Source organism: Sitophilus oryzae, unplaced genomic scaffold (assembly GCF_002938485.1).
Source record: "Sitophilus oryzae breed Bouriz unplaced genomic scaffold, Soryzae_2.0 scaffold_1449_pilon_pilon, whole genome shotgun sequence".
Lineage (NCBI taxonomy): Eukaryota > Metazoa > Arthropoda > Insecta > Coleoptera > Curculionidae > Sitophilus > Sitophilus oryzae.
In genome coordinates, this window is record NW_022146114.1 from 589,076 (window position 1) to 661,164 (window position 72,089).

Below are 72,089 nucleotides of genomic sequence, written 5' to 3' on the forward strand. Positions count from 1 at the left end.
TCCAGCCGACCTAGTAGATAAAGATAATCCAGATTGGGTTCCTAGCCAAAATATGGGATATGATTCTATTAAAACTAAAAATGAAAAAGCCATTCAAAGGCACGATAGATCAATAAATAGTGCGAAACGCATGAAATTAGTGGTAAGTTTAAAAAAATAGTTTTAATAGCTTATTCTTATTTTAAGGAGGAAGAAGAATATGACCACGTGGTTGCAATGGATACCAATACTGCTAGTTCGAGTACCATTACTGAAAATGTGTTTCATGAAATTGCGGCTACTATAACTAGCGAAACATCTACTAGTACTGTAGTGCAAACAGATCTAACCATCGAATATTTGTGCAGTATTTTTGCAGACTTGACATTTTGTAATAGTCAAATAACCAAGTTAAAACAAAGACTTGAAAGTTGTGATATAACAGAAGACTCATTTAAAAACAATGACTCAAAATCTCTTTACTTTACAGGTCTTATATGTAATACGTTTTTCACATTGTATGAAGATGTTGCCCCATTCTTGTCATCAAAAAAAGCTCTGTCCCCTTTCCAACAGTTATTGCTTACTTTAATGAAATTGCGATTGAATTTACCGTTTAAGTATATGTCATACAAGTTTTGTTTAAGTCCCACAACTGCCTCGGATACATTTTCAAGTACCCTAATTATTTTATATACAAGACTTAAACATTTTGTTTTATGGCCATCGAGAGAGCAGTTACGGAGAAACGTTCCTGCTTGTTTTAAAGAGGCATTTAACAAAAAAGTGGTAGTGATAATTGATTGTTTTGAAGTTTTTACAGAAACCCCATCTAATGTTATTAGTGCCTCCCAGTGCTGGTCAAATTACAAGCATCACGAAACAATAAAATTTTTAATTGGTATTACTCCATAAGGCACAATATCATATATATCAAAAGCTTGGGGAGGGAGAACAAGTGATAAATATTTAACAGAAAAATCAGGACTTCTTAATTTACTTTTACCTGGCGATATTGTTTTGGCAGATAGGGTTTTTTTAATAGAAGACACTGTTAAAATGGTAGGTGCAAAGTTACTAATACCAGCTTTTACTAAGGGCAAAAGTCAGTCCAGCAAGTCCCAAATACCTGGTAAGTACTCGAAATATTGCTACGGTAAGAATTTATGTGGAGAGAATAATAGGGTTACTAAAAAAAAAAATTAAAATTTTTCACCAAACTGTTCCAATGAGCATGCTATCAAAAAAATCGACTTTAGATGAAATGGTAGTTGTATGCAGTGCTCTACTTAATTTGTGCGATTTTCAAATACCTATTCATTAACAGCTCTTTCATTAACAGCCTATTATTAGTCTGCTCTCACAGTTATGTTTCTGTTGTATTAAAAATCTAAATCTGTGCCTAATAAATAAATTTAAATTACCAATTATTGTTTTTTTTAAATTGTTATCTTTATTTGTGACACTACATAAAAAATACAATGCACTTTATAATAGTTTTATTAAGTATTATTTTACACTTCGCCACAAAAATTAATCAATATGTGGAAATATTTTACCCTTAACGATAAAATATTACACATCATCATCAGGCCTTACCATCATCAGGCCTTTTACAAATGCACCAAAGTACTACTTTAGCAGACCCACCATGCTCAGTAAAATACCTTGAAAGCAATTCGGGTTTAATTACTAAATTATGGAACGTTAGTGCATTTGTGATATTTTGTAAGCAAAATATATTATCATATGAAATTCTTTCAATAAATATACTGTTTTTTGACCACACTATAAAATCGCAATATTTACTTTCTGTAACAAACATTTGTAATTGGCACTGATAAAAAATAGGCATGATTTTTATCTAAAACAATTTTTTGTCCAACCAAAACAAGACATGTATTTTTTTTGAGCAAATTGTTCAAATGAATTACTTTTTAATAAATATGGACATTTTATTTCCACACATCCTTGTCCACAACAGTTACACGACACTAATGCATCTGGGGATGCACCTAACTCAAAATGTTTTTTTGAAATAACAAATCCAGTTGACTTGATCACTAAGTTTTCATGCTGTTGTTTGACGGTGCTTTCGTAACTTTTGAGGGCTGTCTTTTCATGGTTCATTCCATATGCCGTTTGTTTTGAATAAAATATTACTTCTTGTGGGTAACATACCCCTTTTATAACAGTAAGAGAAGGTTTTTCGACTGATGTTTTGCAGACAGACTTAAATTTGGAAGCAGTAATTCGTCCAGCTCTATATCTAAACCATACGTTGTTTTGGGATTCCTCTTTTGTATAAGCTTCAACATTCTCAATCTGTTTTTCTACCAGAATCATACCCATATGCTTAGAAGTATTTAAAAGCTCCTCATATGTTTTTTCTTTTAAATCTGCATTATACCAAGATTCATATGTGTCAGGCAAATTATCAGGTTCTTTCTCATGTTCCTTTCTCTCCATTTCGGACGCAAAAGATGCTCCACCTTTCATCAGCTTCCTTAAAAAAGTTTCTGTCTCAGCATTCATAGAAATATTTTTCTTTTTCGAGGAGTCTGCTACAGAACCTACATTTTGTTTTTGAGACCAATTCATTTCACTAATAGTTACCATATTAACACTTTTTACTGCTGGAACAGGCCACACAGCCAGACGCTCTGTACAGGAGAGGGCTGATTCATCTTCAGTGTTTGGTCGAAAATGCAGGAAGAACAAAACTGTTGCAATATGACTGCAAACTTCACCCAAGTCAGCCATACACGTACAATGGGCACTTGAAATACTTCCATTTTTCAGCAAAATGATCCATGTATCAAGAGGCTTTTCCTTGAAGCGTTGTGAATGTCTAACCTAAAACAATGAAAGCAATATGTAAGAATTCATAAAAGTGACAAAAAACTGTATAAAAATCAAAATTTCCGTAAATCCTTACCTTGCAAACAATAACAAGCCTCCTCATTTACTTTTTTTGCTAAAATACTAAGCACAGCATCTGTTTCATCAAATTTATAGGCTTGCAAACTCTTGATTAGCCTTCATCTGATCTCCAGTGTAAAAGCTATGCGTGAATGATAAATAATATACCAAATCTATGATTGTAACGTTTGGCAAATCCCTGATATTAAAAGTACAATCACCAGGAGGTAGTTTATAGGGATCAATATTGTTGATAATACGGATTTTCTGATCATACCGGCTCTTAACATCTCCTGTTAGGGTTTGATAATAACCAATATTCGACATTTTGGAATAATTAAAATCACAGATTTCAGTAAAAACGCAAATACAAAAGATAAATACTCAGCGCAAGTAAAGAACAATAGAAATTTTAACGCGTGTGTGCCCCTCAATCAATATGGAATGGTCAATTGACAGATCACGTGACTACGCTCCTCCTGTGATCCTTTGGTACTCTGTTCTTACTCTACGCGCTCCACCGATGGTCTACTCGAACGCACCTTAAACTAAATTACATTTGACAATTTTGATGCTGACATATGCTTGGTTTTGCACTGTTCCTGTTCAGTTTTAAATAGTTGTAAAATAGATAAAGTTTTTCTTAAATTAGTTAAAACCAGCTTGTCCAAAATAGTTCAAAGGTGGCATGTGTCTTCAGCCAATATCTGGACAAGTTCAAAAGATGCATGTGATTTTCTATTTCCAACAACGATGCACCACCCGGTATAATGTATTTCTTAGAATTAAAAGGTCACACATTAACTAAGTTTTATTTGGGCTTCGTCAATTTTACAAGTTACTCCGATCGTAAAATATTCAAACGGTCGTCCATGTGACTCCTGATTAAGTTGGCTCGGCACAATTACAAAGTCAAATGTGAAGTTGAGAAAATGTCGCGTCGGAGTTGGAAAGAATGAAGTTTTAATTTTTAATTGGACTTTGAATACGTTTCCTGTTTGTCCTCGGGGAAAGATAGGGCATAATGGGGACGCTTGGGACGCGAAGAATTTTAAAGTAAGGGGCAAACGAGAATTTAAAAGTTGTCCTGATTATGTGAGGTTTTAAATTAGTTAAGGGTCGCCGAAAAGGGGTTACAGCCTACCGTTGTTGCGAACGATTGAGGAAAGGGACACGTGAAATCTTAACGAGATAATATGACAGAATTATGTAGGTCATATAGGGTTTTTTGACAGAGGAGCGTTTGACAGGGTTTGAAATATCGTTTTTATGTGACAGAGAATTTTTTTTATTAGAATTTTAATAAAACACGCTTTTAGATGTATCAAAATTTAAAGAAAGACATTTTATCTCTACATATGAAGAGCAGATTTTCGAGATGAATTTTGTAAATTTTTTCGGATTTTGACAAACAAAGTAAAATTGCCACGCTTTTTGTAAGAAACTTGCCGAAAAATTAGTATGCTTGGAAAATGGATAAAAAATCATAAAAACAGTACACCTACACTTGAAAAATCTAGTTTTCTTGTGTTACGGGTTCATTTTCTCATTAGATTATTTTCTTCATTTTGACAATAACTTAGTCCTAAAATAAATAGTAATAATATATTTTCTTTCTAGTTACTTATTAACTTACTTAAATATAATTATTTAGTTCTCAATAAAATTGTAACTGCAATTTAACTTGTCATATAGTTTCTTCGAGTTAATATTTTGAATTGTACGAGTAAAATTTCTTCGGTGTAGCCTTACAGTTTTTGGATATATTAAGCTCTTGGATATATCTTTAGATCTTTTTAAATTTACCATTTTCCATTTTCTGATATTTTCACAAGCAGATTGGATTTATTTCTTCTTGTTTATAACTTGTAAATGTTAACAAACCTCTCAACCTGAAATATTTTGATAAAAATCACTCATAAACATTAGTCGTTACGTAATTTTAGCTTTGGTATATATTACTCACCTTTCTAATAGGTCCAATTTTATTGATTTATTGATATAATGGATATTTTAGAAATATATTTTCGGTTTTCCAATGTTTTGTTTATCTGTCAATTTTGATGCACTTGAAGGTCACAGATTGTAGGTTATTTAGAGTTTTTCTTCTTTTAATAATATTGGGATTTTGTAAATTCGGTCGAAATAAGTCGCCTCATTTTAGTGATACGCGAAATTATATATGATTATTTGTTAGATACTTTCAACTTTAGTAACTATATTTGGTAGTACTTTTAAGTTTTCAAATAACTGTTTGAATTTTTGACGGTTGTCAATTTTTCGGTTAGATTTTGTAAAATGGACGCCTAAAAGTTTAATTCGATTAATTATCGTTAATCATCTATCATATAGGATTAAAAATTAGGGTCCATTAGTGGTAAATATTTCGGGTGATTTGTGTGGAACCGAATTTTACCTCCACTTGTTGGGATTAATACCAGATTATAACCGAATAAAAAGAAACCCTTCAGACAGAAGGTAAGTTTCTATTTTACTTTTTTTTTCTAACGAATTTCATACTTTTAGGTGCAAATATTTAATTCATACTTACTAAATATTAAACATTACATTACATATAACTAAATCTATATATAATACAAAAAAAAACTATGGATAAAAAAAATAAAACTTAAATCTAATCCTAAAGTGACCGAAACCAAAATAAAATATTAATTCTAAACATAAAAGAAAAACGAACAAAACCTAAAAAATCTTATTTCTAAAAAAACAATTAAAACTAATAATAAACACTCTTAAAAATAACCTTATAATCTAAAATAAAAAAAACTATTCTATTTAAAAAAAAAACAATTATTTACATATGTACAGTGTCCGCAGATACCTAATTAATTTTAGCTTTTAGTACAGCTTTGAGGGCTGGATATAGATAAATAAATTTCTAGGGTTGGGAATAGTATTCTGTAATAAATTACGTAATATTCTTTTGCTTTTTATTAAGATAAATTGTGCTGATAATTTAACTTAAATGTTTTATTTTTTTTGTTCCTTTTGATTACTGCTATTTATTTTTCTAGAGCAAAGTAGTAAGATATTTCTTTCTTTGTTCTACGGTTTTTTTTGGGGGATTTTTTTTGTCCATTGTATTTTCTCCTTCGTACTTCGAAGTACTACTACTTCGTACTACATTTACGTACGGGCACTTTATGTATGGGTACAGATATCGACTTGCGTAGAAGTGGATGGGTTTTGGTTTCTGATGCTGCATAAGTGACCTATAGGCACAAGAACCTAACTTGACTATTTAGTATTGATTTTTTTTTAAATATTATGATATGTGTAAACCGCATAAGCTATATCTGGTATGGTTTTTCTTTTGTAAATTGATTTAGATTTATTAAGTTTACTACAATTTTTTTTACTATAGTTGGAAAATTTGGAATGATTATTCTGCCGATATTTAGAGAATATTTTTATTATATATTGTGAGTAATTAAATTGATTCTCATTGGTCACAGCCTCTACTCTCGAAAAAAAATAATAACACTTATTTTTTTTTAATTTAAATATATTCTTCTTTTCTTTTGAAGTTGGTAGGTACTTTGATTCATATCTTTAAATTCTTATAGTGTAAATTTCACACTTTAAATTTAATATGGTATTTTTGTTTTCACAATTTTTTTTATTTATTTTAATGGCAATCCATCTATATTTCACATAAAAATATTTCGTAATTTAATCAGAACAACTCTTCTCTGTGGATTAAAAATTACGTGGCAACTGGGAATTTATTTCCCGTAAGATCTGTAACCCACCCCGTCTCCACTATATAAAAGCTAGGGGGTATCTACAGAGGAGAAATTTTATAGTGGATTTAGCCGTCTCTGAAACGTTCTGTTTTTATTAAGATTTTTAATTTTTCTTTTGTTTAAAAAAAATAACGCCACACATGATAGCTGTAAAAAAATTAACAAACTATTGACTGTCCTTTAGACCTGAAATTTATCTTTATTTTTCTGCTACCACGGTCCTCATCCCCAACTATACGGATCCAAGTCGTAGTTCCATTCATTATTTTAAGTAGCATTATTTAAAAAATAGAAACGTTGTTGTGCAATAAAAAACTTTTCATCTGGCAATGAAAAACAAACAGCAGTATGTCCACATCAAAAAAGGACACTTCTGTTTGTCTACCACCAATGGACATACAGCACATAGAAAGTCTCAGATATTTTCGTCATTTAATTCGAATGGGATAAAATGTATTTAACGTGTCGTTTCTGGCATCATATTGTAACTATGTATGTAGTGTGCAATACCACCTTTGCTTGAAAATCTTAAAAATGGACAACATATATTTAGTAAGTCTGCCCCTCATATGTTTCTACTTTTTAGGTCTTTTTCAAAAGTTTACTAACCGTCTGATTATACTGTAACGATATATATTTGCTATAGGGGTAGGTTTAATAAGTTTACAACAAGGGTAGGTTTCAAACCTTCAAAAAAACTTACAGGGTGACGCTCGTTGTGATTCCTGGTAAGCTGGTTTCTTTCTTGTTTTTATCTTTCTATTCTACGGTTTCTTCTTAAATCTACTGTTTCATAACTATGTCTGGGTTGGCGATTTTTGTCCTCACCAGACGTACTGTTGGACGGCGATCTTGTCCTTCCAGACAGTCGGACCGAAGATCCCTAATATACCCTTGAAGACCAATTGTGGTGGAGCCAGCGGAGTTTCTTCGGTGTCTTTTTCTGTTGCCTCTCGTTGACAAGTAACGTTGGAGCCCTGAAGATACCTTAGATCGGTACTATTTTCTTCAGGTCCCGGAAAGAAGGCGTATTCCGGATTAACACTTGAAAGCGAACGCGAATATTCACCTTAAATCAGTACTATTTAACAAACACGTTCCGGAATATCCTATCGACAGCGCCAGTTAAATGAGAAACTCGAGACAAGTTGTTTTTAAAAAATGTTTTATTAAATAAAAACCGAAGTTAACAACTCTAAGATCTACATTAGACTCAAACAAATGTACTGTTTGAGACGTATTTATAAGTTTACAATGATTACAGTACAAGCACATTTTTATTTGTATTGAACCTATTGTACAGGATGTAACTTGTTACACAACCAAGGAATATAATAAAACATAAATAATCATGATCAAAGTATTTTATTCTAATACTGTAACAGTCTTTATTTAATTAGGGAGTTTTGCAAATTTATCAAACCACATAATTACAATAATATCATCAATTACTTTAATAAAATTTGTATTCAGGCATGAATGGGGCTCTAACATGTTGAATTCTCTGAATCTAATAACCCTCTCGATATGAATCCCTAAACTTGCTACCTGCTTTGTTTCTCTTACTTCAGCTTTCGATAACTTGCTTCCAGTGACAACACTTGGAGGTCTTACAAGTTGCACTTTATCCTTATGTAAGTATTGTTGTTCATGTTTAAACACTCTATCCGCCATCACATACATACCAGGCTGTAGATACTTTATAAAATCGCAAGATTCAGCCAAACATGTATCTGTTACCCCCGTAGTCTGGTGATAAATAATTAACCAAACCATTTGGTGTACAAGACACTAGATATTTAATAGTGTTACATTTTTTGTATTCTGGCCATGTTAGAGCCTGGTTAACGCTTTTGTATCTCAATTTCTAAACAGGCTATTATGGAGCTTGTGTGATAAAATTTATGCCTAAAAGCCATGGGCAAGGTACGTTTAATCATTATCTTATCTAATGTTACAATAAACAGAGCCATTACCATTTGAACTTGTGCATAATATTTATGTTTTTTTTCAAATGATATGATTCACCATTCCGTACTATGTAAGTCGCTTTTTCAATGGCTTCAGCAACAGTTTTAGTTTAGCCTAAAAAAGGGGAAAAAATGATTAAAAATTAATTAGCTAAAAAAATCCCTAGTCTAACTTCCTAATCCTAACTAATCTAACTTCCTAAAGTTAGATTAATTTTATTGGTAACAAAAAAAAGTTATTGGAAATAATTTTACCTTCGAATATGCATTTAATCTCCAGAAGGTAGATTGGCTTGCCTTCAAACAACACAATTCCATCAGGTGAATACCCTATCCATTTATTTGCAGCAGAGACAACCATCCCGCAATCGACCACTTCCATTCCAGACATTTTTGTGAAAGCCTCCCTAGCTGCACTTTCCTATTCAATTCCATGTCTAACAAATTTATTATTTATTTTGGCAGGGAAAAAATAATTTAAGGATTTATTTGTCCAATCTTTGGAGTATGTATGTATCTCATAGCAACCACTAGGAATATTAAGACTAATTTTTTTCTTATACTGTGTAGTTGCATCTGTTGCTGGATGCTCTCCTCTACCTTCTGCATCCTTATATCTGCCTTTTTTTTGGGCTGCCCTGAGTGAGGAAATAATATAACAAAACGTATGGAACAGCCTATGGTCATAAATATCTTTTTTAATTGTGTCAAATACTCCCATTTTATTTTTGTCCACAATTTTTAAATAAAGACTCTTCATTCTCCTCATTTTCTTATTTAAAAATTCTATATCATAGAATAATATAATTCTGCCAAATAAAAATTAGTTACGACTACGGAGCGGAGGACTAAGATCTATAATATATTTTGACGATTGATCTTTTGACACAGTATTAAGTACAGTAAAACAATAAAGTAATAGTAATGTATCTACCTAATTACTTACAAAATCATATATTTAAATAGAAAATCTAGGAACTAGTGGGGTTGCAGTCGGAAGGGTTTGGACTAGGTCAAGCTTTCGGAATTTATTTATTCCATCCTCAGGACATCAGCGTGGTAAAAAAAACCTTCATTAAAAACTACATTAAAAAATAGGCTTGAGAGATACATTGAAGACTCCACAGTAAAATCATCACTGACCAGTCAACCACACTAAGGGCTATCTTAGGGCGATTGAGCCGCCGGAGTATTAATTAAATCATTGGAAATAATTGCGAGATCTTCGAGCACATTTCAGTTGCGTCTCAATCTAAGGCGAATATCAATCAAAATCAAAATCATTTATTTAGACTGCACTTATAACAGAAAAATATTCCCATGACAACAGTACAGTAAAAACTCCTAAGCATGGAATCTCTTCATAGAGATTGTGCAACGTGTTGTCCACGTTGGGAGCTGGTAACTGGATGGCACCATAGTAACCTCCTTGGTTAGCTACCAACTGGGTGGGGAGAGTTGGAAACTCTAGGTACAAGTGTTGTTTAGTCATGGTGACAAGATTGCCAACCTGCTTCACTTGTAGGACGAGTGGTTCTGGGACGCAGAAGCTCGTGGATTGGGTGAGGGTGAGAAGGTCCTGCTCTTCGGTGGAAAGTGGCTGAGAGTTTTTCTGCTTCAGGTGAATGAACCTTAGCCATACCATCGCTGTTGCGTAGTAGTCAAGGTATTCGGGCAAGAGGACCTTGGAGATCTGGGAGTCGTCTGTGAGCAATTCTGCGTAGGTTTGACGACTGATCTCAATTAGCGCTGGGGTGGATGGGGTGAACGTTTGACGTTGGACTGTCTCTCGAACGCTAATTTGTGATGCGAAAACGGATCCTTCGGCTGGGTTGACTGACGTCGCCTGAGGTTTCGCTGCATCATTCTTGGTTGCCAGTGACGGCTTGTTAAGGCCACCAACTGGTGGGCCGCGGCGTTGGGGGTTGCTGCGCGGGGGTGGTGGTTGGTTGTTGTTGTCCTGGGCCTGGCGTGGGTTGACTCTAACTGCGTTAGGGTCGCGCTGGTTCTCTGGACGGCCGCGATAAACACCGGGGGGGGGGTTGTTATTTTCTTGATTATTCATAATGAAAATAAGGGTGGGGTTTAAAGGTGGTTGCGAACTTCGCTCCTGCACTAAATAAGTGGGAGCAAATAATATAGGGCTTTATCACGTCATTTAAATTGTACAATTCTGTAATTTGCTTCCATGTAGCATTTTTTACTAAATTGTTACCACCATTATTTTAATTTCAATGATATATTTAAATTTTTCTACGAGGTTCTTAAGAATAACTTTTTTCCTCTCGGTCACTGTCACCTAAAAAGAAATAAAAGAGTACTAGATTTTGCAATTGTTCGTATAAACATTGATTTGGTACTTTCTGATGTGTCAATACATTCTTGCAATGGCTGCATGCAGGCTGCATCCTCCTCTATTTTTTTCTCGCAATGGTCTGCCTGCAGGTTCTCCTCCTCTATTTTTTTTCTTATACTATGTAGCTGCATCTGTTGCTGGATGGTCAAGTGATGATAGGGACTGCAAATAGCGCTCTTACATACGAACTTGCATTAAATTATGAAAACCTATGACTTGATCAGAAGCAACGTCATACTCTAAAATTGATTTAATTTTCATTTCGTCAAACGATAATACTACAGTTTTTTATTTTTCTGTCATATTTTCTCCTAAAAAATAAATGTAATAATATATGTAAAATGTAATAATATATGTAACAATTTAAAAAACATTAAAAATACTTTTATTCGTGCAACACCGAAAAGATCATTAAATCATCCACTTGTTCTCCTCTTCTATTTTCTTTTTCTTGCAATGTCTGCCTCGAAAGAGGGAGAGACCTTCTACAATTTTCAACAAATTTCTACTGGGCCTAATTATAAACGATATTAACTCGTAGTTTGATATATTCAATAGTCGGATTACGGACTCTCCGAATCCAAATAAATTAAAAGCACAATCTGGCTTATTTTTAGATATCCAAACTGATTTGGAGAAACAATTAATCTTTTTTTTGTAGGCCATGCAGTGTTTACTCTTTTAGTCTTCAATCTTAATGTAAACTGTAATTGGCTCTAATATTAGTAAATGTTAATTTAATTAGATGTTACTTGTTACCAATAAATTGGGTGTTGTTAACAAAAACTTCTTAAATATAGATTTTTTATTTTCTGCATTTCTTTAAACATTTAAACAATATTTAAACAAATATGTAAACATGTTCCATTTTTAAAGTGATTCATATTTAAAAGAGTACCTGAAGTACCACCACTCGGAAGAAATAAAAATAGTTAGAGTTGTTAACATTCATATATCTCTCTCATTGTAATTACAAATTGTATAACTTTTCAAAAGGGAAACCTTTCGTTGTAATACCAAATAAATGTCTATATCATAATTTTCAGGCAATCTTATTTCAATTTTATATTTTTTTTTTGACGAGAATAATCGTTCGTCGTATAGGAATGTTTCTGTGATAATGTAAATTTAAAATTAAAAAAGCGGTACTCTGCATCCATACTTGACAACTGCTCATCAGTGGTGTTTGGGCGAGCATGAAGTAAAAAAGTGTGACTGCGACATGTGTACACACTTCACCCAATCCAGCCATGCAAGTACAGTGAGCGCTAGATATGCTTCCATCCTCAAAAAGAACTGCCCATATCTCCAAAGGCTAGTCTCTCACTCTCTGAGAATGGAATGAATCCTTTCCCGATCTCCATATTAGAATACCATAACTTATCAGAGACTGTATATTGGAGAAGTACAAACTTCGTTTTAGTTTTATTTTCGGAACACCATTGCTTCATTCGATCAGCTGCCAACGAGCACTGATTACGTTGTTTGCTCAGATGCTGAAGCCGAGCTATCGTCAGCAAATTCACATAAAATGCCAATATTCATAATTTCTTTGTGAGATTGTTCACATACAACAAGAACAAAAGCGACCCTAGGATGGATCCCTGAGGTACCCCCCGCTCAAGGGAGACAGACCCCGAATAGTGTTTAGTACAACTGCCTCTATATTTGTATTGCAACCTGGATAATATCGCAATTCACTAGATTCAGTGGCACAGTCAAAAATCATAACACCTGAAACATAATTCGTAGTTAACATAAAGCTAGTAAGTAAATAATTTCAGTTGCAAAGGGGACAGTTGCATCAGGAAAGTATTTTGAACCGAGTTCAATCATGCATATTTTTTCTTGTTTCTTTTTCTCATCTCATCGTATAATGCATGGAGCTGCTTTGCAGTTCGAGTTCCATTTTGGGAACCAGCGTTAAACTCTCTTGCTATCAATTCATCGTTTTTCATTTTCATATTAGTTTAATCTGTTTTGTTATTTTCAATAATATGTGAGTATCCCTGCATAATTTCGAACAAGAAGTTTTGTCGAAATCAGTTTTCGTGTTAGTTGAATCTGTTTTGTTATTTTCAATAATATATGAGTATCTCTGCGTAATTTCGAACAAGAAGTTTTGTCGAAATCAGTAAAGTTATGTGGACGTTGCACGTTTGTTTTCTTTATTTTCCATATCGAAAATATGACAAATGTTCAAATTCATCGTTTTTCATTTTCATATTAGTTGAATCTGTTTTGTTATTTTCAATAATATGTGAGTATCCCTGCATAATTTAGAACAAGAAGTTGTGTCGAAATCAGTAAAGTTACGTGGACGTTGCCCGTTTGTTTTCTTTATTTTCCATATCGAAAATATGACAAATGTTACAATTAATCGTTTTTCATTTTCATATTAGTTGAATCTGTTTTGTTATTTTCAATAATATGTGAGTATCTCTGCATAATTTCGAACAAGAAGTTTTGTCGAAATCAGTAAAGTTACGTGGACGTTGCACGTTTGTTTTTTTTTATTTTCCATATCGAAAATATGACAAATGTTCAAATTCATAGTTTTTCATTTTCATATTAGTTGAAACTGTTTTGTTATTTTCAATAATATGTGAGTATCCCTGCATAATCTCGAACAAGAAGTTTTGTCGAAATCAGTAAAGTTACGTGGACGTTGCACGTTTCTTTTCTTTATTTTCCATATCGAAAATATGACAAATGTTCAAATTCATCATTTTTCATTTTCATATTAGTTGAATCTGTTTTGTTAATTTCAATAATATGTGAGTAACTCTGCATAATTTCGAACAAGAAGTTTTGTTGAAATCAGTAAAGTTACGTGGACGTTGCACGTTTGATTTCTTTATTTTCCATATTGAAAATATGACAAATATTCAAATTCATCGTTTTTTATTTTCATATTAGTTGAATCTGTTTTGTTATTTTCAATAATATGTGAGTATCCCTGCATAATTTCGAACAAGAAGTTTTGTCGAAATCAGTAAAGTTACGTGGACGTTGCACGTTTGATTTCTTTATTTTCCATACCGAAAATATGACAAATATTCAAATTCATCGTTTTTTATTTTCATATTAGTTGAATCTGTTTTGTTATTTTCAATAATATGTGAGTAACTCTGCATAATTTCGAAGAAGAAGTTTTGTTGAAATCAGTAGTTACGTGGACGTTGCACGTTTGATTTCTTTATTTTCCAAACCGAAAATTTGACAAATATTCAAATTCATCGTTTTTTATTTTCATATTAGTTGAATCTGTTTTGTTATTTTCAATAATATGTGAGTATCCCTGCATAATTTCGAACAAGAAGTTTTGTCGAAATCAGTAAAGTTATGTGGACGTTGCAGGTTTGTTTTCTTGATTTTCCATATCGAAAATATGACAAATGTTCAAATTCATCGTTTTTCATTTTCATATTTGTTGAATCTGTTTTGTTATTTTCAATAATATGTGTGTCTCTCTGCATAATTTCGAAGAAGTTTTGTCGAAATCAGTAAAGTTACGTGGACGTTGCACGTTTGTTTTCTTTATTTTTCATATCGAAAATATGACAAATGTTCAAATTCATCGTTTTCATTTTCATATTAGTTGAATCTGTTTTATTTTCAATAATATGTGAGCATAATTTTGAACAATTTTTCTGCATAATTTCGAACAAGAAGTTTTGTCGAAATCAGTAAAGTTACGTGGACGTTGCACGTTTGTTTTCTTTATTTTCCATATCGAAAGTATGACAAATGTTCAAATTCATCGTTTTCCATTTTCATATTAGTTGAATCTGGTTTGTTATTTTCAATAATATGAGTATCTCTGCATAATTTCGAACAAGAAGTTTTGTCGAAATCAGTAAAGTTACGTGGACGTTGCACGTTTGTAATGGTCAATTGTGCTGGATTTCTTACAAAAGCACCCTACTTTAACAAACGAAATCTGTATATAAACACGCTAGCGCAACCTCCAACTTATACTAGAACTAAAATATTAGATAGTTATTCCTCATTTTCATTTGACATGTTGGAATAGCAGTGTACCCCACGCAATTATTTAGAATTAATATATAAGTGTAACAAAAAAAGGTGAAACCAAGGTCAACCACACTCATAAACAGGACCATAGGCGCAGCGGTTTGAGCGTTTGAGTATCATGTCTTTTAGAATAGAAAAAGAAATCGAACGCAAAACAGAATACTTAAAATTATTGGAGTTTACAGTTTATTTATTTTTAGGTCCTTAAAAAATTTCTGGTGAACGGGTTTAATTAAACTTTTATTACAGCTGCAAAAGGTGTTGTTTAGTTTTGTCAGAAATCGCAGGTGGTTTCGTATAGGCTTTTTTCAAACCAAGGGCCGTTTCTAAAGAAGCTGAGTTCTGTCTTGTGGTTCCTTTAATGCAAACTTCTTCAAACTCACCATTAAAATCACTTTTGTAGAAAAATGAACCAGGGCTATTTTTATCAACTTTAATAACTTGGATGTCATTCCAAATAATTTTTTTATCATTTGTAGTTTTTGTAAAGTTTTTTTCTCATTTTTGAGCTAAGGTCTTTAAAATCATAAAACTCTTTTATAGACATTTCTCTCACATTGTAAGGATTCCCTTCTTTTCTGGTACTTCTTATTATTACTGGCCATTGTGCTGGTACGTAGATAGGGCCCGTTCTAAGAACTTTCTTTTTTTGTCGTTCAATGGTGGAGTGCATCGCATCTCCTTCATTCTGGGTATGTCCCACAGTGAAAAATTGGTGTGTGATGGATTTTATATTCAATTTTGCTATTGCGTAGAGGTACATTGATACGATAAACTTGTTCTTATTCTGACCACCACCGTTGTCACTATAAAATATAACATCTTTATTAACACAAAACGATGAAAGATAATCCAATAAACAAGTAGCTATTTCATTGGCGCCACGGTTTGCGATGGCTTCATGCCAAAAAAAGCAATAGCCATTCTTTGAAACCATTTCAAAAATCGTAAAATTGAAGCAGTTTAGGCAGCATTTGTAATAAAAAGTGGAGATATCTCCACGTGGGGTGGGAGGAACTGCCTTCAAGTCGAAACAAGCTACAGTTACTTGAGGATCATTTTTCGCCCTAGCTATGTCTTGTGATTTTTTTTCTCTACTTCTGATTTTATATAATTATCATTTAGTGCAGCTTGCTCTTCAGGACTAAATTTTTATATGACTCGCAAATGGCGCACTGATCTTTTTTGAGTTGGAAAAAAGTTATATTAAACTTATGATTAAAAATGTGTTCATAGGTGCATTTTTTCGCTACGTGTCTCCCTTCACTTTCTTCCTGTAATTTATAATATCTATACATTTGCGCAAGTGTGAGGGAACCATCTGTGTACTCTTTCGTTGTTTGAGACCTAAGATAGTGTAATTCTATTCTTTGGAAAGAATTTATGTGTTCTCGTATTTAATCTTTTACTACACCAGTAACTATTTCTTGCCTCATGAAATTTCCCCTTCAGTCTCTTTCCGCCGATCCCTTGCCGTCAGATTTTTTCCATGTCGATCTAATAAATTTGTCGCCTATGTCCCAGGTATTCATGAACAACTTTTTTCTACCTTTTAAAATCTTTATTCTATCTAACGTTAGAAAGTATGATAAATTAATACCTCTGCTACTTCCTTCAACGGTTCTTCGAAGTATTTTTTAACAGTTGTGGTCATATAGAACTAATTTGCCATTGACTGTGTTAATGAAATAGCGCCGTAACTGGCAGTTGCCGCTGTATTGCACGGAAAAAATTCATAAATGCAATAGGGATGTATCTCACTTGGAGGTCAAACTAATATATTGTTTAGTTATGGCTATATTGCGTCCCATTCCGTCAGATGTATGCAATTTTATACCGCCATAACCCGAAACTAAAAAAATGCAGTTGTGGCCCTATTGAACTGGATATGGGATATTATTATCATTATGTAATTTTAGTTTGTAAGAATATATTGCACTCAGGTTTTCTATACATCCTGTTCTATACATCCTGTTCATAGTGCGCGGACAATCATTTATAGCCACTATCTCTAAAAACTTTCTTTTCAAGGTATGTTTCTCCACGTACAAGTTGTCACAATCGTCATAGGCTATTCTATGATCCTTATCAAGTACATGTTCAGCTAGAGAGCATGATTTGATGGACCTCCTACAATCACTTTTATGGGAAGTAATTCTGCCCTTAAGGGACCTAGAAGTTTGACCAATGTAAAAAGAATCACAGTCCGAGCATCGGAGTCTGTATACAACATTGATTTTTTGAGTTTTTTCTAATGGTGTTTTTATTCCTGTATACAGGGTCTTCAGCTGGCCAGTGAGGCGTTGTGCAAACTTGATGTTTTCACCTTTGACAATTTGAATTAATTTAGGAGTTAGGTCTTTTATGTAAAGGAGACAACTATAAGGGCCAATTCTACAATTCAAGTATAAACCTAGAATAAGCTATACCTTAGAAAACTGCTCATTATTGCGTTCTACAATACAACCGATAAATTTATCTGAAGTATAAACCTGGTGTACTTGGAGTTATCTCTTCCAGTTTGATGGTATATCCCAGGAATAAGTTTATACTGCCTTCCTATTGGTTGGTGCCATTCCGTTTCCTCACGTCATTTTCCGGAAAAAACTTAACCTAACTTGCTTGTTTTGTTTAAGAGACTGTATTTTTTTGTTAAATTCGGTACGTTCATCAAATATTTAAATGGATCCTTTCAATTTGCCTAATAATTTTGAATCTGATGATGAAATTGAGGAGTTCAGATTATACAGGAATCCTAAAGTGTTCAAAGTCAGGTAATAGTCAGGAATTTACAATTTTATACGTAGAGTTTCTAACTAAAAAATATGTTTTAGGCCCAATTATTTTGAAGAATATGATGAACTAGAATTTTTTAAGCGTTTTCGGTTGCAGAAACAGACCTGTGCTATGCTGTTAGGTTTAATTCGAGATGAAATAACATCAGCAACAGATCGCAATAATGCCATACACCCTGAGACAAAAATTTTTCTAACTTTGCGGTTTTATGCTACAGGTTGTATGCTACTTACCACAGGTGATTTCACAGGGGTAAGCAAAACATCTGCCTGTGTCATTGTGACTCAGGTCACAGAGGCTATTGCTTCTTTGCGACCAAGATTTGTTAAATTACCAGAGGGAGAAATGGAGTGTCAGAGGATAAAAGAAGAATTTTATTCAATTGCAAGGTTTCCTAAAGTTATTGGTACTATTGATTGTACCCATGTACGCATTATTTCACCGGGTGGTGATCAAGCGGAGAGGTATAGAAATAGAAAAGGGTACTTTTCATGGAATGTTCAAACAGTTTGTGATGCTCGTTTAAGGATAATGGACATTGTTGCTCGCTGGCCTGGCTCTTCCCATGATCAGACTATTTATAATAATAGCAGACTTAAAGGAACATTGGAAAGTGGAAGATTTGGAACATCGGTGCTTTTGGGTGACAGTGGTTATGGCAACACCAACTTTTTAATCACACCTTTGGAACATCCAAATACTCGAGCAGAAGCTCTATTTAATGAATCCCACATTCGTACACGTAACTGTGTGGAAAGGTCATATGGGGTATGGAAAAGAAGATTTCCCATTTTATCTTTAGGGATGCGTGTATCATTGGACCATTCAAAGGCAATAATAGTAGCAACTGCAGTTCTACATAATTTGGCAATTGAGGAACATGAAGAAGAACCACCTCATGAAATGGACGTTCAAGAAGTAGACATACCAGTACCTGTTGCAAATGTAGGTATGGTTCGAGAACAAAACCGAATGCGGGCATCCCTCATTCTCAACCATTTTTCAAATTTATGAAAACTATATATTCTTTTTGTAATATAAACACATTTTTATATGACACGCATGGCCTTTTCTTTAACCTTAAGCATCATTTCTAATTTTCTCTAAAACGGTATGGAAATTTGGAAAAGTATAAACAGGATTAACCATTTTAGAACAAGCAAAATTTTTATGAAGAATGCATTTTTCTTAAAATGCCAATAATAAAAAAGGCTTTCCTTTTGTAAAGACAATCCAGGGACATACTGTATTAATTTACTAATTTTCAGAATAGGCACTACAATGAATTTGAAGTTTCTTCTGGCTTTGTAACATATTTAAATTTTAAAAAGTATACTTTAATTTTGATACCTATTATAGAAACATTTGCGGAAGAATATTATTTTTTTTTATATTCTTCCGTGATAGGCTATATGAATAGAATATATAGGCTATATAGAATAAATAAATATACGAAACAATTCTTTTACTTAAATAGAAGTTAGTTTTTATTTTTTAATTCAGCTAACAATATATCTACTTCTAACTTGTGCTTTTCAGCAATATTTATTTTTTTTTTGTTCTGCTTCCTCCCTTAATATTTTGATCTGTGCCTCAATCAGGCCTTTTTTCTGCTCCCTCTCTTCTTGCAGAACCTGAGTTTGTAACTCTACAAGGGCAATTTTTTTCTTCAGTAATTCCTCTTGAAGTGTTTCAAAATGAATTGCCCTTTTATTTTTTAATTTGGAACCAATGGATTCCACTTTACTAACCCTCCTCCTTTTTTTTGACATCATTAGAGCCTAAAAAAATATTATTAGTACATAAAACTAATTTAATGACATACAAGTATATTATCGTACAGCATGGGGTTACTCCAATAGTTTTTGTCACCTGTTCATTCGTGTCTTCTAAATCAGTATTATTTGGTTCTGTAAGGAGAATAATATTCATTTAGTAAACCCTTAACAATCAGTTATGAAAATTCTTACCAGGAACTGTCAACTCGATACTTTTCGGCTGCCTCAACTGCTGTGGATTCCACGTCTGCCAACTGCTCAAGCTTATCTAAAATTATTTATGCACTTAAAAGAACATTTTAAATTCAATTACTTACAATTTCAGCTGCATCAGAACTGTCTTTATCTATAGTTATTTCCTCTGCTGCTATATCTTCATTACTTATTACTTCAGTAGGTACAATAGGGACCTGAGAGGAAATGCTGCTAGAGTCTTCAGTGAGTAGCTTATTACTACTGTTAGGTAAATCTAGAATTAAAAAATATAAATGTCATTATAACAAGTTTTTTAGTTATGGAAGTAACTAATATTACCAAAATCGCAATCAAACTTAGAACAAGTGCCAGACATCCCAATCCGAACTACAGCCAAAATACGTTTCATATAGCCTGACATTTTAAAGTCAGAACTTCCTGGTCCACCACGTGTCTTATATAAACTTTGCTTGTACTCTCCATATTCCTTTTTGGTGGTTTTTTTTAGAGAATCCCACTTGCTACGTAGCATTTTAGAAGTTCGTGCTGTTGCACACATCGAATTAAATTTAGTCTCAATCTTCTTCCATTCTAGCTCTTTTCTGCTGTTGTTAATCGTATCTGTCTTCTTGCATTCTATAAAATAAGTAATATGAAAATACAATTCCAAAGGATGTCCGGTATACCGGATGTCCTTTATAAAGAAATCAATATGCTGCACTTGCCTACAATAAGCTGAGATTCCTCCACTAAGCTCAGTAAAACTTCAGTCTCGTCGGCTGTAAAATTATTACACCGTTTTTTCTCCATACTTATATTAGCTTTCGCTCGCAAACCACACACTCAAGAAACAAAAATGAAATGAAACCGCTACTCTGACCGCTAAAGATAAAGAACTACCCATGAAAACCACTAAAACGTTACTGAAAACAGAGCTGAAAGTCAGGTTATAGTGTATAATACCACAGATAATATCCGCCTTTCAAAATGTCAAATGTCAAAATGCTAGTTCATTGGAACTACCAAGGAGATATACTTGGAATAACTATACCGATTATAAAAAACGATTGTAAAACCGACAACCAGTTATACTTGGAATAAATCGGGGTATAGGTTATCAGTAGAATAATTATACTGGCTTTTATACTTGCATTGTAGAATCGGGCATAAGTCATGTTAACCTCATCACGTGGGTCGGTGCTTAATTCTTCATCTTGAGTAGGTGTGAGAATTATAATTTAGTTTATGTTCTGACTCTTATTAAACATTTTATCCCGGCTATTGAGGGTTGATATTAATTTATTGATCTTTTGTTCTACTAGTGGGGTCGCGTGGAAGTAGTTTGTAATATTGATTATAGTTAAGTAAACTGTAGCTAAGGTTAAGGTAATCAACTCTGTCAATGACAACAGTGACGTTAGCCTTGTCGCTAAGTGTAACAATTAATTCAGGGTGTTCTATTTTAAAAAATTGTTTCTTTTATTTTTTGCTTAAGATGTTTGTTTTTCACACTATCACCATTAAGAAAGTTGACTATTACATTTGTCAACCTGCCACGTACAATATCTTTTTATTTTTATCAAAGCCAGAAACCGCCAACATTAGGTCGCTGATCAGTTGAGGAATTTTTATTGTTTTAACATTAGGAGAGATATTAAATTCTTCGCCACATTGTCAGGTACGACAATACTGGAAATATTCCTCAGCCACTCATCCTGCACCTTAATATTATTTTAAATTTTAGAGATAAGATTTTGATATGTATTAACATTAATGGATTTTATTCTATTAAACTCAAGGCGGAAAGTATGCTTCAATCTAGTGCTGAACTCATTAACAATTTCACGGGGTAATACCTCAGTAATGCTCTCAGAAAAGTCGGTTATGCGTTTCTGGTAGAGATTTGAATCGGAAATTGTAATCCTTATTTCTAGATTTAGAATTTTCTTTCTCAGCTCCCTACCAAATACTTCTCCAATCTCAATGAAGCTTCTTGTTCCAAGGCAGCCCTTGAGTGAAGACTAATAGCCGATTTTTTCTGTCTTTTTTTTCTCGATATGTTTTGCAAGTTGGACCTTTTCTGTTTCAAAGTATCTAGACTAATCAAAACCATGTTTTTATGTATTATGTTATAAGATACATTGGAGTAAAACTTATCTTCTGACTTGCTTGCATCCTTTAAATTTTCTACCTCTTGTAAATGTTGTTCATTGTTTGGTTCTTCTTCTATTGTCTCTAATTGAGAATTATTCTGGTTATCTACAAGTTCATAACAGTTGCGTATATATAACATAACTTTTATAAGAAAAAAAAAATGCTTCGGTATCTTTCTTCTTGGTTCTGGAAACATAAAAATATAAAAAGAAAACTGACAACAAACAGCATTTTTAAAACATAACAGTATTTTGTTTAGTTTCACATAATATGACTAAACAAAAATTTATATACCTTTGCTTCAAATTATCCCACAAGTTTTTAAGTTGTTTTTCTGACCTGGGCGTTACATCATTAGAATTGTATAATTATGTAATTTGTTTCCATGCAGCATTTTTTACCAAGTTGGTACCGTCAGTTTTTTATTTTCAATTGCAAGTTTATATCTTTCTCGGAGGTTCATAAGGGGAATTTTTTCTTATAGTATCTTATCTATGACTTTTTCCCTGTTAGAATAAATTCTTCTGTCACTCTCATCTAAAAAATAAATAAAAGAGAATTATAATAAATAATAATAATAATAATAATAATATTTTACAGTCACAGGTTACCTTTATAGAAGTTAGTTATATTAAAATTTAACCACTATACATTTAATAATAATAATAATACCTTAGGTCTCTTGTTGAGACCCGGATTCACCTATTCACAGGCCGACAAAAAAAAATTTTTTCGATGTAACACAGAGCTCAATAGGATATTGTGGTAGAATGAACCTATCTAATCACGAAAGTGGCAAAAAAAAAGTCGTAACACGTAAGGTTTTTTTGTTACATTAATAAAACATCATTCAATATTACAATATTCAATATATTAAGATAGCTATTCAAAACATGATTTAAGAACTTCTTAAGCCTATATACCGATTATATTTTTATAGTTTACACTCCTCAAACATTACTTATACCTAAAAAGTACAAAGAAACAATCGAAACGAGATCAAAACATAAACAAAAACTTTTACTTTTTCCTTTTATGATGAGGGACCGCGTCTTCTCTCTTCAAAAACCAACAGTAATCACCCATCATGGCTGGATCCCATCGTCCTTGATAACGAATTTCCATTGTCCTTATGTCTTGATGGAATCTCTCACCTTGCTCATCACTGACAGCACCCATATTTTCAGGGAAAAATGACAAATGAGAATGGAGAAAGTGAATTTTTAAAGACATTCGGGCACCAAGCGATTTATAAAGCATCTAAAAGCTCATTAACCAATTGTTCGTAGTTCGCATCTTTATTGTTTCCCAAAATCCCCTCACTACACTAACAAATGGGGTCCATGCTCTGAGTTCCTGCCTGGTAAGCGTGTCTGTGAAATTTATGTCGTCCAACAATTTCCTGATTTGTGGTCCAATAAAAATACCCTCTTTCAATTTGGCATCACTCAACTGGGGAAAGACTCTGCCTAAGGGTATTTAAATCCATCACCTTCTTTATTCATAGCTTTCACGAAGTTTTCATGAGGCCAAGTTTGATATAAGAGGAGGCAGGAGGACGTCTTTGGGGTCTACAAGAGGGATATACTTGACATTTTGGGAACCCGGTTGAAATTCACTTCTTTCTGGCCAAATTTTCTGTACATAATGATGATTTACTGCACGACTGTCCCACAAACAAAGAAAACAACAATATTTTTTGTAAATCCTCCCTGAAGTCCCACTAAAATTCCTATAACTTTCAAGTCCCCACATATCTGCCATTTATACCTGTTGTAGTTGATTCTATCTAAAAGCATGCGCATATTTTCATAAGTTTCCTTCATTGTCACTGAATGGGCAACTGGTATAGAGGGTTTTAAATTTCCGTTATGCAATAACACAGCTTTTAGGCTATATTTCGACGAATCTATGAATAAGCGCCACTCACAGGGAGAATGTTCTATAGAAAGTTCCTGCATTAAGCCATCGATATCAGTACATGCACACAACGAATCCTCCATACTGTAGAATGCAGAGAACGGAGCATTTCTTTTTCTAAAAGTGGTGATTTTTTGTTTCATTGGCTAACAGATTCCATTCCTTAAGCCGGGATCCAAGAAGTTCTGACTGCTGCTTTGATAACCCCCAAGTCACGCACTAAGTCATTCAACTCGCTTTGAACAATCAAATGTGGCTTGTCGGAACCGCCCTCTGGGTAAAGGTAGGATCAGTACACTGGTCTCCAGAGCTGTTTGATTCAATATCTTCCTTATCTTCCAAAACAATACCTTGCCAGTCTAAGGGCGCGATCGGCACTGGGAGATCTGCACCATGAAGAACAGGTCGTATGGCAGACGGCAAATTGGGATACTCGATCTTGTGCTTTTGTTTTTTGGAAAAACCTTCAGTTTTCGTCAGGCAAAAATAGCAATCGTCAAAATGGTTAGTTGGTTCTCGCCATACCATTGGAACCGCAAATGGCATTTTTTTCCTCTTCCCTTTCATCCACTGCACAAGCGACACGCTACAAGTAACGCAGCACACATGAGGAGCCCACTGCTTGTCTTGATCTCCAACCAAAACTCCAAAATACTTGAAGTAGGCTTTCTTCACATTTTCAGAAAATGGTCTGGCTTGTGATTGCACCATAAATTCTCCACAAATGTAACAAAATCGATCAGGAGACACTTTACAACTGCGGCGCGTTTGACTTGACATTTTCGTACTATTTATCTACACGCATAGAACAACTCACGTCGAAAATCAACTGAAAACTGAACTCTCTTATGTTTTTCACAATATATTATAGTGCACAAAATGCGTCCCTTTCAATCATCCCATCATAAAATTTACCTGTATGTAAACGAATCTACCTAGACTTAATACCTGACATCTATAAAATTGACTACCTGCAAAAAAGAGGCGTAATTAGGCAACTGAAAAGTGGTACGTGTAGGAGCTTCAGGAGTATTTTTTCTGTTATTAGAAGCATATTTTTATGAAGAAATTCTGCAACTGACTCGTGTTACAAAAATCATGTCGGCCTGTGAGGCCGACAAAAAAAAATTTTTTCGATGTAACACAAAGCTCAATAGGATATTGTGGTAGAATGAACCTATCTAATCACGAAAGTGGCAAAAAAAAAGTCGTAACACGTAAGGTTTTTTTGTTACATTAATAAAACATCATTCAATATTACAATATTCAATATATTAAGATAGCTATTCAAAACATGATTTAAGAACTTCTTAAGCCTATATACCGATTATATTTTATAGTTTACACTCCTCAAACATTACTTATACCTAAAAAGTACAAAAACAATCGAAACGAGATCAAAACATAAACAAAAACTTTTACTTTTTCCTTTTATGAGGGACCGCGTCTTCTCTCTTCAAAAACCAACAGTAATCACCCATCATGGCTGGATCCCATCGTCCTTGATAACGAATTTCCATTGTCCTTATGTCTTGATGGAATCTCTCACCTTGCTCATCACTGACAGCACCCATATTTTCAGGGAAAAATGACAAATGAGAATGGAGAAAGTGAATTTTTAAAGACATTCGGGCACCAAGCGATTTATAAGCATCTAAAAGCTCATTAACCAATTGTTCGTAGTTCGCATCCTTATTGTTTCCCAAAAATCCCCTCACTACACTAACAAATGAGGTCCATGCTCTGAGTTCCTGCCTGGTAAGCGTGTCTGTGAAATTTGTGTCGTCCAACAATTTCCTGATTTGTGGTCCAATAAAAATACCCTCTTTCAATTTGGCATCACTCAACTGGGGAAAGACTTGCCTTAGGTATTTAAATCCATCACCTTCTTTATTCATAGCTTTCACGAAGTTTTTCATGAGGCCAAGTTTGATATGAAGAGGAGGCAGGAGGACGTCTTTGGGGTCTACAAGAGGGATATACTTGACATTTTGGGAACCCGGTTGAAATTCACTTCTTTCTGGCCAAATTTTCTGTACATAATGATGATTTACTGCACGACTGTCCCACAAACAAAGAAAACAGCAATATTTTGTAAATCCTCCCTGAAGTCCCACTAAAATTCCTATAACTTTCAAGTCCCCACATATCTGCCATTTATACCTGTTGTAGTTGATTCTATCTAAAAGCATGCGCATATTTTCATAAGTTTCCTTCATTGTCACTGAATGGGCAACTGGTATAGAGGGTTTTAAATTTCCGTTATGCAATAACACAGCTTTTAGGCTATATTTCGACGAATCTATGAATAAGCGCCACTCACAGGGAGAATGTTCTATAGAAAGTTCCTGCATTAAGCCATCGATATCAGTACATGCACACAACGAATCCTCCATACTGTAGAATGCAGAGAACGGAGCATTTCTTTTTCTAAAAGTGGTGATTTTTGTTTCATTGGCTAACAGATTCCATTCCTTAAGCCGGGATCCAAGAAGTTCTGACTGCTGCTTTGATAACCCCAAGTCACGCACTAAGTCATTCAACTCGCTTTGAACAATCAAATGTGGCTTGTCGGAACCGCCCTCTGGGGTAAAGGTAGGATCAGTACACTGGTCTCCAGAGCTGTTTGATTCAATATCTTCCTTATCTTCCAAAACAATACCTTGCCAGTCTAAGGGCGCGATCGGCACTGGGAGATCTGCACCATGAAGAACAGGTCGTATGGCAGACGGCAAATTGGGATACTCGATCTTGTGCTTTTGTTTTTTGGAAAAACCTTCAGTTTTCGTCAGGCAAAAATAGCAATCGTCAAAATGGTTAGTTGGTTCTCGCCATACCATTGGAAAACCACAAATGGCATTTTTTCCTCTTCCCTTTCATCCACTGCACAAGCGACACGCTACAAGTAACGCAGCACACATGAGGAGCCCACTGCTTGTCTTGGATCTCCAACCAAAACTCCAAAATACTTGAAGTAGGCTTTCTTCACATTTTCAGAAAATGGTCTGGCTTGTGATTGCACCCATAAATTCTCCACAAATGTAACAAAATCGATCAGGAGACACATTCTTACAACTGCGGCGCGTTTGACTTGACATTTCGTACTATTTATCTACACGCATAGAACAACTCACGTCGAAAATCAACTGAAAACTGAACTCTCTTATGTTTTTCACAATATATTATAGTGCACAAAATGCGTCCCTTTCAATCATCCCATCATATAAGAATTCTACCTGTATGTAAACGAATCTACCTAGACTTAATACCTGACATCTATAAAATTGACTACCTGCAAAAAGAGGCGTAATTAGGCAACTGAAAAGTGGTACATGTAGGAGCTTCAGGAGTATTTTTTCTGTTATTAGAAGCATATTTTATGAAGAAATTCTGCAACTGACTCGTGTTAAAAATCATGTCGGCCTGTGAGGCCGACAAAAAAAAAAGAACCTTTTTCGATGTAACACAAAAGCTCAATAGGATATTGTGGTAGAATGAACCTATCTAATCACGAGTGGCAAAAAAAAGTCGTAACACGTAAGGTTTTGTTACATTAATAAAACATCATTCAATATTACAATATTCAATATATTAAGATAGCTATTCAAAACATGATTTAAGAACTTCTTAAGCCTATATACCGATTATATTTTATATAGTTTACACTCCTCAAACATTACTTATACCTAAAAAGTACAAAACAATCGAAACGAGATCAAACATAAACAAAAACTTTTACTTTTTCACTTTATGAGGGACCGCGTCTTCTCTTTCAAAACCAACAGTAATCACCCATCATGGCTGGATCCCATCGTCCCTTGATAACGAATTTCCATTGTCCTTATGTCTTGATGGAATCTCTCACCTTGCTCATCACTGACAGCACCCATATTTTCAGGGAAAAATGACAAATGAGAATGGAGAAAGTGAATTTTTAAAGACATTCGGGCACCAAGCGATTTATAAGCATCTAAAGCTCATTAACCAATTGTTCGTAGTTCGCATCCTTTATTGTTTCCCAAAATCCCTCACTACACTAACAAATGAGGTCCATGCTCTGAGTTCCTGCCTGGTAAGCGTGTCTGTGAAAATTTGGTGTCGTCCAACAATTTCCTGATTTGTGGTCCAATAAAAAATACCCTCTTTCAATTTGGCATCACTCAACTGGGGAAAGACTTGCCTTAGGTATTTAAATCCATCACCTTCTTTATTCATAGCTTTCACGAAGTTTTTCATGAGGCCAAGTTTGATATGAAGAGGAGGCAGGAGGGACGTCTTTCTGGGTCTACAAGAGGGATATACTTGACATTTTGGGAACCCGGTTGAAATTCACTTCTTTCTGGCCAAATTTTCTGTACATAATGATGATTTACTGCACGACTGTCCCACAAACAAAGAAAAAACAGCAATATTTTGTAAATCCTCCCTGAAGTCCCACTAAAATTCCTATAACTTTCAAGTCCCCACATATCTGCCATTTATACCTGTTGTAGTTGATTCTATCTAAAAGCATGCGCATATTTTCATAAGTTTCCTTCATTGTCACTGAATGGGCAACTGGTATAGAGGGTTTTAAATTTTCGTTATGCAATAACACAGCTTTTTAGGCTATATTTCGACGAATCTATGAATAAGCGCCACTCACAGGAGAATGTTCTATAGAAAGTTCCTGCATTAAGCCATCGATATCAGTACATGCACACAACGAATCCTCCATACTGTAGAATGCAGAGAACAGACATTTCTTCTAAAGAAGTGGTGATTTTTTGTTTCATTAGCTAACAGATTCCATTCCTTAAGCCGGGATCCAAGAAGTTCTGACTGCTGCTTTGATAACCCCAAGTCACGCACTAAGTCATTCAACTCGCTTTGAACAATCAAATGTGGCTTGTCGGAACCGCCCTCTGGGGTAAAGGTAGGATCAGTACACTGGTCTCAGAGCTGTTTGATTCAATATCTTCCTTATCTTCCAAAACAATACCTTGCCAGTCTAAGGGCGCGATCGGCACTGGGAGATCTGCACCATGAAGAACAGGTCGTATGGCAGACGGCAAATTGGGATACTCGATCTTGTGCTTTTGTTTTTTGGAAAACCTTCAGTTTTCGTCAGGCAAAAAATAGCAATCGTCAAAATGGTTAGTTGGTTCTCGCCATACCATTGGAACCGCAAATGGCATTTTTCCCTCTTCCCTTTCATCCACTGCACAAGCGACACGCTACAAGTAACGCAGCACACATGAGGAGCCCACTGCTTGTCTTGATCTCCAACCAAAACTCCAAAATACTTGAAGTAGGCTTTCTTCACATTTTCAGAAAATGGTCTGGCTTGTGATTGCACCCATAAATTCTCCACAAATGTAACAAAATCGATCAGGAGACACTTTACAACTGCGGCGCGTTTGACTTGACATTTTCGTACTATTTATCTACACGCATAGAACAACTCACGTCGAAAATCAACTGAAAACTGAACTCTCTTATGTTTTTCACAATATATTATAGTGCACAAAATGCGTCCCTTTCAATCATCCCATCATAAAATTTACCTGTATGTAAACCGAATCTACCTCTAGACTTAATACCTCAACATCTATAAAATTGACTACCTGCAAAAAAAGAGGCGTAATTAGGCAACTGAAAAGTGGTACGTGTAGGAGCTTCAGGAGTATTTTTTCTGTTATTAGAAGCATATTTTTTATGAAGAAATTCTGCAACTGACTCGTGTTACAAAAATCATGTCGGCCTGTGAGGCCGACAAAAAAAATTTTTTCGATGTAACACAAAGCTCAATAGGATATTGTGGTAGAATGAACCTATCTAATCACGAAAGTGGCAAAAAAAGTCGTAACACGTAAGGTTTTTTTGTTACATTAATAAAACATCATTCAATATTACAATATTCAATATATTAAGATAGCTATTCCAAACATGATTTAAGAACTTCTTAAGCCTATATACCGATTATATTTTATAGTTTACACTCCTCAAACATTACTTATACCTAAAAGGGGTACCGAAAACAATCGAAACGAGATCAAAACATAAACAAAAACTTTTACTTTTCCTTTTTTATGAGGGACCGCGTCTTCTCTTCAAAAACCAACAGTAATCACTTACATCATGGCTGGATCCCATCGTCCTTGATAACGAATTTCCATTGTCCTTATGTCTTGATGGAATCTCTCACCTTGCTCATCACTGACAGCACCCATATTTTCAGGGAAAAATGACAAATGAGAATGGAGAAAAGTGAATTTTTAAAGACATTCGGGCACCAAGCGATTTATAAGCATCTAAAGCTCATTAACCAATTGTTCGTAGTTCGCATCCTTATTGTTTCCCAAAAATCCCCCTCACTACACTAACAAATGAGGTCCATGCTCTGAGTTCCCTGCCTGGTAAGCGTGTCTGTGAAATTTGTGTCGTCCAACAATTTCCTGATTTGTGGTCCAATAAAAATACCCTCTTTCAATTTGGCATCACTCAACTGGGGAAAGACTTGCCTTAGGTATTTAAATCCATCACCTTCTTTATTCACTTGAAAGCTTTCACGAAGTTTTTTCATGAGGCCAAGTTTGATATGAAGAGGAGGCAGGAGGGACGTCTTTGGGGTCTACAAGAGGATATACTTGACATTTTGGGAACCCGGTTTGAAATTCACTTCTTTCTGGCCAAATTTTCTGTACATAATGATGATTTACTGCACGACTGTCCCACAAACAAAGAAAACAGCAATATTTTGTAAATCCTCCTGAAGTCCCACTAAAATTCTATAACTTTCAAGTCCCCACATATCTGCCATTTATACCTGTTGTAGTTGATTCTATCTAAAAGCATGCGCATATTTTCATAAGTTTCCTTCATTGTCACTGAATGGGCAACTGGTATAGAGGGTTTTAAATTTCCGTTATGCAATAACACAGCTTTTAGGCTATATTTCGACGAATCTATGAATAAGCGCCACTCACAGGGAGAATGTTCTATAGAAAGTTCCTGCATTAAGCCATCGATATCAGTACATGCACACAACGAAATCCTCCATACTGTAGAGATGCAGAGAACGGAGCATTTCTTTTTCTAAAAAGTGGTGATTTTTGTTTCATTAGCTAACAGATTCCATTCCTTAAGCCGGGATCCAAGAAGTTCCTGACTGCTGCTTTGATAACCCCAAGTCACGCACTAAGTCATTCAACCTCGCTTTGAACAATCAAATGTGGCTTGTCGGAACTGCCCTCTGGGGTAAAGGTAGGATCAGTATTACTGGTCTCCAGAGCTGTTTGATTCAATATCTTCCTTATCTTCCAAAACAATACCTTGCCAGTCTAAGGGCGCGATCGGCACTGGGAGATCTGCACCATGAAGAACAGGTCGTATGGCAGACGGCAAATTGGGATACTCGATCTTGTGCTTTTGTTTTTGGAAAACCTTCCAGTTTCGTCCAGGCAAAAAAAGCAATCGTCAAAATGGTTAGTTGGTTCTCGCCATACCATTGGAACCGCAAATGGCATTTTTTTTCCTCTTCCCTTTCATCCACTGCACAAGCGACACGCTACAAGTAACGCAGCACACATGAGGAGCCCACTGCTTGTCTTTGATCTCCAACCAAAACTCCAAAATACTTGAAGTAGGCTTTCTTCACATTTTCAGAAAATGGTCTGGCTTGTGATTGCACCATAAATTCTCCACAAATCTTAACAAAATCGATCAGGAGACACTTTACAACTGCGGCGCGTTTGACTTGACATTTTCGTACTATTTATCTACACGCATAGAACAACTCACGCTCGAAAATCAACTGAAAACTGAACTCTCTTATGTTTTTCACAATATATTATAGTGCACAAAATGCGTCCCCTTTCAATCATCCTCATCATAAAATTTACCTGTATGTAAACGAATCTACCTAGACTTAATACCTGACATCTATAACAAGTTTGATATGAAGAGGAGGCAGGAGGACGTCTTTGGGGTCTACAAGAGGGATATACTTGACATTTTGGGAACCCGGTTGAAATTCACTTCTTTCTGGCCAAATTTTCTGTACATAATGATGATTTACTGCACGACTGTCCCACAAACAAAGAAAACAGCAATATTTTGTAAATCCTCGCCTTCTTAATTGATAATATATATTATCAATTAAGAAGGCGAGGAGAGAATGGAATGAAATAATAATCGTCTTTATTGAAGGAAAAGATGTGTAACATTACATATATTACACATCATGCAACAAGGGTGGCGAAATTTAACAAAAAATGTTATTCTTACATTTAACCACCCATAGCTGCATAGTTGTGTTGACAGCATTAAGATAATAATTAATAAAACATGAAATACACACAAAAAAGATAGAATATTTCATAAACCACATATTAAAAATACACAAAGTTAATTATTATACATATACACAAGTAATTATTGTGAAGACAATTTAGGTTTAAATTTTATCTAATGAAAATATCTCGAGAAAGAGTTTTTATATCTTCTTCGCAATTTTACACCAAGACAAAAAAATGTTCTATAAACTAACAAATTAAAAAATATACATAGTTAATTCTTATACATCGAAGAAAATTATACATATATCACAGAAAATGGACATAATAATTTTAAAACACAAACAAAAAATACAAAACCATCATCGTTCCTGTGAAGATAGAAGAAACGTGTTATATATTTTTCTCAATTGATCAAAATTACATGGTTTGAAATAATTATCAAGGGAATTATAACTAGTGACGGCCATATAGGTAAAACTTCTCTGAAAAAGGGCGGATCTATGTTGAGGCATGGTCAGTTGATTATGGTGTCTTATATTACAATTGAGTCGCCTAGTTTCAAAACCCGACAAATCTATTTTTCGAGAAAAATGAGTTATATATGTTAATGGATTCGTCTTCTAGTTCTTTACAACCTAACATCATATATACTTTGCAAACTGCGACAAATCTTATCATTTCCTGGCAATAAAATATTGACTTTATATTTACTCTTCAACAACTCTAAAACAGTTTTTTCCACTTTCTCAACATTTGACTTTTGTGGATTTGCCGTGTTTTGAAACTAGGCGACTCAATTATGCATGACATTACGAGGAATAAGTTTTTCACTCAGATATATAGGGGTGGATGTACTCAGCACTTTAAACAGAAACATGACGAAATGCAGCCTGACAGTGTTTGAAATTTTTAGCCTCTTCAATTCACTAATACGAGCAGAAATATGATCGTACTTCCTCAGACCAAAAATAAAGCGACAGCAAGCGTTTTGTACATACTGCAATCTGTTTTTAGAAACTAGATCCAAACATGGATAAAAAACAATATTAGCATAGTTGAAAACAGACAGTACCAGGGATTCACACAGTTTTTTTTGCATCTTAAAGTTTAAAATGTATCTATTGGAATATAATATTTTAACTCTAGTGTAAGTTGTTTGCAAAAGCTTCTTTATATGTTCTTTAAATCTAAGATGCGTGTCAAGATATAGCCCTAAGTTTCTAGCGGAAGCTGAATAGCGTAGCTCTTCATTAGCTAATTTTAGCGTTATGCGTACAGCATATTCTTGCTGCTGCATATTGTTGGAAATTGTCTCCCACAAACTCTTTTTTTTAATTTTTGGGTCACGAAATTTATCCGCGAGATTCTTGTACTCCTCCACTAATAACAGATTACTGGCTTGACACCACTAAAATTTTTCTGAAAATAAACACCGCGTGTTAAATAATATATAATAATAAATGTAAAGCTTTTTCGCATTACATGTGAGGACCTTAATTTTATATACTTGTTTTATTAATTACCAGAATTTCTATATTCTCATAATCTCCAATGATCTGAGGATCCATCCTAGGTTATCACGCTGATTTTAAAAATGCTTTAGCAAGTGAAAGTGAAATAAGAGATGAAATATATGTACTATAAAACAAAAAGTGAAATTAAATTGAGGATTGAGGTTAACTTGTCACGAAGATGAAGGGAAATTGGATCGTGATTTTAATAGATATTTGATAAAAAAATAATAAACATAATTATTCATAATAACGCCAACACTACTTTGTATTTTGCACTCGCTTTATCCAAGAAAGTGCTCTTCCGAGTATAACTTACATATACCGCCGAATCGCAGCAGACCCGACTAATTCCGAATGGATAATCTGTATGCAACATACAAATATGCTACCGGGGACCTCAAAAGCCGGCGGCCGCCTTTGCTTCGCTCCTGAGTACGACTGCGAGAGCGTTGCTTTTGCCTTTTTAATTCATGTTCTAACTTTTTTTGTTATGCCCATGCTGAAAATAAATCGGTTAAGATCGGCCTACTGTAAAACAGTAGACCTTAAAATCGACATAGGTCGATTAGTGTAGCGAAAAAACGGAAAAATGTTATTATAATACTTACATCTGAGTTCCTAATTTAAGGCGACAAACCTTGAAATTTGCTAAACTAACCGCTATCACTGCTTAAAATGCTCGTAAACACTTTAGACGATGAAGCGGAACCTCGCGCTCGGAGCATAGAAAACATAATGGCGCGTTAAGGACAGGACTACTGACAGAGCAGACGTTAATAAACTAATATGCCCAATCAGATTGCAGATACAAGAAGCCCAATCAGATTGCAGATACTTAGCGCAGTCGCAGTAACCTCACGCTCAATTTGAAAGTATTGCCGCCAGATTGAAAATTTCATATTTTAAGCTTAAAGTTAGATGGAAATTCAATTATAAAATAAATGCTAAAAATCTCTTTAGCCTATGTTTCGATATACAGATGTCTTTAGTCAAAGATTTGTTTCTTAATCAGGTTATATGAGTCATTACTTCCAAATTAAAAAAAAAATGTAAGTTAATAAATAATAAGAATAACACAAACATATATTATATACCTACACTATATAAATTATATAAAAAACACAGTAAATATCATATCTAGCTATAGATAAATATTTAATCAAACAAAGCCACCAAAATTTTGCGAAGATAAATTAATGAATAAATAATTGTATTTTATACATATATTAGTTGAAGCCTGGCAGCCTGGCAATATATATATATATAGTTAGGGCATATGTTGGCTATATATTATATATATATATATATATATATATATATATATATATATATATATATATATATATAGCATATATATATATATCCTCTGCCTGTTACGTATTATGGCATACATACAGGTTATTACAGTCGTTACAGTTGTTATTGCAGAAGACACTGGGCTGGCATACAGTGCCTATTCGGCCAGACCTGCAGGAGTGAGGGAGGAGGGAGAGTAGGAATCTTGGTAGGATTAAAGGTTAGGATGACTTCTCTCTCTGAAAGGGAGTGTGAGAGCAAATCACTAGAAATCTAACATTTACAAACTATTTACACAATCTATTTACAATCCTAATTCTGAAAAAGGAGTGTGAGAGCAAATCATACTAGAAATCTAATATTTACAAACTATTTACAATCCTAATTCTAAAAGAAGCCTATGACTGTTCTTATCTCAGCTTCTTTAGAGTGTCAATAACAGTGTCACGATATTTGTCATCAGGTCTTAGAGTCCTGATCATCTCTATTGCATTAGCTTGAGCCAATTGCAGGGTGTTAACAAACTTCTTTCCTCCTGCAATGATGAGACCCTTTGCCCTGCAGTATGCTAGTCTAGATCGGTGTGGAACTGCTGGAGAGTCGTATGCCGCTTGGTAATATTGCAGCATAGCCTCCAAATCTGTAAAGTCCCTCTTTTTTCTGTGTAGTGTATCATCAACTACGATGTGGACTACAAAGAACAACAAATGCATGTTCTCACCTCCAATGACAATAGAGTCCTTAGGTATGCACGAGGTGAAGAAAGGAGTCAATATCACTGCACTAACTTCCCCGGTTAGACCAAGGTCAGATGGAGTACAGACAGACTTCGCTACCATCCTTTCTTGTATATCACATGCTATTATGGGGAAACAGGCACACAATCTCGGCATAGTGATCAGGTTGGGTTCTAGAGAGGTTGTTGGATTGTGGTGCTCCACATCTATTGATAGCTTCTCCACTAGACAGCTGATTAAGTCGCTCATATTGCCCATGGATTTCTCTTTTATCTTGTCTAGGTTGTTGCCCCTGACCATGAACAATGTGATCATCATATGGATGTCCCGAGATAACTTCTGCTTGTTGGAGTATCCGAAGCTCTTAGACACTCCCCCAGCAGAATACTTCACTTCAAATATTATCTCATCTCCTACGGCCGAATTCATGTAGTCGTCATAACTTTTCTTTACCAGAGTCAGAATGTTCAAGATGTTGAAACCCTTATACTGGAGGGCATTAGTCCAGTCCATCAGATCATCATCAGAGATCTCACGAATTGACTTGGTTTCGTCATCACGATCTAGCCAAGCTCTTACAGTAGGGGCAGTCCTCAGGTAAGCTATTACATCATCCCAATAGTTCTCCATGGTAGCACACTTAGCCCTAGCTCCACAACGCAGTCTTGCTGCTTTGTTTAGGGTAGCGTAAGTTCTTGGATCCGTAGGAAGAAGAACAATTTAAGAATCCAACCCAAGTAGTAGCTGAGTGGAGAGAACTTTCTCAGATTCTGTAATTACTGAAGATTAACAGTTAAGCAGTAATAGGTGTAGGATAAGTCGCTAGAGTCAAAATTTCACTGATTTGGTGCCCGACAATGTGTTTTAGAAACCGTAGATATATATATATATATATATATATATATATATATATATAGATATATATATATATATATATATATATATATAGCAGCATATAGATATATATATTTTTTTTTGTCAGTTTGTAAAAATTAGGAAAACGTTTTTTATATTAAATATTTCATGACGTTTCGACCTGGTAGGGTCTTTATCAAAATTCTATTACTTGAACGTAGATTGTTTACTTATTATTAACTTATCATTTTCTTCTAAAAATCTTAGCGAAGAAAAATATATCCAAATTGGTTTCCACACACATAACACAAAAACTATCAATAAAGTCACAACAATTTTTGCACAAGCAATTTAGCTCTCAGCTTTAGCCGCGCAAATATCCAACATCAAGGCACGAAAACTAATATCAACAGACGAGCTAAATACTATGAAATCTGAAGCTAAAACAAGCCCTAACAGAAAATCTATAAACACAAGAACACCAAGACTTTCAGGAACTTTTAACCCTAGATTGCACTCATTAAACACCTACGCACCATCAGAAGAAGATATACAGCGAATAGAAGAACAGGAGAGTATATTGCTCATGTTTCAGGAAGCCAATCAAAACTATGAAGGGATACCGATGGGTACAAGGCCAAAAATACCAAGACTCAAAATGAATGCTGAATGTAAAACCACCATCACCTCAATTAATACTGCTCTAGAAAAATATTTTAATGAAGCGGACAGCCTTGAGAATCTCTGTCATAAAGTTTACTGCGCAGCTACACTAACCTGTAAAATTCTGAAGCAGGATAAATATAATTCGCCTGGAGGAGAACCCCAGAGCCCCCCATGGAAAAAACGGTTGGAAACAAAAATATCGAACTACCGAAAGGAAATAGGAATAATTCATAGTTATCTCAGTACCCAACAACCTAGCCGAAAACTTGTTAAGAAAATTAAAACGTGCGCGCGTAAACTTAAGGTGAAACCAGGGACCCTTTTACTGGAGCAAACATTGATACAAAGAGCGGAGACTCTAAAACAAAAAATAGCTGCTCTTGGAAAAAGACTGAAAAGATACCATAAAAGAACACTAAGATGTAAACAAAACACACTCTTCAACAATAATCAAAGACTGTTCTTCCGAAATCTTGAGGCCGAAATCACTGATGAACAACATGAACTCCCAAAAGAGACTGAGATGACAGAATTCTGGTCAGAAATTTGGGCTGAAAACATCCAACACGATCGGAAAGCACAGTGGATTAACATCGAAAAGGAGAATTCGGAAAAATACACGGAGATGCCCAACATCACAGTATCGAAAGACGACGTGCAAGCCACAGTAAAACGGATGAAAAACTGGACAGCGCCGGGAATGGACGGGATCCACAATTACTGGTGGAAGGCGTTATCAAATTCACACGAACCACTCGCACGCCTTATTCAAAATGCTATGAGAGACCCAAACAGCATACCCATATACTTCACGCAGGGGGAAACACATATGTTGCCTAAGAAAGGTGATTTAGCCAAGCCAAATAACTATAGGCCGATAACATGCCTTCCATCTGCATATAAAATTTTAACATCTATTTTATGCCATAAACTCAATTGTCATCTAAAACAAAATAATATTATGTCCTGGGAGCAAAATGGTTGCAAGCATAAAGGAAGAGGGTGTAAGGAACTGCTGATTATAGACAACATTGCCACCATGCAGGCAAGAAAACGTCAAAGAAACCTCTCTGTTGCCTGGATTGATTACCAGAAGGCATTTGACTCGGTTCCTCATTCCTGGCTGATGGAGATTTTGAAAATCTATAAAATTAATGAGCAAACCATCGACCTACTCCGGCACCTAATGGGTTCATGGCGCACCACACTATTAGTTAGAGGAAATACCAACTCTTACAAGACCAGAGAAATCCCCATCCAGAGAGGAATATTCCAGGGAGACAGCTTGAGTCCCTTGTGGTTTTGTCTCGCTATGAACCCGTTGAGTAACATGCTAAACCGAAGCGCATACGGATACAAGATTGACGACCGAACGAAGCTTACACATCTATTTTACATGGATGACCTCAAGTTGTATGCAAAAAGTCGAGAGCAGCTTGAGGGACAGCTTGAGCTGGTCAGAAGTTTCAGCCAGGGTATTTGTATGAGGTTTGGGCTCGATAAATGTGCGACTATCCATATAAAGAGGGGAAAGCTAACTGAAAGCGCAGACATCACGCTAGCGGACGGAAGCGAAATTCGAAATTTGGGAGCGGAGACTTCATACAAATATTTAGGCATACAACAAACCTACGAGCTGAAACAGAAAGACAATAAAGAGCAGGCCGAAAAGGAATTGGTACGAAGAACAAATAAAATATTAAAAACACAACTCGATGCCAAAAATAAGTTTACTGCATACAACATCTGGGCAGTACCGGTGCTAACATATACCGCCGGCATACTCACGTGGTCAAAAACGGATCTAGAAAGACTGGACCGGAAAATTAGATCTCTACTTACAAAGCATGGCATACTACACCCAAACTCGGCCATAGAAAGGTTGTACTTACCTAGGGATGAAGGGGGTCGAGGACTAATCAGTTTAGAGTCTGCTAGCCAGGAAGAAAGACAGAAATTACGAAAATATTTACTCACCAACAATGCACCTGTGTATAAAAGCATACGAGTCTTAGATAAAAACTATACATCACTCAACCTGGCTAGCGACCAAGAACCGGAAGCTGTAAATCTTGCTGGACAGATGAAACAGCGCTGGCAGAGTAAAGAACTGCATGGCAGATTTTACGCCTCCTTACACCAAGAAGATGTGGATTTCAAGGCCTCAAATACCTACCTAACAGCTGGATACCTCTTCCCAGGAACCGAAGGCGCAATACTATCCATTCAAGACCAAGTAGTAAAAACCCGAACATATGCACGGTATATATTAAAACAACAAGTTGAAAACACAAAATGTCGTTTGTGTAATATTAGTGAGGAGTCTGTACAGCACTTGTCTTCTGGATGCAGTAAAATAGCCGGGACCAGATACCTAGAAAGACATAATAACATGGGAAAAGTAGTGCACCAGTTGGTATGCCTGAATAAGGGCCTCCTTGACACATTTACCCCCCACCACATGTACGTTCCAAAAGCTGTATTAGAGAATAACACCACCAAGATATACTGGGACTTTACAGTAGAAACAGATATAGGAGTAGAACATAATAAACCCGATATGGTAATATGGAATAAACCTGAAAAAACCGCCATCATAATCGACTTCTCAGTACCGCAGGATTATAACGTGGCTAAAGCCTATGCAGATAAGATAAACAAGTACGCTGCACTTTCTCAGGAAATAAAAGCAATCTGGGAACTGCGGAAGGTGATTATAGTACCGTTAATAATAAGTGCCAATGGACTTGTGCACAAAATGACAAACCAACATATCAAAGAACTAAACCTCCCGAACAACACCATAATGTGGATGCAAAAAGCAGTTGTGCTTGGTACCGTCGGAATTATTCGAAGAATTGTCTCACCTTATTGACAATATTCGTCGTGCCCTTGGCTGGTTACAGCCCGGACATGGACTAGAACTACCACTAACAGTGTGAAAAAAAATATATATATATATATATATATATATATATATATATATATATATATATATATATATATATATATATATATATATATATATATATATATATATATATATATATATATATATAATAAAATGAAAATTGAATATCGACCGTACTGTTTTTATAATGATTGTTTGATTATTTTCAGGTTGGCGGCCAGTGACTCAAAAACTTATTTGTTTATGTCTCAATATTTCGTAAATCTTTATTTACTTCATCAGGAGATATACTACAAAGTCAAAAATTCTAACATAAGAAAGGATCAATTAAAATACACAAAAATTATACTTACAAAACTAAAAGTCAGTCGTATCTTACAATATACACATTCATTACACCATTAATATACTGTTCAGTTATAAAATTTGACGGACAAAACAGACCTACACTGCATGGTGTTTAAGTTACAATGAAACTGACAAAAAAAAAACTATCAACAATCAGACAAAACTAACAAACAGTAAGATAAAATTGTTATAAATTTGGACAAAACAAAAAGAAAGAAAGAGGACATCAGTTCATTACTAGTTTTGGTTTAATGTTTTAACAAATTGCAATATATTGTATTTAACTGGTTTGTGTCGGACTTAAAATTAATAGATTCTTTATTTTTATTTATAAAACACATTTCCATGAATAAACGGCTTATAATTTGATTCCTGTTTTAGAACCTTTACTTTATCTATAGTGAACGTGTGTCCCGTTTCCAAATGATGGTCCACCAATGCACATCTCTTTTTATGTGTACGACAGTCACTTTTATGCAATGATAGTCTCTGTTTAAGCCACTGACTAGTTTGTCCTATGTATGTTTTTTGGCAACCGTCACATGGTATCTCATATATTACATCAGACTTGAAAAGTGTTGGGGTTTTGTCTTTGATTTGGCTGTATAGATGGGATATTTTAAGTGTGTTATATTTTACCATTTTTATATGCGGAAAATCCCTGAAACTTGATATGATGTTGTTAGTGAGTCCTTTTACCAGTGGGATTCTTCTATAAGTTGTGTAATCCATTTCATCCCGTGGTCCGTCGTGTACGTTTGTGTTATAAATCAGTTTTTTCAAAATATTCCTCGGATAACCATTATTTTTAAAGATGTTAAATAGCTTATTTAAATTGTTTTGTATTAAACTTTTGTGTGATATATAACTCTGTTTTTTATGGCTCTTATAGTATTGTATTTTTGCGATGTAGGATGGTTGGAAAAGAAGTTAAGGTATCTACCCTAACTTTTCATTGTAACTTAAACACCATGCAGTGTAGGTCTGTTTTGTCCGTCAAATTTTATAACTGAACAGTATATTAATGGTGTAATGAATGTGTATATTGTAAGATACGACTGACTTTTAGTTTTGTAAGTATAATTTTTGTGTATTTTAATTGATCCTTTCTTATGTTAGAATTTTTGACTTTGTAGTATATCTCCTGATGAAGTAAATAAAGATTTACGAAATATTGAGACATAAACAAATAAGTTTTTGAGTCACTGACCGCCAACCTGAAAATAATCCAAACAATCCTTATATATATATATATATATATATATATATATATATATATATATATATATATATATATATATATATATATATATATATATATATATATATATATATATATATATATATATATATATATATATATATATTAATTAAATATTATATATAATATACTTAGCTCCAGTGACACATTCTCATACTCATAATTACCTAATATTATGCTGTCCATTCATCTTGTTATACTTTAAAAGCTTATTTAGACTTTCCACCGCCATATTGGTATGAATTCCAGCATTTGTTCTATAACAATGGGCCCACATCATAATTCGTTGATTACTTTGAAAGTAATAGCTAAAATCAAAATATTTATAACAGTACTTTTACATGTCTTAAAGAATTCTATATTTATATATAGAATGCTTACTTCTTTAAATATCTTAAAAAATCATGTTCATTTTGTTCTTCTAAGTGCTTAAAATAATTTTCTTTCAATTCTATAAATTTAGAGATATTCGTTAATGATATTCGCCAAAATTCTTCTCATTTCTATTTTCATCTACTGTCTAATATCTAAGTTTTTAATCTTCAACCTTCCTTGAATATTCCAGTTTTTTATAATATGCCAAGTACAAAGTAGTCTTCTAGGTTTATTTTCTATATTCATAGCCTTATTCCATGCATTGTAATATTTTGGGTCATCATCTGTCATAATATATTCTGCTTCAACTGCTTCACTTAATTTACATCGAAGGGCACTAAAAATATTTCTTGAATTTTCTGATCTAATCTATTACTAAGTAAAAATGCAACTGGAAAGCCCATATTGCATTCATCCTTAATTAAAACCGTTATTAAGTTCCAATTTTTATTATTAGTTCCATGAGTTCCATCTGTACAAATAATGTGCCTAAAATCTTTTAGTTTTTTTTTCATAATATTGTTCATAAAACCTAGAGCAAAGTCATTATTATCCAGTCCAGGATATTGTTCGCCTAAAATTACATCAAGTACTCCCTCCACCACACCACAAATCCACCTTCCTCACACCACAATATTTTTAAATTTAATTGAACTTACCCACATTCTTAAATAAAAATGCATAATTCTTGCCTTCTTTATTCCACTCTTGGATTTTTAAAGCAGTAGCAATCATATCATCAGCATGTCGTTTTTTATCAATATTATACTTCCTAATTAAATACGCTAAATCCCCTCTGGTTACCAAGTTCTTCCTTTCCAGTTTATTATCTTTAATTTTTCTTATATCTTGTGAGATTCTGTCATTTGAAACGCCTGCAGCTAATTGCCTAACAATATGGTCTTCTTCAGCCTTAGATAGTTTTTTCCTTTTTAATTCATCTTCGTGTCCAACATGTGTTTCAATAAACACTACAGGTACTTCTATGTATGATTAAAAATTTTTATTTATATAATAAAATAAAATCCAATATTTACCATTATTTAATATTTTGGCATCAATTCTTGATGGGCATATTCCACTAATTTTGATACTTCCTCCACTCTTTATACTGCGCACCTGACATGTACTAACAAATCCTAAAAATACAATTATTCAACAAATTTTTTAAATTACTTTATTAACACAGTTTACCTCTTGAATCACTTCTGTTACAATTAAATATTATGTTCTCGTCGGCGTTTTTTAATTGGTATCTTGTCAGGCTAGTCTACAGTGTTACCAACTATGTAATATCCTATTTTACTAGATTGTAAAATTGAAAATACCAAAATATTACTGGATTTTTTCCCTGTTGTCAACACCAGAAACATTACTAGATTTTTTCAATGTTGCCAACACCAGAATTTTACTAGATTTTAGCATTACCATTACAGGCTGTTTTTTAAATATAAATTCTCCATGATATCTGCCAAAATTGGAAGCTAAAGGTTGACAATGCCATTGAAAATCCATTTTATTTTATAAGCACATTATGATAATTATTTTTTGCCAACCTTTAACCCACAATTTTGACAGATGCTCAGGCGGCAGATGTCATAGAATTAAAAAAAACAGATTTATATATATAAAATAATTATTTTGGATTTTTATATCTTGGTGGATTAACAAAAATAACTACCCAGTTGTATCACATAAAAAAACTTTATTAGAACAGATAATAATAAAACATTAAAAAAAAAATCAACACAACAATATAAAAAAACTAAAAATTTTCGTAATAGCTTTACAAAATAACTGAAGTTTTCTATGACATTACCTTTCTATTACCTTTAGAATAATTTGAATTCTATTAATTGAAATCGGTTTGCTCACAATTACAAAACACTAAAAAAGTTTAAAATTGAAAATAGAAACAAACACCAATCATAACCTCATTTTCACAATCTCATTTTTTGCAACCTGAAATCTCGAACTATATTTCTCTTTCTCTCCCTCTCTCATCCATATTCCTACAAAAGAAAAAGAAGACGCCCACTTCACCACTTCATATTTGACGCCGATTGTCATATTTCATCTTCTTCGTAGATATTAGACATGAGACCTAGACATGAAGTTCCTATTACTAGAATTAAGCTAGATCCAAATTTCCAATACCAGAAATATAACCAGATACCATATTAAAAAATATCATTACCAAATTCAAGTTGATATTACTAGAACTAGTAACGAAATTACTGAGTTGGTAACCCTGCTAGTCTATCTACTTCCCTATTTTCCTGCGCTTTCCAAACTGTAAATTCTTCATAATTCCTAAAATTAAAATTGTTTACTTTAAAGTTTATAGTATGAACGCTGGTTAAATGATTTATTAAATTTCTGTGCGCAGAACACTGCGATGTACACAGAGGGCAAATTATTCTTTTTGCCGGTAGTACTGGAGCCGAATCCGGATGAAATTTCCGCAAATGTTTGTTTCTAGAAGAAACACTTGCAAATTCCTTCTTGCAGAACGAGCAGATTAAATTGCTCTTCCTAAAAAAGTAAATGAGGTTTATATCACTGAAAAAATAAAAGTTCAGATGGAAAACCGTTAAAAACTAACCTAAAAAAATTATAAGTAAAATAACTTACCTTTCTGCTTCCATATTCCCACATATAAAGAATATAAAAATACATTAAATATTTTCACTATAATATATTATATCTACGATAAACACAGTTTAGGTTCGCTAATATAATTCAGATTTAAAAATCCTGAAATTATCTCGCCAAACACATCCAAATATAAAGAAAAAGATCTTAAATCTGCTTTATTATAGCGCGATTTTCAGAATAAGATGCGGAGATTAACGAAAATGTCCGATCTTTTCATTCGGTTGACCCTGATGTTCCCAGTTGTTTGATTGGTTAGGAATATTAGTGTCTTAACGTCTGCACTACTGACAGCAGGGATGGACAGGACCAGTATTAAAATTTTCTTTAAACCTTGTGCTCGAGAGTATGAGAAGCATGTACTACATTGTGAATAATTATGTAATATTGAGGACTGGACCTGAAATATAATTCTTACTTTTAAACATATTGTATGTGAATGTATTCAATAGAAAATCCGACAAAAACACAAATAAAAAATGGTTGAAAGCACACCAAGCACGCTAAAAGTCAAAGATGCCAATTTTCCAAGACAATTGTAGGTAGGTACATCCGTTATAATATTAAGCTCTCTTCTTTTTTGCTTATTTTATAATGTTGCCAAATAGGAGGAATCCTTGAGTGGAGCCCTACGTAAGCATAGGCCAAGGAGCCATTATAAAGTAAGAGCTGAGGAACACTTGAAATTTTTCTCGGGTAAGGAGGCTTTAAGGAAGTTTTCAAAGAACGACTATAGATTTGGCACTTAGATATTTTTATTCTAACTTAACGTACCTTCTAACTTGTTAGTAAAGCATCCTTTAAATTTTCTTTCTCTTCCATTCATTGTTTGATTCTTCCTCTCTGTGGGAGTGCCTCCCCCTACCTGTTTGGATAATTTGTTTTTTAATTCGCATAACCCTGAGTTAACGCGATAACTCTGAAAATAGATGTTTATCATTATAATCTTTTATTTTGCTTAATTTATAATAAAATTCATCAATTTCCAGCGTTCCCAGCATGTTCGCGAAGATTTTCAACTGTCGCCACTGGTCGTCTATTTTTGGTAATTCAGTTGTATTATGAATGTCACATATTTAATGGTAATAGCCATTAATGGTAATAGTGTCGTTTCATTCCCATTCTTTATATTTTCGATATTTCATACGGAAACTTTGCTTAGAATTGGATTCTTGAAATTATAACGACTATAAATTTGGCCCCTTAGATATTTTTATTCTAACTCAACTCACCTTCTGTCATGTTAGTTAGTAAAGCTTTAAATGTTCTTCCTCTTCCAATGGTTCTTCATCGTTTGAGTCGTTCGATGATCATTTAAATTGTACAATTCTGTAATTTGCTTCCACGCAGCATTTTTTACCTCATCGATGCCATTCTTTTTTTCATTTTCAATGATATATTTAAATTTTTCTACGAAGTTCATAAGGAGAACTTTTCCCTCTCAGCCACTGTCATCTAAAAAAATAAGAGATAAATGCGATAGATTATATAACTTTATGCTTACTTTTAAACATATTGTATGTGATTGTATTCAATAGAAAAACCGACAAAAACACATAAAAAATCGTCGAAGGCACACCAAGCACGTTAAAAGTCAAAGACGCCAATGTTCCAAGGCAAATTGTAGATTACACCCGTTACAATATTAAGCTCTCTTCTTTTTTGCCTATTTTATAATGTTCCCAAATAGAAGCTCACGTAAGCATAGGTCAATGAGCCATTATAAAATACGAGCTGAGGAACATTTGAAATTTTCCTCAGGTAAGGAGGTTTTAAGGAAGTTTTATAGAAGGGAACGACTATAAATTTGGCCCTTAGATATTTTTATTCTGACTTAACTTACATACTGTCTTGTTAGTAAAGCACCCTTTAAATTTTCTTCCTCTTCCAAGGGTTCTTCATGGTTTGATTTTTCCTTTCTTTGGTGGTGGTCCCCTCACCTCTTTGCATAATTTGTTTTTTTTTAATTCAGAATCTTCTTAGTTCTGGAAGCATACAAGTATAAAAAAATAAACTGACAACAAATAACATTTTTAAAACATGACAGCATTTTCTTAGTTTCTCATAATAGGACCAAACATAAATTTATATACCTGTTTTAAATTATCCCCCAACTTTAGTTGTTTTTCTAACCTGGTAGTCACATCATTTGAATTGTACAATTCTGGAATTCGGTTCCATGCAACATTTTTTACCATATTGGTACCATCATTTTTTTACTTATAATGATATATTTAAATTTTCCTACGAGGTTCATAAGCAGAACTTTTTCCCTCTTGGTCACTGCCATCTAAAAAAAATAAAAGATAAATAAATGCGATAAATTATATAACTACTCTTATTTTTATACATATTGTATGTGATGTATTGCATACAAAAAGTGACTTCCATACAAAACACATGAAAAATGGTTGAAAGAATACCAATTTAAATTTTCCTGGTCAAAAGTCAAATAGACGCCAATGTTCCAAGGCAAATTGTAGGTTACAATTATTATAATATTAAGATCTCTTTTTTGCTTGTTTTACAATATTGGCAAATAGGACGAATCCTTGAGTGGAGCCGTACGTAAGCATTGGTCAAGGAAACAAGAGCAAGAACAAGAATTATAAAATAAAATAAGAGCTGATGAACACTTAGGTAGGAGCCCTGACAGAACACTGAGGAGCCTGATATTTTTTAAGTTGTATCATTGTTTTTAAGCGGTTTTTATCGTTTTGTGAAAATATACTTTTCACAAGATGTTTAAAATGTAGATATTATTTTCGGGCGATGTATGATAAAATGTAGATATTATTACGATCTGCTATTACGATGTATGATAAAATGTAGATATTATTACGATAAAGCTGCCGCTAGATGGCGAGAGCAGTTAGCACTCGCCATCGTAGTAGTAGTTCAGTACGCAAATGCTATTTTCTGCTGTTCGTTTGACAGACCGGCGATTACAGCAGAGAGTTACTTAGATATAACTCCAATTCTGTAATTGCACACTCAACAAAAGTAGTAAATTGCTCATTAGGATAATACCGATATTGTTTGCCTTCAGACCACTCTTTATTGCAAATATACATGTTGTGTAATTCAGAACTGTTGGATATCAGCTCTGAATTAAGGCGGACTCTCACGACTCGTCTACTTTAGCAACTACGCCAATATTGGCACTTTGTAAACAACATTGGCAAGTGTGGCTGACATCTGTTTTTTTGCCGTGTAGTCTTCATTTGTCCACTCCATTCACTGCAGAAGGAACGATTTAGGTATGTCGCCGATATTGAAGTTATTAATCTAAATTTTTCATAAATAATCTATTATTATTTTAAATTATCCGTAATTAACTCGAAAAACACTACGATCTGGAAATAAACAGGACTTATGCTATAACAGTACAATTGTTTGCGCAGTTGTTTGGGCGCCTCTGTAAGTATAGCCAGCGCTGGCCAAGGCTACACTTGGCAAGTGTACGAATAATTGTGATCTTTTGACTCGGGCTATGTTCACCATCAGAGAGTGGGAACGCGACGAGTGACAAATATTTGCACAAGGAAACCGTTCTCACGACATTCCAATATTTCAATAACAAATGTTTGTCAAGTACACGAGTCGCGATAATGCGCCTTTACAGAATTCACAATTTATTTTCTTAATTATCCCTTTTATTTTATATCCGGCGACATATGCTACCGAAGATATTTTTGGATTATCAGATGATACATTACTCGCTGTATCTGTAGTGATTTCTTCTTGAAGCTTAACACTACTTGTGTCACAAATATTTTCCTCATTGTCTTTAACTCGTCTCTCATCTTCATTGATGTGCAGGAAAGATTATAGATTTGCCAGCAACTCATTGTCATCTGCTTCACAATTAGCAGCGACAAATGCTTGATTGGCCAGACCATTTACATTTTGTGTTTTTAAACTCCCAATGAATTGTTTTACTGTGGGGTTTTCATTGCAATCTAACAACTCCAAATAAATTTTCTAAAGGATCCTGGTTTAATGATATAGGACGAATGGAAGCGGCACTTTTATCTTTTATGCATAACCATATTTCTGTTACAGCATTTTAAGTTGGAACCACCTAGCTGAGACGGAGGTTTATATGTCTTGAGTGAACCGTCTTTTTTTAGCCTTTTGAAAGTCTCAATTTTTAATTTTTATGAAGCTTTCAGCCCAATACTTCATATGGGTAGAATATTCACAAATTACGCAGCGTAAGTCTTTGCCATCAGGTGCTATATTTGTTGCCATTAACACTTTCAAAGAGTGTATCTATCTCTGTGACAAAAGTTGCAGGTGCAATAACTCTTGGTTCTATAGTCCCTACAAATAAAATAAAAAATATATATGAATAGGAAATTTCATTATGTTTATATAATCTTAAAATTATTACCGTAAAGTTAAGTTTAACGGTTAAAGTCGTTAAGTAACTAAGTAAAGTCTAATTAATATGATGTTTTTGGTAATATTACTTTCTTATATCTATTATATTATTGAAAACTTTAAAAAAATTAACTGAGCTAATTAATGTATATAAATATGCAGCAACAGTATGACTCAAAGTTTGAGCTGCCACACAAAGTTTCATAGCATATTGCATTATGGGCTTTAAATGTGTGTCTTTAATTTTGTGTAGAGCTCTAAAAACAAAAGGACTTCTTCTATCGAATTCGTATGCTTCAATAATGTCTCCCAAATTGAGCTTTCATCATAGATTCTGAACATCGTAGATTGATAAGAACGGGTAAAATTACATTATATTTCCTAAACAACTTGTACATTTCATTTGATTTTTATTAATTATATCCTTAATTTTACTAATGGCATTTGTTGGAAACCCGTGCAGTTCCAAGTGAACCGCGTTTTCACAAGTGACTCTTCGCGAACTTACAAGATCGTTTAAGGTAGGCAAATCGTTCGAAAATTCCAACCACTTGTCTATGATAGGCCTCGGCAGCGATTCATCCCAAGAAAGGTTTTCTGACCAAAGTTTTTGTAGCACAACCTTTGCGATTATTATACAAGGGCTTAATAATCCCAGCGGATCTAAAATTGTTGCAATTTTCAAAAGAATTTGACGTTTCGTTATTGGAGAAGTAGACAATGGGTTTTAGCATTTTTTATTTTGAATAAAATATCGCGGTCGCCTTCCCATAAAAGACCTAGAGTTTTCGATTTCGTTGTTTTCTGAAAATTCGATTATCTTTGAATTGTAATTCTCAGATTCTAACAAGACGTTTTTGCTACTGCATTTCCATTCTCTTAACTCAAATCCATGCTTCATTAAAACTTTAGAAACAGCTTCGTAAATGTATTGACCTTCCTCTTCTGTGTCAACAGCGGTCAAGAGGTCGAGGTCATCAACATTCATGTCATTCCGAATAATAGTTGATATAAGAGGGTGTTCGTTTTCCTAGTGGTCTGCAATTTTATGTAAACAGCGGATCGCTAAGAAGGAAGCAGCTGTCGTGCCGTACGTAACTGTGTTTAATTCGTATGTTTTGATAGTTTCGTTCGGACTCATAATTTGATTCCGCGTTTTCATCAGTAAGGTTTAAAATTCCTCTCGACTGATAATTATATTTTTTTCTATTTTCGTTTAAAGAAGGCTTTCGTGTCGCGTTTTGTCTATCACCAGTGTCTATACTTACTTCTATCGTCTCTAACAAGTTAGATCGTCTTTTTAAATTTCTTTAAATTCATCAAGAGTAATAGAGCTCCGATTTGCTTAATTTTTTTCCCATTCATGCGCCGTACCTTTGTCAAATTTGCCATACACAATATAAATTAACAAGGTATCCCAATGCTCCTGGTTCACCCAACTGCTTTAAACTACTTAAATGTTTGAACAAATTTTCATACAAAAATCTAAGTTTATTTGCAGATGCATTTACAACATTATCCATATTAAAAATATCCCTTAAATGATTATGAATAGTTGCGTATTGTTAAATCTGTCACAGAAAGTTGACCAAGCTGTTTGGTAATTATTTGCTGTAAGTTCTAACGATTGAATAACTTGAGGCGCGGAACTTATATGAGAGAAGCACGAAGATAGTGAAATTTCTGTATATTATTAATGTGCGAATTGTTGTTAATTAACGAGTCAAATATGTCTCTGAACTCCAACCACTTGTCAAAAGAACCATCAAATTTCGGTAAAATTTTTATATTCTTTTATAATTATAATTCCTGGTAATTTTAGACCGTTGCGCGTCGGTTTGGTTAGGTTAGGTTAGGCCGCGTCCGCCACGTTGGGCTTAGTGAGTCCCCATGTCATGTACAGTAAGTATAGGGGCCTCACTGTACAAAACCATAGGTCTGGTCAAATACATACATGTAGCCTTTCACTGGCTCTTAATCACTAATTAATAGTTTCTTAATTTCGGTAAGTGTGTTCGTGTACCTCCTTTATTAAAGGCTCTTCAATCACAAGGTTTTTCAATTTTGATATCATTCAGTGCACCAAGGGAACGACCTTGCTACTAGAGCAATATTTATCGCCAGATATTTCCTTAGTAGCTGCTTCCAGCGGGCGTAATATGATAAGGGATATGCTTTTCTTCCAAATGCAATTTCGACAGCCTTAATCATGTTTGCAGCATTATCTGTTACTACTGCTGTTCACTTTCAGTATTGAAACCCTACTCTTCACATATTTTAGTTAGCATTTGTGCAATATATTCGGAAGTATGTCTTTCATCCAAGTGGTAAGGATTCAGTATACAAAAATAATTGAATGTGCTTTTAATTATTCGCGATATTTGATATATCGCATAGAATATACATACTAGATGATTCGATAATATCGGATCGAAGCGATATATCGCGAACATATATCGATATTTTATGAAATATCGATATACAGGGTGGTCCGAACTGTATTCTTGAAACTTCGGCAGCATATTCTGCTGATAAAAATAAGTTAAAAAGTTCGTATAAATATATGTCCTGAAAAGCTTAGTTTCGGAGATACAGGGTGTAGAAAATTCATTTTTATTTCGATTTTTTCCAAATAATTTATGAAGTAAGGTCAATTTTTGGATGAAAATTGGTATGTCGGAGTTTTTTGACATGAGGAATTTGGATTTTCACACTGAAAAAAAGGATCTCTCAGTCGAAATGAATATGACTTTGACCCAAAAGATTGGCGCTTTTCAATAGGGCCAAGAACGACGTTTCTTTGCCCAAAGCATTAACTATCTTTTCATAAGCTTTAAAAAATTACTTTAGAGAATAGAAGAATCTATCTGTCCAAAGTATTTCACTCTTGACCCAAAATTAATATGCAAAGAAGTTCTTGCTACAAGAACAATAGTCTCTTTGATTCATGCAAAAATTCTTGATTGAAAAGATTCTTGATTGACATTTCTTGATTAAAGAGACACTTTTCTTAAACCAATAGCGAATACTATTGACTCAACTAAAATTTATTTTGATCTACGTCTATACATCATATACGGGTATATACAGGCATATTACGAGGTATATTATTTTCTGATAAATTTAGATTTTCCTGGTCTGTAATAAGTAAAGTGATATTATTTTCCTCGATAGTAGTTATTTCTGCTTCTTCACTCCTTGATATTTTTTGGGGTGGTTCATCACCCTACAAATTACAAAAAAAATGTTACATCACGATTAATCAAAGTAAAGCAAATAAATTATTAAAATTATAAGCTTTGGTCACATTTTGAATTTTTTAATACGACGACTTGAAATTCTATTTTTTTTTAATAATTTGCATAAAAAAATCGATACCTTTATTCTTATTCTATATCTATAGTCACGCATGTATTATCTAAACAGGTGTATTAGGTAAATGTCTCTTACCTTCAAATATAGCAAATAAATGCTCTAATTTCCATTTTTTCAGAAACTCTTTTAAAGAATCCGTATATCCTAAAATTTGTCCATAAAAAATGACAAATGCATGTTAATAACGATCACTAATTTGTTATACGATATGCGTTTAAAAAGCAAATTATGCAAAATTCCAAGCAACAAAACCCGTGCGTACTATGATGTGCGACCTATGAAATGCGACGTACGATTGATCGGACTGCCGACTGATTGTATATACCGTTCTTCGTCATCGTCTGTCGTTATTATTTTTATCAAAAGAGTATTTAGCTATTGGAAAAATGGCCATGTTTCTTGAATGAAGTACTTCCTAGCGTATTTTTCTTATTATCTTAAAACAAAGTAACTTGCACTTGGTTGAATGAATATAGATTCAAGAGAAATTTTCGAATTTTTCAAGAGAACCAGTTTTCTTAAGTTAAGAGAGTTTTTCTTCAGGCAAAATATTTTCTTTTACGCTAAAATAAATTCTCTTGCCACTATTTTTTTTTCAAGAACGATGACGACTTTAGTTCAAGTCTATCTTTTTTATCAGTGCATGTCAATATGACTCCTATTTGTAGGGGGCGCCACCTACATGTGTTTTAACTGTCTTGAAGAGTAATAACTTTTCGACCGTACCTGTATAAAACAACTGAGTAAAAAAATACACATTTACGACTTTTTCTACGGAAAAAAGGTCTCTTGGCAAAAATCGCTACGAGTAATGGTTCTCGAGATATTTGGAATCGAAATTATCAATACCTGTCATCATTGACATAAACTAAAAATGTTGACCATTATACTGAAATCTTAAATTTGAAAAATTTGAAAAGTTCAACAGAAACTGTTTTATCATCATTTTTTCACAGAAAAATTGAGACTAATTTTAAAAAATAAAAATTTCCCAAATTTATACTTTCAGTGAAATAACTATCTACTCAACGTGTTTTTTTTTTTGTGAATAATGACATGTATTGACTATTTCCATTCTAAATATATTCAGAACGGTTGCACGTAGATATTTTTACCAAGATACATTTTTTACGTAGAAAGTCACGAAAATATATATTTTTTCACTCAGTAGTTTTACACAGGTACGGACGAAAAGTTATTACACTTCATGCCGCGAGCTCGATGATGATGCAGTATGAGCTCTATTACCCAGCAGGCCATCTCTCCTACCCGCTGGGCACCATTGCTGCCGTTAGCCTACTGAGACGCGTCTATGTGCAATGACGCCATTCAGCGTTTCCCATTCCACGCGAACGAGGACGCCGGCAGTTGGAATTTGTGGAACGAAACTAAGCATTATAGGACATACATTTATACGAACATTTTTATTTATTTTTATCTGCAGAATATCCTGCCGAAGTTTCCGGAATACAGACCACCCTGTATTTTATTTACACTTACGCACCCTTAATAAGATTTGGCGTAAATATAATAATATATGTATTTACTTTCCAAATATAAATAAAATTAATCTCTTTCAACGTGGAGGGTTGCTGCACGTGAACATTTCTCGCACAGAACAAGAAACAGATATTCCCAATGGACTGTCCGTCTTAATAATAATTCACATGGTGTGCGGCCGGAAGAAAAATGCTTTTAAGTCCTTTTAAACTTTCCTCTAGCGTTTTCACTGTGGCAGACTCACGCCGATGATTTATTATAGCCAGCATGTCAGATAGATAAATGTTACATGTTTTGGTATTTTGTGCGCATTTTGTTGGCCCGGTAGTAGAATTTGGATTATCTATTTCACTACGGGCGGAAGACTGTTTTTATTTAAACCGGTAGTTAGTAGGAGGCGTTGGAAGATTTAGAAATGGGAATAAAGGTGAATGGTAAACCTATTAATAACATACGATATGCTGCCGATGCGGTCCTCTTAGCTAGCAATGAGAAATATTTGCAGTGCCTGGTGGACAGAGTTATAGCAGTATTAGTCAGAGTCATGGTCTTAAAATAAACATAAACAAAACAAAATTTATGATTATCAGCAAACTAAATATTGAAAATATCAGGATACAAGTAGAAGATCAAACTATAGAAAGGGTAAGAAGACTTAGGTACTTGGGTTGCTGGCTGAATGATAAATGCGATCCTGATGAAGAAATCAAACATAGAATTGATATAGCCAGAAACACTTTTTTTCAAAATGAAAACTCTACTCTGCAACCGAGACCTGAATCTGACTACTCGATGGCGAGCTACCAAGTGCAATATGTACTGTCTACATTGTTGTACGAAGTCGAGGGATGGACGTTGAAGGCACGGACCATGTTACTCTTGGATTTGAGATGTGGTTATACCGACGAATGTTGAAAATATCCTGGACCGAAAGAAAAACAAATCTCGAAGTATTAGAAAGAACGTGTAAGGACCAAGAACTAGTGACTACAATAAAACGACGGAAAGCAGCATATTTTGGTCATATTTTTAGAAATAACAGATATAGTTTCCTACAGCTGATCGTTGAAGGAAAGATTGAAGGACTACGAAGCATCGGGCTTAAACGGTTCTCCTGGTTACGGAATTTGCGCCAGTGGTTTAATATAGGAGAGGTCAGTGCAATTATCCGTTTGGCTCAAGACAGGGAAGAATTCCAATTGATGGTCGCCAACCTCCGATGAGGAGAAGGCACATGAAGAAGAAGAAAGTCTTAAAAATGTGCAAATGTGCAGGGCTGGTAGATCTCGATAAAAGAAACATAGTTTCTCTATCTAATAACCTTGTTATTTTACAATGTTTTATATATTATTTTACAATATTTTATATACATTTACATTGAAATTAAAAAAGTTTAATTTTTCAGAACTGGATCTTTATTGGGGTTTCTTTCTTGCAAATTTAATTGCCGTATTATACATATGTCCCCCGATTGTCTTCACAAGAGGAAAAACTTTCTTATTGACATTTTGAGAAAAATGCATTCTTCATAAAAAAAAATTTCTGAAAATGTCAATGATAAAAAAGTTTTTCCTCTTGTAAAGACAATCCGGGGACATGCTGTATAAAAAAACCGCCAAGAAAATCTCAGTTGTGTTTCTGAAGTCGCAAAATACTACCCCTAAAAAAATTTGCGCCTATTTAAGACTCTAAATCATCTAAATCTAAGAAAAGTATTTATTAAAAAACAACTTGCATACATTATATTTGCCACTGTATAACTATTTTATATTTGAGGAGCAGACTTCCTAGATGTGCATTTTGTCCATTTTTTCGAATTTTGGCAAACAAAGAAAAACTGCCACGCTTTTTGAAGGAAACTTACCGAAAAATGAGTAGAGAAATGGATAAAAATCATAAATATAATAGTACACCTAAATGTGAAAAAGCTAATTTTGATGATATCTGAGAGAATTGAAAAAAAAATGTTATTTTTAAAAAAACTGCTCTTTAGACATGAAATTTCTTTTTATTTTTCTACTACCACGGTCCGTATTCCTAACTACATGGTTCCCAGACGTAGTTGCACATAGAAAGTTTGAAGGTATATTTGTCATTTAATTTGAATGGGATAAAGTGCATAATGGACTTTGTTTCTGACTCAGTTTTATAATTCTGTGTATGTAGTTTGCTATGCCATTTTTGGTTGAAATCTTAAAAAATGGAGAAAATGCATTTACTAAGTCTGCTCCTCATTTTATTTTCAAATTAATTTTATTTCAGACAACAGTTACATTAAACGGTAGCAACAAATATTAATATTTGTGTTTATTTTTGACAGCTCGTTTATTCTCAAGATGCATTTTATTTTTAAAGCTACTTATTTTTTCCCTGACGCTCTTTTGTCATTCTGGGATATAAATGTGTACACACCATTTTTACGATTATCTAGATTACAGTGATTTTTTATGGGCTCAAGCTAAATAACCTAACCCCTCGTATAATCCTCTAACGCCCCTACCCCATCAAGTATCACGAATATACGTTTTGTTTTACACCAAGTTATAAAACACAGCCACCCTTTGTCTTAGAAAACTGCTCTTCGTAAATATTTCCCTCTGATATTTCTTATTCCCTATTGAGGTCACCACAAATATAAATGACAACGCTTTAAAATATCTTATGATAGAGCAGGATAATAATAATAGTAATACAGTCTTTTAAAAATATGAAAATGCACTGGGGATACAAAAATACTTCAAGAAATGGTTTGTACAAAGGAGCCAAGGTTAAGTAGAATAGGCAAGTTGCTAGACTTGCCTATTCTAGTAGTGGGCAAAACTGTTATTTTTAGATAACAGTTAAAACTGTTATAGTTATTTATAAAAAAACACCTTAAAAATAACAGTTTTCTTTATTTTATTGCTAAATGTCTGAAAGTATTAAAACTATAAGTTTGCAACTATTGTAATAATTTAAGACAGGGAAAATTAAAAAACTTTTTTTTTCTAAAGCATTTCTTTAGAAAAATATACATATTACTAAATTATTAATTAAATTGTTATTTCCATTTTTTATTAGATATTTCTCATTATTATTATAAATAAATTAATCATTAAATTTCTAAGCACCATTCACAATTTCTTAAAGTAAATCTTAGTAAAATTGAATTTGAAGAGTTTTAAAATGTAGCAAAAACAATGAAAGTATATACCTATTTAAAGATATTAATAAAAATAACTGAAACTTAATAACTAAGTAATGAAACATATCGTCGGTTTGGTGCAAAACTATCCTAAGTCCATTTTGGAAGAATTGGAGTAAAACGCTGTTAAACATTCCTATTAATTGGAACTAAATTGTTTCTCTTGGCATTTTTCTACAAATCTATGGGCTTTTATATCTTAGGGTTACTAAATGAATACATGATGTTCAATATGCATTTGAGCAAAAATGAGCAAAATTAGGGACATAGGATATTTTGACCATTAAGTATCTTAAGGCAAACTAGTCTAAGTTGCTTTAATGAACTTAGGCTATTACAGCACACTTCTTTTTGGACATAGGCTAATTTGTTTTCATTTAAGGGCTAGGTATGAACCGAAAAAATAGAACAATTATTTTTTTTTTAATTTATCTTTATTTTTGAATATAGGAAATAGGTTGTGAGTTTAAGTATAAGTTGTTTAAGTATAAACTAAAAACAAATTAAACTAACTAAACTATAGGTAATTAGGTACATACTGTTATTAACCAAAAAAAAATTAGTCATGAGGTAAATTTAAGAAAAAATCTTGATATTCTTTGACAACAGCATTCTTTCTACAGAAGTACATTATAGAATCATGTTTCATTTTTGAAATAGGTATTAACTTATTTCTTGTTGGTTTTAGAGTATATTCAAGTAAACTCAGTGGCTGTTTTCTTGAACCCTCCCTAATATTTATTTCAGAAAATGCATTTTTCAGTTTGTACGCAAATTTTAAAATATCTGGATAAGCAACATCTACTTTCACACAGCTAATGTCTGACCACTTCACTATATTTCCAGAAGTAGATTTATCCAAATTTTTTTTTGTACATTGCAATTGTATATCTTTCAGATCGAAAAAGTCAGTTTGATTCATTTCAACTACAATATGAGGTTTTTTAATACATGCAGTTCGAGCAATTGTAGCCCATTGCCCTGGTGTATAAACTGGAATACGCCTGGCACAGCGTTCTATGGCACTATGCATAGAGTCACCTTCATTTTGTGTATGACCGACCCCCATAAAGTTCAAAGAAATTTTAAATTTAAGGGCAGCATAAAGTAGCGTAATGTACATAAACTTGTTTTTATTTTGCCCCGCACAGTTGTCAGAAAAAAATGATATTTCTTTAAAACCCTCTTCTGCTTTTTTTTATAAATTTTAAAATACAACTTCCTATTTCACAAGTCCCGCGGGATGCTATAGCTTCATGCCACATATAACAGTATCCCTGTTTTTTGGCAGCTTCATAAACCGTTAAATTGTATGTGGCCACTTTTGACTTGTAATAGGCTTGGCCAACATCTATTTTTGGACACTGTAACACCTGTTGAAGATCAAAGATAGCTAAACAAAAGCTGCTGTCCTCAGAAGCTTTAAGCTTCTCCTCCTCTTTTTTCTTCCGCATTAGTTCTTTATTTAATAGGTGATTTTCATATTCGTTATGCAATTGAAGTTTCTCAGAGTCATTCGAATTATGATAATTGACGCACAAATCACATTGATCCTTTTTGGGAATGTGAAACCCTAAATTAAATTTGTTAACAAATATCCAGCGATACATGGATTCGCTAACTACATCTTTCTTGTCAACACAGTTTTCTTTACAATAATCAATGTACAGTCTAAACATTTTGGAAATGTTTAAAGACCCAGGCAAGTATTTTTTTGAAGAGTCTTTCCTTGAGTAGTGACTTTCGACGGCATCAAACGAGTTTAGTGTTGTTTTACTAAGAGTTCTTGTTTGTCACTAATGCGGGATTTTGCCGGATGTCTACCTCTATTATCTTTTTCTATAGTAATCATATTGTATTCGCAAGTATTACGCTTTGCTGCTACAGTTTTGACTACTTGGTGACTTATTCCGAGGGTATTTAAAAAAAAGGTTTGACATACCTTTTCCCGCTTACCTTCATCTAAAGATAAATGATATAGATAAGTCATTTTTCTTCGACTATTTTCATCTAAATTTGAAGGATCTTCATCACAACCAGAGTATTCTTCATACACCATGGCAGCGACAACAATTCAATCCCGCCAAGATCTAGGAGATGTTTCAAGCCTCGACACACGTTTTGGATAAACATAATACACCCGAATACACGCGACTTGTAAAAGTGTTTCACTTATTATAGTTTCACGAGGTACTCGTGCCACGTGTAAACTATCCTAAGTCCATAATTTGGACATAGGATAGTTTACATTTATAAGAAAAGTTAATGTTGAACTTAGGATATTTTGCATTTAATACCTTTAATAGATAGGAAACACTAGTAATTGACTTAGGATAGTTTTAAGGCAAAATATGCGTCCCCTTGTAAGTGTTTGCATGCATAACGCATTTTCGGAAAAAAATGGACTTAAAACCAAAAACCCACCTAAAAATGGATAGTTTTGCACCAAACCGACGATATAGCGCATTTCCCACTCCGTTGTATCTCGCCGCCTGTACCGATGGTTGTCGAAATAACATGTTTTCCTTTCCATACTAGTTGTTTTTTGGAATTGCTTCGAGCCGCATAGAATTTCGTGGCGGTGCAGAGTGCCGACTTCGTTTCACGAGCGGTCGATCTCTACATGTCGTTATTTTATATCTGTTATTTTTTAGAAGTAGTAACGATTGCGTTATGTTATTTCTAAATAATTGTTATAAAATAAAATATATAATAAGCCTATTCTACCTAACCCCAGACCAACAGAAGCAGACATAGAGATAAACAATAATATTGTGTGTTGTCATATTCATATTATATGATAATTATTTTATATAGCATTTTTGTTTTAACACATTTTTTGGCAAATATATTGTTTGATTGATCTACGTCTACAGATGGAGATAAAAGCAAAGTATGGTTCTATATAAAATAAAACTTTACTTTATGTTACTTTTCTGTATACTATTTTATTTTATACAGGGTGGGTCTTAAATACGTGCAAATTTTTTCAGGGCTGATAAATCTCGATAAAAGAAACGTATTTTCTCTTTACGGGCTTTCAAATAAATCTAAAATAACCGAGATATTTTACTCTAAAAAATTTCAAAAAATGATTTTTTGCTAAAATTTGGAGAGCCACTGGATCTTTTCTGGATTTTCTTTCTTGTAAATTTAATCTACTCCCTATGTTGCCTTATTATCAACAAATTATAAAAAAAATCCAAAAAATGTTTTCAAATAAGTCCAAAATAACCCAGTTATTCTACTTACTAAAAGCTCCAAAAAAAATCTTCTTTGGTTAAATTTTGAGAACCACTAGATCTTTTCTGGGTTTTCTTTCTTGTAAATTTAATCTACTATCTATGTTGTCATATTATCAAGATATTAGGTTTCCCAACGTAAAATTTAAAAAAAAATAATTTTTTTCAAAAAATTCCAAATTTTCAATTATTTTTTGCCAAAGAACCTCATAGACATGTTTCTGGAGTCGAAATATACCACCCCTAAAATATTTTAATATATTTATCTGTTGAATTTGGACAACTCATTTTTGTATAGTCTTGTGTTAGACCAGTATGTCTCCAGAGATGGCATATCAACCAGATCCATCCATATTCTAAAGCCCAGAAATGTTTGCATTTCCGTTACGTTTGTTTCCTTCTATTGTTTGTATCTACTACTCCTTATATTATTATTTCCGAAAAACCTAACACAAAAAAATATACGAAAGCAAACAATGTTAAGTGATTTAAGTGTCAACCCATTTGGCTGGAAAAAAATTGCAAAATAAAACACAAAATCACCACAATACACCAAAACACTTTTACTTTTACACTGGACGCGCGTTTCGCTGATCATGTTAGTAATCATATTAGTTCATCTTAGTTTTAATCATTTGCTGATGTTGCTAACATGGTTAGCGAAACGCGCGTCCAGTGTAAAAGTGTTTTGGTGTATCGTGGTGATTTAGTGTTTTATTTTGCTGTGTAACACCCAAGGTTCTAACCCCCAACTGTAATCATCAACGGACAAAAATAACAAAAATCGGCTGATTTTGACAAACTAATTTTGACTAAATACCGAGCTCTGTATCTATAGAACATCTCTGTGAGCATTGCAGACGCCTTATTTAAGAATTTACAAATAAAATTTTAGTCTCTAATACAATAGATGGCGCTACTATAAATAAATTATTACACAGGTTGTTGTCCACCCATTTGGATGAACATAATATTTGAAGTTTCCATGTCTACCCAATGGGGTGGACGAAATTGTTATTTTGATATCAGTCTCAATCTCTTAAAAAATGTTCACGACCAGCTAGGATTTCTAAACGCATTTTTTATTACCCCTATTGTAAACTCTCTGAACCCACCCCCATAGCAAATATAGTTACGGTGTAGTTAGACGATTAGTTTTAAGATACTGTTGAAAAAGGCCTAACAAGCCGAAACATATATGTAGAATCAGTTACTCTTACTAAATTCTGATACATCTAAAAGTGTGTTTAATTAAAATACTAATATTAGAATAGATAGAGCAATATATCGAAAGTATTAACAATTTCTTCTATATGCATTCAATCTCTTTTCTAGTCCGCTCTATCTTACCACGGCAATTTCTATGGGTAGTAAAACAATAATAAAGTAGACTTTTTGATTCGGTATGATTAAAAAAGGAAGAGGGGGAAGTAATTCTTTGGGAAGGAGAGAAGGTCCCCAGAGGGTGATGTGGTGATTTGTAAGCCCTCCTTCTTGTCAGGGGAGTTCGGTATTAAAACGTTGTTGGACCTGTACGCTCTAGGGTCAAAAACTAATACGTTGACTAACGTAATAAGAAGTATTATTTATGTATTACGGATGGAGGAATATGTGGTTTCTTTAAACTTTGATATATGATTTCAGTGGAGTCATCTTGTACTATATATCTAATTATTATTAGTCTAAGATTTTAATTTTCCATCTTTTACACCAGGTTGAATAAATAGGTTGGCAATATTACGACAGTCGGAAATGAGAAAAGAAGTGTAGATGTTTTGATGGTTGGACTGCGTGGTTTTGTAAGTTAAATTTATGTAGCAAATGAAGCAGTAAAATAAATCAAAGACATTATAGGTTAATTGTTTTATTGAAAAAAGCTTAAATTAAAATATTGATTGAATATAATATCTACAGAAATTCTATTCGGCTACATCATTTTCACCTCTCTAGGTGAACGTTTTGGTGATTTGTACCGCCCAAAAGTACCGTAAAGCAAACATTTTTATTTTAAGTAAGCTATCCTATTATTTTTACTTTATAAAATTCAAGGAACAACAATAATTACTGTAAAAATACAAATATTACATACTACTATACTACGTACTATACAATATTTACATAACTGAATATATTAACTTTTCAATAACTTTCGTATGTAGTGCTGTATACAAATATTTTCCAGTAGTACAAGATTATGCTTCCATTCATTATCATATTATATAGTTGTTGTTATAGTGTCGTTGTTGTTATAGTGTCCATATACATAAATAACATTTTTTCCTCTTGAAATTATTCAAATTGATTTTTATTTTGTGAATTTAATTATGGTTTCAAAAAGTCCTTCGAGGAAATAATTTCTTCTATTATTGGAAACTTATTTATTATCTCCACAGGTTCTTCGTTCGTCAACCTTATAAATCCCGCAATATTTCCAAAGCTTTTCTTTTAATACTTTTATTGCATCTTCTGTTACTTCTCCTGCAAGGGTTTTATATGGGATTAGAGAATATACCGCTTCAGCACACTTCACTAGCCCTTGGGTTTTGGTGATCCGAATGCACTCATGGAATATGAGCATTCTTTATCGGCTATTGATATGTTGTAATGATCAACAAGCGGCAATTTGATGATATCTTATGCCTGTGTTTGGACATGCATATGTTGCTGTTGAACTCTAACAATGTTTTTCCAATTCTGCAAAAAATAAACCAATCTATTCAAAATATACTTGATTGAAATAATATTAAATTATACTACTACTACTACTACTACTAAGTGAACGTAAACATTATGGTGATTCACACCGCTCAAAATTCCCGTGAATGCAATTTTTATACCTTTTTATTATTTATCATTTTGCTTTACAATTAAAAATTCAAATAAAGTTGTATATTCTGATAATTTTAGATAGTATTAGTCAATAATTGGGATTCAGCCATAAAGAAACTTAATTTAGATAGAAACTTACTACGAACTACAACGAAAAAATACTCATATACCTATACATACATACTTACATAACTGAATAAATAAATAAATGCCTTTATTGTCAAAAAAGTTTACAATTTGTAGACAAAGGTAAAGTAAACAAACAAACAAATAAAAGAGAATACAAAACATTATATTATACAAATTTCATTGTCAGTCTTATTGTTTAAAATAAACATTTATAAATGTTTACAATGTCAAAGAATAAAAAAATAAAAATAAGATTCAAAAATATTTAGTAAGTTTATAGTAAATATCAATGACCTCTAAATAAATTTATTTCGATGTCATTGGTAAATATAGTAATAGCAAAGATTAGACCAGTGTTTACAAGATCAAATTCGAATATATTAACTATTCAATAACTTTGGTAGGTAGTCCTCTATATAGAATTTTTCTAGCAGTTCAAGATTGTGCTTCAATTCGTCATCACTTTCTATGGTAATTATTGTTTCTTCTAATGTCCATATACATAAATAACATTTTTTCCTCTTTAAATTATTCAAATAATACCTCTTCTGCACACTTCACTGGCCCAAACTTGGGTTTTGGTGGTCTGAATGCACTCATGGAATATGGGCTTTGTTTATGGGCTACTGATATATTGTAATGCTCAACAAGCGGCAATGTGATGATATCTTATGCGTTTTGGATATGTACATGTAGCCGATGAAATATAACAATTTTTTTCCAATTATGCAAAAAATAAACCATTCTATTCAAAATATACTTGGATTGAAAGAAAATTAAATTCTACTTATGGCTCGATACCCTATAGCTCTTATGTTGCATAGTAGCTAATACTTATCCTGTAATTATTGTTTCGATGTTCTCACTGTGTCTCTAAGCCCGAGGATAAATAATTTATCCTTTTTATTATATATTTTAAATAAATTTAAATAAAACTTTATTTACAATTAAAAATTCAACTAAAGTTGTATATTCTGATAAATTTAGATCGTATTACTCATAGAATTTTTCCAGAAGTTCAAGATTGTGCTTCAATTCGTCATTATTTTCTATAGTCGTTATTGTCTCTTCTAATGTCCATAGTCATACATAAATAATATGTAATAAATAGATTTCTTCTATTATTGGAAAATTATTTATTATTTCTCCACGGATTCTTCGTACAATAACCATATAAATCCCACAATATTTCCAAAGTAACTTAGCTTTTCTTTTAATATGTACTTTTATTGCATCTTCTGTTACTTCCCCTGCACGGGCTTTATATGGGGTTAGAGTATACCGTGCTGGCAGCTGTTACTCTTGGGTCGGTATTTACATGTGTGGAAGTAAATCGCATAGGGATCCTATTAAGTTGGAGTGAGAGAAATGCGACGAAGTGCTGTTGCGGCGTTGCCGGTACGCCTTTCCCTATCAAGTAAAGTAAAATCACGATCGCAAACCGCTTATTCTTAAAAGACTTTTTTTTCGAATAGATAACTAGATAAAATCATTAGAAATGTTTCTGAGCATCTGAAATGGAATTATAAGGATATCTTTAAGGTGTATTTTTTTATAACGAGAATACGTCAGTAATCGCGATAATTGAAAAACTCAACTTTTTCACACAACACGCCATAACTCCAGAAACACTTTAGATATTGAAACTTTTTTTTATTTTGAATATAGGATCTTTTAACAATATATTTACATAAGAAAAATTTGATAAGGTTGTTTTTTTCATTCAAAAATTGTAAACAACCCATCTATTTACCTTTAGAGCATAGCAATTTTCAGCAGTCGTGTAATTTTTTTATTGATAAAGATTTTCACTTACTGTCTACGAAGAAAATACAGCTGAAATATTAAGAAAATTTTTGAAAAAACTACAATCAATTATTTCTAATAGATTTCGAGATATCAATTTTTGAATTCAGAGTTCTAATAGCCCGACCACTGTCGAAAACTAACTCAATTCCACTTATTATTACCGAAAATGCAAGTGTTTCGAGCTTGCACTTAAACATTTTCAAGCCATAGGGAAAATTACAACGACTCGTTAATAAATAAACAAATAAAGTATCACAAGACGTAATTAAATCGTGAAGCTGAACGCATAATGTACACCTCTCCCTAGAACTTTAAGTACTGACAGAGGTACTGATTGGGTCGACCGGTCAACTGCGACAAATCTGCTATATCCCCTTCCACGTCTCTTAGCAATGTGCACAGTTTCTCGATTCATTTCATACGTTTGGCAACGTATTTACTGTTCCCTCTTTGTTCAGTAACGCATTGTACTCTTCTTACATACGGAAATCTCGACCCAAGACTAACCTTTGCCAGCCCTTAGTATACCTCTTCAGCACACTTCACTGGCCCCAAACTTTGGTGGTCGGAATGCACTCATGGAATATGAACATTCTTTATCTGCTATTGATATGTCACTATATTGATATATTGTAATAAGCGACAATTTTATGATATTTTATGCATTTTGGACATGTACAGGGTGGGTCAAATTCGACGCTTTTAAATGGAAACACCCTTTTCTATAGGAGATAGACGAAAACTAATATCGGTGTCTGGAGCTCAATTTTCATCAAAAACATGATGGTGAAATCCGCACATCAATATCTGTTACCGTTTCGGAGTTACGGGGTGTTTTTCAAAAATGTGCATTTTTAACAAATCGCTGTAACTTTTTTGCTATGGAAAATTTTGTATTTCTATGAAGACATTTCCAAAGCACCTTTTTACGTAGAATTTAATGGTTTAAGTATAATTTTTTTAAAATTAATAATTTAAGAGTTATCAACAGAAAAATTGATTTTTTATTTGGGACACCCTATATATTTAAAAATAATTAACTGAAGAGAATTTAAAATTACTTTTTCAAAAATATAGCACACTTGATATTTTGTTATAATCCCCTTCGAAATACAGAATTTTTAAAAGCTCGCCACTTTTAACTAGTAGGCTTTGGACCCCTTTTTCCAACAAGACGACGCATCACCTCTGAACGCTGAAGTTATCAGCAAATTTTTGCAGCCAGTTTCAAGAATAATTGGATAGCTAACCAAGATCTCAGCCGTTGGCCGTCGAGGCCGCCTGACTTAGTACTCATGGATCTAATCCTATGGATATATTTGCGGAAGAATAAAGGTCCCTTATTCTTCCTTATAATCTAGACAAGAATTAAAAATACTTAGCAGTTATGAGAGGGTATCTTTCACCCCCACTGAGTTAATGAATACCGCGAGAAATGTTCAAAAACTGCCCCGTCTGCCCATAATAGGAGTCATAACAGAAGACGGTCGATATGTCGAACACCTGTAGCAAAAACTCATGTCTTGGTTTGCTACTTATTTTTATTGTTATTAGATATAGTTTAAATGTGTTGATGTTGGTTAAATATATTTTAAATTGTTATAAAATTCTGCATCTCTCATAGCAAATATTATTTTCGTTTTAACTGATGCCCACAGCTAGAATTTTTTTGCATTACAGCCGGTGCCGTACAAAGCCTACTTATTTAAAGCGGGCGAATTTTTATATACTCATATATCTCGAAGAGGAATCGAGCAAAATATCAACTGTGTTATATTTTTGGAAAGGTAATTTTAAATTATTTTCAATAAAATAAAAATATACAGGGTGTCCCATATAAAAAATCAAATCTTCTGTTGATAATTCTTAAATTATTAATTTTAAGAAAATTATACTTAAACCATTAAATTCTATGTAAAAAGGTGCTTTGGAAATGTTTTCATAAAAATACAAAATTTTCCATAGCAAAAAAGTTACAGCGATTTGTTAAAAATGCATATTTTTGAAAAACACCCCGTAACGCCGAAACGGTAACAGATATCGATATGCGGTTTTCACCATCTTGTTTTTGACAAAAATTGAGCTCCAGACACCGATATTAGTTTTTGTCTATCTCATACAGAAAAGGGTGTTTCCATTTAAAAGCGTCGAATTTGACCCACCCTGTACATGTAGCCGATGAAATCTAACAATGTTTTTCCAATTGTGCAAAAAATAAACCAATCTATACAAAATATTCTTGGATTTAAAAAAAACTAAATTCTACTTATGGTTCGATACCCCGTAGCTCTTATTTTTCATAGTAGCTAATACTTATTTTCTAATTATTGATTAATTGGAGTCAAACTCTTATTGCGTCATTCTCAAAACAAAAATATTAACACTGGAGGATCTTTATAGGAGCACTTTATTATATTTTTGCTGTGTGTCCTTAAAGTTGGCAATTAAAACGCTACGACAAGACCCCATTTGGCTTCTTTGTGGAGATTGTAATCTTTAGATTTAGGAATCCGACCAATCTATATTAATTATGGTAACTTTACGTGAACGTAAACATTTTGGTGATTCACACCGCTCAAAAGTCCAGTAAATACAATTTTTATTTAAGGTAAATCTTTTTAATATTTATCGTATTACTTTTACGCACCCGTTCGGATTACAACATTCAAAATAAAGGTGCTCCGCTTAAGAGACGGCAAGAAAATTAAGCATAAGGTCAAATTACCTGTATTGAAATTTTATAAAGTTGACGAAAACGGAAAAATTCACAGATTAAGACGGGAGTATCCCGGGGAACAGTGTGGTGCTGGTATTTTCATGGCTGTCATGGAAGATCGCCATTACTGCGGAAAATGCGGTTACATATTAGTTTTCTCAAAGCCCGAGAATAACTAATTTATCGTTTTTATTATATATTTTAAATAAATTTAAATAAAACTTTATTTACAATCAAAAATTCAACTAAAGTTGTTTATTCTGATAGTTTTAGATCGTATTACTCAATAATTGGGATTTAGCCATTAACACACACAAACTTAATTTAGGTAAGCCTACCTAAATTAAGTTTGTTTAGCAAAATTCTTATAAAAAACATTTCTTCTTTTTTTAAACTTTCAATGCTACAAGCTGTGTACTGACTCCACCTCCATTTGTGATTGACCTTTTTCTAAAAACTTTTGTATGATTGTTACTTTGTGAACAGTTGAGAAGTTAAGAAGAGCATTAGACATAACCGCATTTCGATTTTTGAATGTACATCCGTCGCTGTAGATTATGATGATTCAAATGCAAACAGTTTGTCCTGATGTAATCTAACAAACCAGATACAAAAGTAGAAGCATTGAGGTTTGTATCGATTTCTGTGAACCAGTAACAAGATACTTTGTGATTTTCAACATTATATACAGTGAAGTTGTGACATGATAATTTGGTTTTGAAATAAATGGAGGTGGCATTCAGATAAGGAGCTACTTTTACGGCCTATAAGTCCATTGTTAATAAGTGCATTTCTTTTCTTTAGCTTCTTTGACATCGTTTTCCTTCTCTTTGCGAACTTTCTCTTTTTTTATCGATGTGAGATTTCCATTTATCTTCGGCCACATTTTTATGCTCATACTGTATACAAATATCACACCTATCCTTCTTGGGTGAAACCAAACACAGATTTTTCTCCTTAAATGATTTTTCAAAGACGTACCTTCCCAACGGTGTAACATCATTTTCTTGAGATTTCTCTGAGTACTTATCAAATAGCTGCTTCATAGATGTAAAATGTTCTTCAAGGTACAGCTTATTAGTATGTTTTCTTACATAGTGGGACGGTTGTTTAGGTAATTCTTCGAAAAAATTATTTAAATACTCCTTTGGTTCCTTAAACTGCTTGACACGATAATTTTTACTTTTTCGTTTTTCGTTCTGTTGTTGCTTTTCTTCTCTCATAATATTTGTACTTTGTTTTACCCAGCTTTGTACAGTAAAAGGTCGAAGGCCCAAAGTGTTTAAGAACTGCCTGCATAAGGTACTTTTTTTTGTCCATTGCTTAAAGTGTTTGACTAAGTTGTTAAACTGTAGCGTCCTTCTCTACGGGATATTTCGTTCAGAATAGCAGTTTTAACATTGAAAATGTTTCTGTTATCCTATATAAGGGAGCCCAAATCGAATTAAAATGCTACATTTGCCACACCATGACGTCATATATTCAAGGGTATAGGAAATCTCGGCGCAGCGGCGGCAGTCGGCCAGCGCGCGCAAAAACCATTACATCGCTAATTGTTTATTGATATATCTTTATTAGTTTAAAAGCAAAAAATATGGGGTTTGCTTTGATACCTTGTCAAGACATAAGTGAAACTTTTAAATTGTTTCTTTTTTTCATTTAGGCCTTCGTTTTTCGTTAAATGAAAGTTATATTAAAAAAAATCTATTTTTAAACCAAATTTTCGCATGATTGAAATGATTATTCATGTTTAAAGTTTTTTTTGGTCATAAGCGCTAATGGAAATGTTTTCGTATAATTATAAAAAATTACTCCCTACGAAGACTTTATTGTGTACTGGATCAAAAAATAAGTATTTGTTTTCTCTATACGGTGGTATTAATATATCGATTTTTGATGATAGTGCCCTTTTACCCGGTCTAATTTTGTACTACTTTCGGAATAAGGGTCCCCATATCATACACTGTACTTCCATCCCTGAAAGATTCAGCTTGTGACACCGAAGTGAGAGGTAACGTCAAAATAGGCTTTAATCTACCTACATCATAGGTAGGTGTAGGTACTCTAGGTATATTCTACCTAGACAGTAGCTGAACTAGCTGACTGATATTGTTATCCGATAAGTAGTTGTCATTATATAAGTTTAATCATCTTATACCTCCTATAACGGTAGGTTTTTTGATTTTTCCTGATTGGTTTGTTAAACAAAAATATACTGGGCATATAAATGTCTGTTACAGGTTAATTCGTTAAAGAAATATGTTACACACATATTATTTTAATAATAATAGTATAATAGTAATGGCTATATTATGTTATAACACATACATATGTATTGAATGTACTTAAGTTAACCAATGCATTGTTTTGTTTTTTTAATCTCACAAATAAGAAATGTTTTATAGTTTTTATTATAAAAAACAGTGATTATACAATTTATTTACACCCCTTACACTGTTTTCTGTAAGGGGTGTAACCAGGAGTATATTTCGTAACCTCTTACGATATAAGAGGGCCACAAAGTGTTTTATTACTAAAAAAATAAGCTTTAATCTACCTACATCATAGGTAGGTGTAGGTACTCTAGGTATATTCTACCTAGACAGTAGCTGAACTAGCTGACAGTAGTATGCTTAAATTTTAATAATATATTTGTACATAAAATAAAATAGACTAGAAAGTCAATTAATTAATATTGACGTAATTACTAAATAAGTACAAGATTTTTTTTCTAATTATTTTAGTGTATTTTTAGTCACCTAATTATAAAGGAGAGATATCCAACCATTGCATTATTTTACTCACAAATAAATGTTTTATGGTTTTTATTATAAAACAACGATTAATTTATTATACACCCCTTAACCCAAACACTCTAAGGAGGATATAATATAATTTCGTGACCACTTATTTAAAGTGGACAAGCTTTATTAGTCAATGTTTTAATTACCCAGCGTCTTTAATAAAAATCTAATGTAATTTTTCATAGAAATGATCTGACATAAAAAGCAAATTTTATCAAAAAACTTTTTGATTATCTACAAGGAGTAAACCGCTGACAAATATCTGTATACTAATGCCAAAGTAATGCCAAAAATACAAATTAAATACCAAAATTTCTCATATAATGCCCCACTAATGCCAAGCTGATCCCAATATAATACCACTAATACTACGAATAATATGTAACACATTTGTTTCACGCATTAACCTGTAACAATACTGTAGGTACGTGCACAGATTTTTTCCTAGGTAACTTAAAAGTCGTTAAAAAGTCTAATTATATTTAAAGAAGATTAATTCCAACAAATTACATTATAAGGCCAATAATGCACAAGTAATACCATTAAAATTTTAGCGTTTTTAACTTGTGTAAGATATTTCTTTAACGAATTAACCTGTAACAATAGTGGTAGGTACGCGCACAGATTTTTTCGCAGGTAACTTATTTTAAACAGGCCTATAAAAGCTATAACAACATAGGTAACTAATATTTATAATTTAATTCGAGTTTTAATCTCAAATAATAAATGTTTTTACTGGTGTATTTCTGAAGTGTTCATTATTAAAAGTAGATATTCTTCAAGTTATGCGAAGTAATAAGTAATGTTTCCGGTGAGACCGAGTATATGTCACCGGATTCTGGTTAGTATAAAAACTTTTTCTCTAGAAAGAGTTTTTTCTATATTTTCCTTTCAAAATAAGACTAATTTCTTCTTATTCTTTTAAATATTACAGTGTTTCTTTTTCCTAAAATGTTATACTTAATTTTCGCTTAAAATTAAAAAATCACCAAATGGAGGAAAATATACGTTATTGAATAAAGTTTATACAAATCACTTTACCATAACAAAAAAGTAAAAACACGTCATGTTTGTCATGGCGGAAGATATTCAGGTGGTATTTCACACATTTATCTATTAAAATCGAGATTAAAATAATAAACTTGCGTAACATGTTATACACGAGATAGAAAGTTTCAGAATCGATTAATACGCAATACGCTACGCAGTCAACTTATTCCTATGCGCGGATGAGCGTCTTCAAGACTCTTCCTTCGGCCAGGGTCACGACGCCGCCGAAGAGGAATCGGCCTACGTTTGGCTAAACAGGCTGGACACGGTGGAGTACGATATTGGCGAGTCTG

General features: G+C 33.4%; 2 protein-coding genes across 3 annotated transcripts; one reads left to right on the top strand and one right to left on the bottom strand.

The window, feature by feature from the left end:
- Positions 1-17,422: 17,422 nt before the first annotated feature.
- Positions 17,423-18,885, top strand: LOC115877387 (putative nuclease HARBI1). 2 transcript variants are annotated; one of them, XM_030893538.1, is made up of 3 exons: positions 17,423-17,806; positions 17,867-18,292; positions 18,356-18,885. In XM_030893538.1, exons 1-3 carry the CDS (start codon positions 17,715-17,717, stop codon positions 18,840-18,842), a joined length of 1,005 nt encoding a protein of 334 aa, XP_030749398.1. In that variant the 5' UTR covers positions 17,423-17,714; the 3' UTR covers positions 18,843-18,885. The 2 variants fall into 2 exon arrangements, with proteins under 2 accessions (XP_030749398.1, XP_030749397.1); XM_030893537.1 differs by having other exon boundaries at positions 17,424-17,806; positions 17,867-18,885.
- A 489-nt stretch (positions 18,886-19,374) lies between these two features.
- On the bottom strand, positions 19,375-20,984 carry LOC115877406. The gene is made up of 5 exons (XM_030893560.1): positions 20,141-20,984; positions 19,924-20,075; positions 19,799-19,874; positions 19,670-19,738; positions 19,375-19,609 (listed from the first exon to the last, which is right to left on the bottom strand). The coding sequence occupies exons 1-5, from the start codon at positions 20,358-20,360 to the stop codon at positions 19,575-19,577; spliced, it is 552 nt and encodes a 183-aa protein (XP_030749420.1). The 5' UTR covers positions 20,361-20,984; the 3' UTR covers positions 19,375-19,574.
- Positions 20,985-72,089: the final 51,105 nt, after the last annotated feature.

Bases quoted from the DNA above. Each gene is read 5' to 3' on its own strand.
- LOC115877387 (XM_030893537.1), top strand. From the start codon at position 17,715: ATGGATCCTTTCAATTTGCCTAATAATTTTGAATCTGATGATGAAATT. The intron at 17,807-17,866 runs GTAATAGTCAGG...AATATGTTTTAG, and splicing joins CCTAAAGTGTTCAAAGTCAG to GCCCAATTATTTTGAAGAAT.
- LOC115877406 (XM_030893560.1), bottom strand. From the start codon at position 20,360: ATGTGTGCAACAGCACGAACTTCTAAAATGCTACGTAGCAAGTGGGAT. The intron at 20,076-20,140 runs GTAATATTAGTT...TTTTAATTCTAG, and splicing joins TAAGTTTGATTGCGATTTTG to ATTTACCTAACAGTAGTAAT. The intron at 19,610-19,669 runs GTACGATAATAT...ATATTTTTTTAG, and splicing joins TATTGGAGTAACCCCATGCT to GCTCTAATGATGTCAAAAAA.